The sequence below is a fragment of the Triticum urartu genome, chromosome 6 (genome assembly GCF_003073215.2).
Source record: "Triticum urartu cultivar G1812 chromosome 6, Tu2.1, whole genome shotgun sequence".
In the NCBI taxonomy this organism is placed as follows: Eukaryota; Viridiplantae; Streptophyta; class Magnoliopsida; order Poales; family Poaceae; genus Triticum; species Triticum urartu.
In genome coordinates, this window is record NC_053027.1 from 1,105,457 (window position 1) to 1,177,018 (window position 71,562).

The window sequence follows — 71,562 nt, forward strand, 5'->3', positions numbered from 1 at the left end:
TCTTGTGTTTTTTTCAGGAAGTAAAACACCTGAAGAGGAAGTTATCCTGTGATGGGAGAAGGAATGTGGTTAGTCTCTTTTTTACTTTTATTTTCTGATATCCTTTTTTTGGTTGCCGAACTCACGGGTTCTCACTGGTTTTTATAGTGCTATAGGTTTAATGTGTTTCTCCTTTTTGTTTTCTGTAGAGGCAAAAACGATCTTCTGATTTCCCCGTTATTCAACCTTCACTGGATATTCTGGGAAATTCTTCTCAGGTGTTGTTGATGGTTTGTGTCCTAGGTATAAGGGTGTCATTGAGAATTGTGGCATGCATTGTCTTCTTAGGTTTGTGAGTACTGAGGTCCCACTTAGGCTTGTTAAGTGGCTTGCATCTAGGTTTGATGTTCTCGCTTCTGAGTTCTAGTTAAAAAGGAAGTTTATCCCCCTCACTAAGTACGATGATATCCTTGACCTTCCAGTAGATGGTGAGCCACTTGTTTGTGACCTTGAGTCTGGTCGTGATTTTATACTATCCCATTTCAATCATACCAGCATTCCTCATGTGTCCTTTTTCGCCAAGAAGCGGATGTTGATCTCCAGTTGCCTGATGAGGATGTCTTCATTTGTTTCATGATTGTTGCTTTCTCCACTTTTCGTTGCCCCAACTCTAGCCTCAGCCCTAGTACAAAGTACCTGCACATCTTCAGGGGTTGTCAGTCTGTTTGTCGCTATGATCTGCAATTTGTGTAAATTGAACAATGTCAGTAAGACAGTAAACAGCAAAATTAAAATATTTTTAATCAGCAGTACCACTGCACATAAGTACGTTGTAATTTCCAGGGCCTTTTGTGTTTTACACTGTATTTTCATGAATTTATCCACTGTAATTCTAGGTTTTCTGGAAATTACCCCTTATTTACATTGGATCATTGTTAAGAATTTCAGTGTAAACAGTGTAATTATGTGCATTTGTACAGTGTAAATCATATGTTTTTACCACTGTGTGTTGCACGTGAATACACTGCAATTCCAGGACCTTGGCCGTGATTAGTTGCCCTGGCGAACCGGGTCAGGTTTAGCCCGACCCGTTTTTACGTTTTTGGCATGCACTCATTTCTGTTTGTCGGGGTGTTCTGTGGACAGACACGTGTCATCTTTTTATTGGTGTAGGAATTTGAATGATGTCTAATTGAAAATCAGTCGTCAAATGTCAAATAGACAGTCCCAAGGTTTATTATCTGTATTACAATTCGAATTTGTTCATCATGTAGGTGCACCATGCACTTCCTGACTAAATTCTAATAAATTTATTGCACAGATAAACTATAACTATAACTTTGATTTATTGCAGCGACATGTAAAAAAAAACACGAACACCCACTCACCACCGACAACCAGAACAAGAAAAAAAATTAGGCACTAAAATATACACCGCATCCCAACCAGCAGCTACGGGCATCAACACTGGTAGTATATAGTATAAGGGAGGGTGTGTGGGTGCAGACCAAGCAAGTCGATGCCTTTCCTTTGGCATTCATCCATCCCAAGTTCCATACCCCGTAGATGCTGCTGCTGCCAGCAATCCTACTAGTCATACTTGCCGCCGCGGCTGAACAGCAGCAGCATCCGGTGCCACGTCCAGGTTGCCGCGATAAGTGCGGCGACATCAGCATCCCCTTCCCGTTCGGCATCGGCAACGGCTGCTTCCGCGATGGCTTTGAGGTCTTTTGCAACGAGTCCTTCATTCCTCCTCGTGCTTTTCTTGCTGACAACAGAACAATCAATCTGGAGAGATCCTTCTACGACGACCGGGGCTACTATCAGTCGTCGCAGCCGCTGGAGCTCTTGAGCATATCAGCCGCCACGAGCAAGGTACGAGCATACGCTGCAGCCTAAATATGACCGGCCGGACCGTGTCCAAGGGAGGTGAGGGAAAAACCTTCTTCATGTCCCAGCATATAAATTTCGGCAACTCGCCGTTTGCTGTGTCAGCAGCGCGCAATGTTCTCATAGGCGTCGGCCAGATAGTGGAGCCTGTACTGGTATATGGTAACGGCGGTTCGGTGCCTAACTTGTATTGCCGCACAATATCAGAGAGACGGTACATGCAGAGGTACAACCCGGTCAAGAATGGGTCATGCGAGGGGCGGGGCTGCTGTGAGACCACCCTTGTGCATCCCGGCAAGAGTTTGACCGTGTCTGTCATCGAGGAGGACGACAACGAGTGGTGGCAGCTCTACCCCTGCTCCTACGCCATGCTGGTGGAGAAGTCATGGTACAACTTCTTTACACCGGACATGTCCGGTAACAAGACGCTGCACGAAAGGCTCCTCCGTGGCGTTCCCCTCGTAATGGATTTCGCTGCCGGGAATGCTTCGTGTCCGGCGGAAGGACAGCCGCCGCCTCCAGACTACGCTTGCATCAGCCAAAACAGCTCTTGTGCCGACGCAACAATTACTCCTGGCTATGCCTGCCGGTGCTCCGACAATTACACCGGCAACCCTTACATCGCTCACGGTTGCCAAGGTACGTACATATTCCTACATACATGCAAGGATCTGTCATTACCAAATCGTTTACTTCCCATGTTTTGATTCTGCAGACATTGATGAGTGCAAGCTCCCTGAAAATCCCTGCTCAAATGGCGGGATCTGCAAAAATATGCCGGGAGGCTATGACTGTCCCTGCAAATTTGGAATGAAAGCGGATGGCCAAGGGGGGACCTGCACACATGTATTCCCTCCAGCAGCAATGGCGACTGTCGGTAAGTAATATAAGCCACTACGTACTTCACTGCACTCTTGAGTATTTTTGTTCAGGTTGCGCGTGAGATCTATTCCAGTAGAATCAGTACCCTCTGGGTGACATACAGTCCAACCAGGCCAATAGTTGGTCTGAAGTCCAACCTACAAAATGCATATTTTTTATTAGGTCTCACCTAAATTATTGATTCACCTTCGGTTATATTTCTTCATCTAGGAACTTGGTTCGCTGAATAATGTATATCAACTTGCTGCATATCAAAATTATTAACATAGAAACGCGTGAAATAGGAACTGCATGCTTTTACATCTCTTGACACATAGCGTACAAGCTGCACATGTAATTATTCCAAAATATTTCAATCAGTCAACTGTATACAGCATAATATCTATAAATAACCTGACTGTAATTTATGAGCCAATACAGGTTTTCCAAATTATATTTCATATAAGTTTTGTGTGAAGTCAAACTTTGTAAAAGAATCCAAAGTATACGAAAATTGACGATTCCAAATATTATACCGTGTGAAAGAATGTTACATGTTAAATCCAGTGTGTTTTAGATGTTGACATTTCTTTCTATAATCTTAATGAATGTGTAAACAACAGTTGACTTGGGACAAAGTTTATATGCTCTATACTTCAGCAAAGAGAGAGTACATGATTTTGTTGTCTTCTAGGCACTTCCTTGGAAGTTTTAACCACTTGCCATTCTTGATTTCGATTAATTTTGTTCTGATAATTATAGTGGTAATTTTTTTACCCCGAGCAGATGATCATAGGAGACTATTAGTTCTTATACTAAATATTTCTGCCAGATTTGCAATTGCAAATTTAGTGATATAAACTAAGTTATATCTTGTCTCTCTAGGCGGAATAGGTGGTATTCTTCTCATGGCAATTATAACGTTTCTGATTATTCTTCACAAAGAGAAAAAGAAGACGAAGGAATTCTACAAAAAGAATGGTGGCCCTATATTGGAACAGGCAAATACCATTAAACTTTTCACAAAAGGGGAGCTCAAGCCAATTTTAAAGAATAGCAACTTAATTGGAAAAGGTTGCTTCGGTGAAGTTTACAAAGGCCTTCTTGACAATGAACAAGTTGCAATAAAGAAACCGATCAATGGTAGCGTGCAAGAGAATGACCAATTCGCAAATGAAGTCATCATCCAATCTCAAGTCATCCACAAGAACATTGTTAGGCTCATTGGCTGTTGCCTTGAAGTTGATGCTCCCATGCTGGTCTATGAGTTCATCTCACAAGGTAGCCTCCATGACATTCTTCACAACCACAGTAAAAAGGTGGCCCTCAACTTGGATGCACGTTTAAGTATTGCTGCACAATCAGCCGATGGTCTAGCTTATATGCACTCACAAGCAAACACTAGAATTCTACACGGTGATGTCAAACCAGCAAATATACTCTTGGATGATAATTTTGCACCCAAAATTTCAGACTTTGGCATATCTAGGTTGCTTGCGAAAGACAAGGAACACACCGAATCAGTCATTGGCGACATGAATTATATGGATCCGGTATATCTACAAGAAGGACTACTCACTGAAAAAAGTGACGTCTATAGTTTTGGAGTTGTGATCTTGGAGCTTATTAGCAGCAGAAGGGCCATACATTCCGAGACTAATGGTGTGGTAAAGAGCTTTCTTGAAGCCCATAAGAAACAGAAGAAAGCAACCGAGTTTTTTGACAAGGAAATTGCAATACCAGAAGATTTAGAGCTTCTTGATAGTCTAGCAAGTATGGCCGTGGAATGCCTTAGCCTTGATGTAGATCAAAGACCCATGATGATGGAGGTAGCTGAGCAGCTGCACAAACTGAGTCGGTCTCGTAAGGTGCAAGATGTTTGTCACTAAGCTCCATTTGAGAAAACCCTCATTTTGGTTCCATGAAAACATTTGTAACTGTGCTTGTACGGTGGCCGAATGCTCGCAGGCTGCATTTGTAATTGTGTTTCTAAGGTGTTGTAACTATGTGTGAAAGCACTACATTTTTACCAAATATGTAACCATGTGAAACTATTGGCTCCAAACAACATTTTATTTCTAAATTGAGTGCAAGAAACAGATCCAAACATTGCACACGGGTCTTCTATACAAACTTGTGGTCCAGCGCTGTTGTTCTCTAGACATTGGATGCTGTCTAACAACGAGATGCTGTCTTTGTATGATTGACATTATTATATGCATGCATAATCTTCTGCTAACAGAAGAGTTGAAGTGCAGTAGCTTGATGTGAAGACTGGTCGTCGGTCTTGGCACATACAGCAACACCACTTGCACTTCCACTTGTGCTCCAGCGTTACGCAAGTGGACTGGATACCATTCATGCACCTGCCGTCTTCCTCGAAAATTCAACCACTGAACTTGACTTGACTTGGCCTCGTCGAGGTTATCTTCATTAAGACGGTCATTGCGCGTTTTCTATCGTTCTCCTCCCCATGCAAGTTAATTAACATGCCCGTACGTCCATTGAATTTGCGAAGCTTTGTCTGCTTTGACTGCAATCAAGTTGGCCAGTGGTCATATATAATGCTACAGTCCTTTGGCATTATTTCATTCTATGTATATGTGTTGTCACGTCTAGTTTAGCTAAAAAGAAAGGTGTTGTTACGTGATAAGGAGTGAATTATAAGAAACCACCACATTTTAAGTTCATGAACAGATTTGCTACCACATTCCTTGGCCGCCCCAAAAATCTACCAATTTCCTTACTAATTTTCTCAATAAACTCTTATGACTGGTTTGAACAATTTAATTAATTAGATTTCTGACGGTTGGCCCACTTGTAAGCGCTGACTCGGCACTGAAAGTCAAATCCATTTGTTTGACCGTTATATTTGACATGGGGTCCACATGTCAGTGTTAGCGCTCCTCTGTCACAAAATACTTTTCTGTTTGTGGCATTTTCTCAAGCACGTTCCGTGCATGTGTTCGCATGTCAGCGCACTCTAGGCTGTCGCGGCGCTCGCAAACGCCGAGGGCATCGCAGCCAGACAGGTCGTCGTTGTTCCCACTAGTGGATGGACGGCGAACGTGACGGACACTCACCCTGCACATCCCGCCATTTCCCCGAAGATGGCGTCGTCCGTTCCAGCCAGCTGCCATGTTGGATTATGGATGGGCTTAGGCCCATATAAGACACTAATCTCTGGTTATTCTTGAGGCCCATGTATGAGATGGCAGGTGGTGGAAAGTTTAGTCCCACCTTGCTAATTGAGGAGAGTTGAGATCCTTTTATAAGGGCTGCTCTACCATTTTTCATTGGGAGCTTGGGAAGAGGAGTGGTTCACGCGCGCTCTTTCTCCTCCGCCGCCCGCCACGACGCGCGCGCGCGCCGCGGGTTGCTTGACTTCTATATTCTGTACGTGCTAGTATGCTTAGGTATCGCTACGAGATGCATACCTTTTATGCCATGCTTACTGTATACTCGTGGATTAGTCTAATCAGAAAAGTGCTAATATTTCCATCAATCCAAAAATCTTATTTTAGGCACTTTTCGATTCAAGGCTTTGCTGCTACTCTGAAACCGGAAAAGTTTACCGGGACGCATTTTAAGCGTTGACAGACTAGGACCACCTTGTGGCTCATAGCGATGAACGTGTTCTGGGTTGGTGGTGTGTCCCCCACAGAAACGATTGCTCCTGAACAGGAGAAGGCGTTTAGGGAGGCAACCACAATCTTTTTGGGAGCAGTTCTGAGTGTGATTGGAGACAAGTTGGTTGACGCCTATATTCATATGGGAGTTGCCAAAAACTTGTGGGATGCGCTCAAAGTCAAATTCAGAGCAACCGATGCTGGCAGTGAGCTGTATGCCATGGAGCAGTTCCATGATTACAGGATGGTTGATAACCGTCCTGTATTGGACCAGGCTCATGAGATATAGTGCATTGCTAAGGAGTTAGAGCTCCTCAAGTGTGAGTTACCGGACAAATTTGTCGTGGGTTGCATTATTGCAAAACTCCATCCTAGTTGGAGGAACTTTGCTACTTCTCTCAAGCACTTGAGATGTGAATTCTCTTTCGAGGATGTCATCGGTCTTCTCAGTGTTTAGCAGATCTCGAGAGCAAAGGACTCACACGTGAAAGGGGCGGAGGGTTCTTCTAGCGCCAATGTGGTGCAAAAGAACTTCCACAAGTTCAAGGGAAAGAACTCTGTCCAGCAGAATACTACCTTTAAGAAGAAGGGTAAGAAGAAAGACAAAAAGAGAGATGGCTGCTTTACTTGTGGTTCAGAGGAACATTGGGCAAACAAGTGCCCAAACAAGTACAAGAAGCCAGCACAGGACTCCAAGTCTGTGAATGTCACTCTCAGCAACAATGATGCGGCAACTGGGTATGGTAATCTGTTTACCATACTTCCAGTTTGTCAGTCCACCGATTGGTGGGTTGACACTGGGGCCAACATTCATGTGTGTGCTGATGTGTCTTTGTTTTCTTCCTACCAGATCGCACGAGATTGTTCCGTCCTGAGGGGGAATGGCTCGCATGCTTCTGTTCATGGTGTTCGGATGGTAGATCTGAAGTTTACTTCGGGAAAGATCGTGCAACTGAAGAACGTGCAGCATGTCCCCACCATAAAGAAGAATCTCGTTAGTGGCTCCCTTCTATGTAAAGAAGGGTTTAAGTTAGTATTTGAGTCTAATAAAGTAGTCGTATCTCGGTATGGACTATTTTTTGGAAAAGGATATGATTGTGGTGGTTTGTTCCGCCTTTCCCTGGAGGATTTTTGTAATAAAGTCGTGAACCAAATTCATTCTAATGTGAACAGATCTGAGGTTTGGCATTCACGTCTTTGTCACATAAATTTCGGTTGTATGACGCGGCTAGCTAAGATGGATCTAATCCCTAGTTTCACTTTAGCCAAAGGCTCTAAGTGCCATGCGTGTGTGCAAGAAAAGCAACCTCGTAAGCCTCACAAGCTTGCGAAGGAGAGACACCTGGCACCATTAGAGCTCATACATTCAGATCTCTGTGAGATGAATGGTGTGTTGACTAAAGGTGGAAAGAAATACTTCATGACTCTAATTGTTGATTCCACTAGATTCTGCTATGTGTATTTTTTAAATACTAAGGATGAGGCTCTACACTACTTTAAAGTCTATAAGGCTGAAGTTGAGAGCCAACTTGAGAAGAAAATAAAACGAGTCTGGTCTGATCGTGGTGGAGAGTACTTTTTCTAATAAATTTGATTTATTCTGTGCGGAACATCGTATTATTCATGAGAGGACGCCTCCCTACTCACCCTAGTCAAACGGGGTTGCCGAACGGGAAAACCGTACTCTAAGTGATTTGGTTAACGCCATGTTAGATACATCGGGTTTATCCAAGGCATGGTGGGGGGAGGCTGTATTGACATCATGCCATGTCCTGAATAAAGTTCCCACAAAGGATAATGAGACTACTCCATATGAGCAATGGGAAAAGAAAAGAACTACACTCTCTTACTTGCGCACTGGGGGCTGTTTGGCGAAAGTCAACGTGCCGATAACCAAAAAGCGCAAGTTGGGACCAAAGACCGTGGACTGTGTTTTTCTTGGATATGCCAAGCATAGCGTTGGCTATAGATTTCTAGTGGTGAAATCTGATGTACGCGACATGAAGGTCGCTACGATCATGGAGTCCAGGGATGCTACATTCTTTGAGGATATTTATCCCATGATAGATATGCAAAGAACTTCTAGACTGGAATCTGATGAGACTCCTGAACCTGCTATTCCGATGGAATACTATGAACATAAAAGTGATGAGAGTTTCGCGGAGGATGACGAGGAAGCTTATGTTAGGAGCAAGAGACAAAGGACTGCAAAGTCTTTTGATGATGATTTCCTCCTGTACCTCGTGGATGACGACACTCCCAGTTCCATTTCAGAAGCTTATGCATCTCCGGATGCTGACTACTGGAAGGATGCGGTCCGTAGCGAGATGGATTCCATCTTGGCTAATGGGACATGGGAAATCACTGATCGTCCTTATGGTTGTCAACCATTGGGATGTAAGTGGGTGTTCAAGAAGATGCTTAGGCCCGATGGTACTGTTGAGAAGTACAAGGCTAGGCTTGTGCCCAAGGGTTATACCCAGAAAGAAGAAGATGATTTCCTTGACACTTATTCACCTGTGGCTAGACTTACAAAACCATTCGAGTGTTACCCGCTTTGGCTGCCTCGCATGGTCTTCTCGTCCACCAGATGGACGTTAAGACGACCTTCCTTAACGGAGAGCTAGACGAGGAAATTTACATGCAACAGCCAGATGGCTTTATAGTAAATGGTCAGGAAAGAAAGGTGTGCAAGCTAGTGAAATATTTGTATGGCCTGAAACAAGCGCCTAAGCAATGGCATGAGAAGGTCAACACTACTCTGACATCTGCTGGCTTTGTTGTGAATGAAGCTGACAAATGTGTATACTATCACTATGGTGGAGGCTAAGGAGTTATATTGTGTCTGTATGTCGATGACATACTGATATTTGGGACCCACCTCAAAGTCATTGAGGAGGTCAAGGCTTTTCTATCTCATAATTTTAGATGAAAGACCTCGGTGTGGCTGATGTTATCTTGAACATCAAGCTATTGAGAAATTCTGAGGGTGGAATTAGACTTTTGCAATCCCAGTATGTTGAGAATATTTTGAGCCGTTTTGGATATTCGAACTACAAACCTTCTGCAACACCATGTGATCCTAGCGTGCGGATTCGAAAGTTCAAAGGCACGGCTATAGATCAATTGAGATATTCTCAAGTGGTTGGTTCACTGATTTACCTACCATGTGCTACTCGTCCTGACATCTCATTTGCTGTGTGCAAACTGAGCCGGTTTGTTTCCAATCCGGGAGATGTGCATTGGCATGCTGTTGAGCGAGTGATGCGTTATCTACAAGGTACTGCGAACTATGGAATTCACTATTTTGGGTACCCGACGGTACTTGAGGGGTATAGTGATTCGAATTGGATATCTGATGCTGATGAGATGAAAGCCACAAGTGGACATGTCTTCACACTTGGTGGTGGTGCCGTTTCCTGAAAGTCTGGAAAGCACTACTAGGAAAAGGGCTATAGATGATATGGCCACTAATGACGCACCAGACATGTGGTGCGCCACTACTATATATACTAATGGCGCACCATGTGTCGGTGCGCCATTAGTGTCCAAATACTAACGGCGCACCACATCCACGGTGCGCCGTTAGTAACAATTTTTTTTCATTTTTTTCCAAAACTAGTAATGGCGCACCAGTGGATAGTGCGCCATTACTAGTTAAACTAGTAATGGCGCACCACATCCATGGTGCGCCACTAGTAATTTTTTTCAATTTTTTTTTCAAAACTAGAAATGGCGCACCGGTGGATAGTGCGCCATTACTAGTTTACCACATCCACAGTGCGCCACTAGTAATTTTTTTCATATTTTTTCAATTTTTTTTCAATTTTCTTTAAAAAAATTCGAAACTAGTAATGGCGCACTGTGTGTGGTGCGCCATTACTAATTGAACTAGTAATGGCGCACCACTCCCACGGTGCGCCATTACTAACTTGGCCCAAAAATTCCATCGAATGCACCCTCTGGACCACCTTTTCAGTTTAAAAAAAATAAAAGAAAATGATGAAAATGTCGAAAATATAAAAGAAAATAAGTTTCCCATGTGATATGTGGTCTACCTGTTGGGAAAATTTACAAATATGAATTTCGACTTTATTTGTAAAATCTCTCTAGAATTTGTAAAATGGGCATAACTTTTGCATACGAACTCGGATTAAAAAGCTTTTTATATGAAAAATCATCTGCTCAAAATCCCCAAAAACCTAACAGAAAAAAGTTACGGGGCTTTTAAGATCTAGAGGGAAAAATGGAAAAAATTTCAAACTTAGTAGTGGCGCACCGTTTGCTAGGTGCCCACTACTAACAGAAAAAAATTGGATTTTTTTTTCAAAATATGATACGTAATATGACCGGGAAGTTTGAAATGTTTTTTCAAAATTTCGTCATACTCATGAACGTGAACAAAGTCCTAGACATCAACAAGGTTTAATAGGATTGATATGATAGATATATCAACAAGTGCCTGTGAAGTGAGCTGGTGTTGGTGTTGGATAGAACTGCGAAGTTAAGCGTGTTCGGGCTGGAGTAGTGTGAGGATGGGTGACCTTCCGGAAAGTTTGACCACAGAGTGCGGTTTGACTTGAGATTAAGCATATTGACCCGAGATTAAGCCATAGTGACCCGAGATTAAGAAAAAAACGAAAAAAATTGAAAAAAAATTTGGAAAAAAAATTTGAATTTTTTTTTTAAAAAAGATTATGATTTTTTTTAAAAAATTGTTACTAATGGCGCACTTCTATGTGGTGCGCCATTAGTATACCAGATATTAATGGCGCATCATGGGATATAGTAATGGCGCACCTGTAGTGCGTCATTAGTATACCAGATACTAATGGCGCACCAGTGGTGCGCCACTAATAAAAAATTCTAATGGCGTGGTGCTAGTGGCGCACCTGTAGTGCGCCATTAGTAGGCAAAACAGGTGCGCCACTAGTAGGCCTTTTCCTAGTAGTGAAGCAGACGATCTTAACCAGATCGACTAAGGAGGTAGAACTCACAGCATTAGACACATCATGCGTCGAAGCAGAATGGCTTCGAGAGCTTTTGATGGATTTGCCGGTGGTTGACAAACCAGTGCCAGCTGTCCTTATGAACTGTGACAATCAAACAGTGATTGCCAAGGCTAGGAGTTCAAAGGACAACATGAAATCCACAAAGCACATAAGAAGAAGATTGAAATCTGTCAGAAAATCAAGAAACTCCGGGGTGATAGCGTTGGATTATATCCAGATGGCTAAGAATCTGTCAGACCCTTTTACGAAAGGGCTATCACGGGTTGTGATAGAAAATGCATCGAGGGAGATGGGTATGAGACCCACGTAAGTTGCCATGGGGGTAACCCAACCTATGTGATCGGAGATCCCGTGAATTAGGACCTGGGAAAACAATCAGCGGTCAACTGAGGAGAGTATCCTTAATAAACCCACTCCGTTGGAGATGCACTAATACTCTCAATTCTGTAAGGCATGCTGACTTTTGTCTTAATGTGTTCCAAAGCTTGTGTAAGCAAGATGCTAACCTACAGAGCATTCTTTGGAGGAACACATCTATGTGAGCCCGACTGATGGTCACAGTCTATGAGATTGGGGTAATCTCTAGTAAGCTCATGAGAAGGTATGGAGTATGACTAATAAGCTCCACCCGTGGGGTTTAGCCTTCGGCAGCTACGTATCAGCTGGCAATAGGCGAAACTTTTGCACAATTCAAGGCATAGTCCATTGTTCAGTTGTGAAGAAGTCTAATCCTGTTGCTCTAGGTGGAAGTTCAACTTAACAGTCTCCACTGAAAATTCTGGTATATCAAACATTGTTTGGAACAGTTGACAAACTTATGTGCCTCGAGATCTGGTGGGGGATTGTTGGATTATGGATGGGCTTAGGCCCATATAAGACACTAATCCCTGGTTAATCTTGAGGCCCATATATGAGATGGCAGGTGGTGGGAAGTTTAGTCCCACCTTGCTAGTTGAGGAGAGTTGAGACCACTTTATAAGGGCTGCTCTACCACTTGCCATTAGGAGCTTGGGAAGAGGAGTGGTTCACGCGCGCTCCTCCTCCTCCACCGCCCGCCTCGCCACGCCTCGCCTCGCCACGACGCGCGCGCGCGCCGCGGGTTGGGTGTATAAGCCGAGCTAGAGCTTATTTTTGCCGCTCAGGAACAAATTAATTACTCAAGGATTAATTAACGAGTCGCTAATAGGTGGGCCACTGTCCGAGACGTTGGACTGTGGCCTGACTTGCGGTTCCAGGATTCGTCGACTCCCTTGCTGAGAGTGCGACCCTTCTCTGACTCCCTTGCCGGGAGTGCTTCGACTAGGTCATGGGCCTCCGCACAGGCCCACGACTTCCTACCCGACGACCTATATATAAGAAGGCTCTGCCCAGTGGAGTGATCTAGTTCGGTTCACTCACTCCCTCTCGCGTAACCTAGCCGTCATCATCTACTGTTCCTCACTCTGCGCTGTCTTCGGTGACCCCATCCCGACGATCACGTGCACGGTTGGTCGAGAGAGCAGGTGCCTCCGAAACCCTGTCGTTCGAGATCCTGCGTAGGAGAACGGTAATAAGGTTTTTGGGGAGCGTCTCGACGCGACTGCTCCCGATCCGTCCCCAACTCCGTCCGCCTCTACTTCCACTGCATCAACACCATGGCCGACGATGCCGCCGCTACGAAGAAGTCCACAGACGCTGCCGAGGCTGCTGCCGCCGCCGCCGCGTTGGCCTGGCCAACCGGAGGGTATGATCTATCCATCCCTCGTTTACTCGTACTTCTGCTAGCCGTATATGTGCTGCTCATAGATGGTTTGCTTCTATGTTCTATACGTGCTAGTATTCTTAGGTATCGCTACGAGATGCATACCTTTTATGCCATGCTTACTGTATACTCGTGGATTAGTCTAATCGTAGAAGTGCTAATATTTCCATCATGCCATGGCCGATATCGTGCGCATTGATACGTCTCCGTCGTATCTATAATGTTTGATTGTTCCATGCCAATATTATACAACTTTCATATACTTTTGGCAACTTTTTATACTATTTTTGGGACTAACATATTGGTTCAGTGCCAGTGTCAGTTCCTGTTTGTTGCATGTTTTATGTTTCGCAGAAAACCCATATCAAACGGAGTCCAAACGAGATAAAAATGGACAGATAATATTTTTGGAATATTTGGAGAATATGGGAAGAAGAATCAACACGTGACGGTGCCCGAGGGGGCCACGAGGCAGGGGGCGCGCCTGCCCCCCTCATGGGCCCCCCGTAAGGCGGTTGCTGCTCTTCTTCGGCCATAAGAAAGCTAATTTTTAGGAAAAAATCACGGCGAAGATTTCAGTCCAATCGGAATTATGGATCTCCATATATATACAAAACGGTGAAAGGGCAGCAGAGGGGAACGCAGAAACAGAGAGAGACAGAGAGACAGATCCAATCTCGGTGGGGCTCTCGCCCCTCCCACGCCATGGAGACTATGGACCAGAGGGGAAACCCTTCTCCCATCTAGGGTGAAGGTCAAGGAAGAAGAAGAAGAAGAAGGGGGGCTCTCTTCCCCTCGCTTCCGGTGGCGCCGGAGTGCCACCGGGGGCCATCATCATCACCGCGATCTACACCAACACCTCCGTCATCTTCACCAACATCTCCATCACCTTCCCCCATATATCTACAGCGGTCCACTCTCCCGCAACCCGCTATACCCTCTACTTGAATATGGTGCTTTATGCTTCATATTATTATCCAATGATATGTTGCCATCCTATGATGTCTGAGTAGATTTTCGTTGTCCTATCGGTGGTTGATGAATTGCTATGGTTGATTTAATTTGCTTGTGGTTATGTTGCTGTCCTTTGGTGCCCATCATATGAGCGCGCGCGTGGATCACACCATAGGGTTAGTTGTATGTTGATTGGACTATGTATTAGAGGGCAAGAGTGACAGAAGCTTCAACCTAGCATAGAAATTGATGCATACGGGATTGAAGGGGGACCAATATAACTTAATGCTATGGTTGGATTTTACCTTAATCAACGTTAGTAGTTGCGGATGCTTGCTAATAGTTCCAACCATAAGTGCATAGAATTCCAAGTCAGGGATGACATGCTATCAGTGGCCTCTCCCACATAAAACTTGCTATCGGTCTAGTAAAGTATTCAATTGCTTAGGGACAATTTCGCAACTCCTGATACGTCTGCAACGTATCTATAATTTTTGATTGCTACATGCTATATTATCTACTGTTTTGGGCAATATCAGACGGAGTCGAAACGGAATGAAATCAACTGGAGAAGTTATTTTTGGAAGGAAAGCCACCGGATAGACTTGGACTCCACGTCAGAAGATACGGGAGCTGGCCACGAGGGTGGGAGGCGCGCCCACCCCCCTAGGGCGCGCCCCCCTGCCTCGTGGGGCCCCCGAAGCTCCACCGACGTACCCCTTGAACCCTCACCGGTGGCCATCTTCATCATCCCGGCGCTCTCCATGATGAGGAGGGAGTAGTTCACCCTCGGGGCTGAGGGTATGTACCAGTAGCTATGTGTTTGATTTCTCTCTCTCATGTTCTTGATTTGGCACGATCTTGATGTATCGCGAGCTTTGCTATTATAGTTGGATCTTATGTTTCTTCTCTCCCTCTTCTCTCTTGTAATGAATTGAGTTTTCCCCTTGAAGTAATCTTATCGGATTGAGTCTTTAAAGATTTGAGAACACTTGATGTATGTCTTGCCGTGAATATCTGTGGTGACAATGGGATATCATGTGCCACTTGATGTATGTTTTGGTGATCAACTTGCGGGTTCCGCCCATGAACCTATGCATAGGGGTTGGCACATGTTTTCGTCGTGATTCTCCGGTAGAAACTTTGGGGCACTCTTTGAGGTTCTATGTGTTGCTTTGAGTAGATGAATTGAGATTGTGTGATGCATATCGTATAATCATACCCACGGATACTTGAGGTGACATTGGAGTATCTAGGTGACATTAGGGTTTTGGTTGATTTGTGTCTTAAGGTGTTATTCTAGTACAAACTCTAGGGCTGTTTGTCACACTTATGGGAATAGCCCAATGGATTGATTGGAAAGAATAACTTTGAGGTGGTTTCGTACCCTACCTAATCTATTCGTTTGTTCTCCGCTATTAGTGACTTTGGAGTGACTCTTTGTTGCATGTTGAGGGATAGTTATGTGATCTAATTATGTTATCATTGTTGAGGGAACTTACACTAGTGAAAGTATGAACCCTAGGCCTTATTTCCTATCATTGCAATACCGTTTACGCTCACTTTTACCAATTATTACCGTGCTGTTTTTATATTTTCAGTTTACAAAAACCTATATCTACCATCCATATTGCACTTGTATCACCATCTCTTCGCCGAACTAGTGCACCTATACAATTTACCATTGTATTGGGTGTGTTGGGGACACAAGAGACTCTTTGTTATTTGGTTGCAGGGTTGCTTGAGAGAGACCATCTTCATCCTACGCCTCCCATGGATTGATAAACCTTAGGTCATACACTTGAGGGAAATTTGCTACTGTCCTACAAACCTCTGCACTTGGAGGCCCAACAACGTCTACAAGAAGAAGGTTGTGTAGTAGACATCAAGCTCTTTTCTGGCGCCGTCGCCAGGGAGGCTAGGTAAGTGAAGGTATATCTTTAGATCTTGCAATCGAATCTTTTTGTTTCTTGTTTTAGCACTAGTCTAGTTTATAAAAGAAAACTACAAAAAATGGAATTAAGTTTGTCTCACACGCTTCATCTTTTTAATATCTTTCGTGAGTATGATGGAAAGGATAATTGTGCTCAAGTTCTAGAAGAAGAGATCTCTAAAATGTTTGGCACTAAATATTTGAATGATGAGTATGATTGCAATGTTGTTAGTACGAATTCTTTGAATATCCATGATTCTAATGATGATTGCACTAGTTATGATAAAAATGCCTCCTATAAACATGTTAATTTTTGTGGAGTGCATTGGGTTTGTAAGTACGCACCAAATAGGGAAGATAGATATTGCAAGAGGCATAAGTACTTAGAAACCAAATTGTTGCAAGAAGAGCTAGATGAATGTGCTGAAAGATTCAATATTTATAGTACCCCTTGTGAACTTTGCAATGAACATGGTCATTTAAAGCTCCAATGCTATTTGTTTCATGATCAAGTCGTGTCCAAATATTGTGATAATTTGATTACCCTTGAGCATCATAAAGAGCTTAGCCTTCTTTTGGGTTATGAAGAAATGAAACGTATAACTGAGGGTATTCCAAAATTTAATCTTGATAGATTTCTTGATTTTGATCTAGAGAAGATTTATATGTATTGTGCGGTGAATTGTATTGAAAATCCTTATATTGCCAATTACATAAAGAAAAGAAAACAAATAGAAGATGAAGAGAATACTAATGAAAGGGAAGAGACTTCCCAATATCCTCCTATTATTTCTTATGATGAATCAGGTAACGAGGAGGAGCCTTCTATTCAACCAATCTCATTAATAAGGAGCTCCAAAAAGAGGATTGAACCCACACATGATGTGGTAAAGAAGAAGAAAAGAAAAAGGAAGAGAGGTAAAAAGGTATCTCTCCCAAATAAAGTTGCTCCTATTATTGTTGTGCCTCATGAAAATGAAGATGATACACTTGATGATGATCTCGTTATGCCTATTGCTTGTTGTGATGATTATGATTGGGAAGATAATGATACTCCTTATGATCTTGAAAATCTTTTTGGCACTTGCTTGGAAGAATATGATAATAATGTTTGCTATACTATTGGTGCTATCCATACTATTAATGATGAGAGTGATTATGCTTATGATACGAAAATGCCCAAGCTTGGGGAAGCTATGTTTGATGAGGATGACATATTTGAGAATATATTTGCTGCAATTAATGTTTGTCCCAAGCTTGGGGATGCTATGTTTAATAATGATGATATTTTTAGCCTTCCATGTTTTGATATGCAAAGTGATTATGATGAGAACAAAGTTTCTACTTATGATGATTATTGTGATAAAACTTATGCTACAAAAAGTAGTGATGATTATATTTATAAAAATTGTCATGATTATGAGTACCCTTTCTCTGAGCATTACTCTTTTAATGTGGAAGCAATTTATAGTATTCAAGTCTCTTATGATACTCCCACTATTCCGTATAAGAAGAATTTTGCTTGTGTGGAGAGTAGTAAATTTTCTATGCTAGTAGATCATGAAAAGAATGCTTTAGGTGATGGTTATATTATTGAATTCATTCATGATTCTACTGAAAATTATTATGAGGGAGGAATATATGCTTGTAGGAATTGCAATAATTCAAGTTTCCTCTCTATGGGCTTAAAATCTTGAAGTTGTGCTTGTTTTACCTTCCTATGCAAGTTGATTCTTGTTCTCATAAGTTGTTTGCTCACAAAATCCCTATGCATAGGAAGTGGGTTAGACTTAAATGTGCTAGTCATATTCTTCATGATGCTCTCTTTATGTTTCAATTCCTATCTTTTATGTGAGCATCATTGAAATCATAATGCCTAGCTAGGGGCGTTAAACGATAGCGCTTGTTGGGAGGCAACCCAATTTTATTTTAGTTTCTTTCTTTTTGGTTCTGTTTAGGAATAAATAATACCATCTAGCTTCTGTTTAGATGTGGTTTGTGTTTTAATTAGTGTTTGTGCCAAGTAGAACCTTTGGGAAGACTTGGGTGAAGTCTTTATGATCATGCTGTAAAAACAGAAATTTTAGTGCTCACGAGATTAGCTTCAACTTGTTACTGGAGTGCTATTTAGTTGATTATTTTTGCAGATGATTACTAGAAGAATTCCTCAGGTCCACCAATTTATTTTAGAATATTTGGAGTTTCAGAAGTTTGTGTTAGTTATAGATTACTACAGACTGTTCTGTTTTTGACAGATTCTATTTTTCGTGTGTTGTTTGCTTATTTTGATGAATCTATGGCTATTAAAATAGTTTATAAACCATAGAGAAGTTGTAATACAGTAGGTTTAACACCAATATAAATAAAGAATGAGTTCATTACAGTACCTTGAAGTGGTGTTTTGTTTTCTTTCGCTAACGGAGCTCACGAGTTTTCTGTTAAGTTTTGTGTTGTGAAGTTTTCAAGTTTTGGGTAAAGATTCGATGGACTATGGAATAAGGAGTGGAAAGAGCCTAAGCTTGGGGATGCCCAAGGCACCCCAAGGTAATATTCAAGGAGAACCAAGCGTCTAAGCTTGGGGATGCCCCGGAAGGCATCCCCTCTTTCGTCTTCGTTCATCGGTAACTTTACTTGGAGCTATATTTTTATTCACCACATGATATGTGTTTTGCTTGGAGCGTCATTTTATTTTCTTTAGCTTTGCTTGCTGTTTGAATAAAATACCAAGATCAGAAATTCTTAAATGGGAGAGTCTTCACGTAGTTGCATAATTATCCGACTACTCATTGATCTTCACTTATATCTTGCGGAGTAGTTTTGTTATTGCTCTAGTGCTTCACTTATATCTTTTAGAGAACGATGGTAGTTTCATTTTGAAGAAATAGATGAACTCTCATGCTTCACTTATATTATTTTGAGAGTCCTAAATAGCATGGTAATTCTCTTAAATAATCCTTATATGCTAAGCATAAAAGATTTGTAAGAATTCTTATGAGTGTGTTGAATACTAAGAAAAGTTTGAGGCTTGATAATTGTTTTGAGATATGAAGATGGTGATATTAGAGTCATGCTAGTTGAGTAGTTGTGAATTTGAGAAATACTTGTGTTAAATTTTGTGATCCCCGTAGCATGCACGTATGGTGAACCATTATGTGATGAAGTTGGAGCGTGATTTATTTATTGATTGTCTTCCTTATGAGTGGCGGACGGGGACGAGCGATGGTCTTTTCCTACCAATCTATCCCCCTAGGAGCATGCGCGTAATACTTTGCTTTGATAACTTCTAGATTTTTGCAATAAGTATATGAGTTTTTTATGACTAATGTTGAGTCCATGAATTATACGCACTCTCACCCTTCCACCATTGCTAGCCTCTCTAATACCGCGCACCTTTCGCCGGTATCATACACCCACCATAAATCTTCCTCAAAACAGCCACCATACCTACCTATTATGGCATTTCCATAGCCATTACGAGATATATTGCCATGCAACTTTCCACCGTTCCATATATTATGACACGCTCCATCATTTTCATATTGCTAGCATGATCATGTAGTGTACATTGTATTTGTGGCAAAGCCACCATTCATAATTCTTTCATACATGTCACTCTTGATTCATTGCATATCCCGGTACACCGCCGGAGGCATTCATATAGAGTCGTATTTTGTTCTAAGTATTGAGTTGTAATTGTTGAGATGTAAGAAAAATAAAAAGTGTGATGATCATCATTTTTAGAGCATTGTCCCAAGTGAGGAAAGGATGATGGAGACTATAATTCCCCCACAAGTCGGGATGAGACTCCAGACGAAAAAAAAAAAAAGAGAAAAAAAAAGAGGCCATAAAAAAAGAGAAAAGGCCCAAACAAAAAAATTAAAAAAATGAGAGAAAAAGAGAGAAGGGACAATGTTACTATCCTTTTACCACACTTGTGCTTCAAAGTAGCACCATGATCTTCATGATAGAGAGTCTCTCATTTTGTCACCTTCATATACTAGTAGGAATTTTACATTATAGAACTTGGCTTGTATATTGCAATGATGGGCTTCCTCAAAATGCCCTAGGTCTTCGTGAGCAAGCGAGTTGGATGCACGCCCACTTAGTTTCTTTTGTTCAGCTTTCATATACTTATAGCTCTAGTGCATCCGCTGCATGACAATCACTACTCACTCACATTGATATCGATTGATGGGCATCTCCATAGCCCATTGATACGCCTAGTTGATGTGAGACTATCTTCTCCTTTTTTTCTTCTCCACAACCACCATTCTATTCCACCTATAGTGCTATGTCCATGGCTCACTCTCATGTATTGCGTGAAGATCGAATTTTTTTTTGAAAATGTTAAAGTATGAAAAAATTGCTTGGCTTGTCATCGGGGTTGTGCATGATTTAAATACTTTGTGTGGTGAAGATAGAGCATAGCCAGACTATATGATTTTGTAGGGATAACTTTCTTTGGCCATATTATTTTGAGAAGACATAATTACTTTGTTAGTATGCTTGAAGTATTATTATTTTTATGTCAATATGAACTTTTGTCTTGAATCTTTCGGATCTGAATATTCATATCACAAGTAAGGAGAATTACATTGAAATTATGCCAACTAGCATTCCACATCAAAAATTATCTTTTTTTATCATTTACCTACTCGAGGACGAGCAGGAATTAAGCTTGGGGATGCTTGATACATCTCCAACATATTTATAATTTTTGATTGCTACATGCTATATTATCTACTGTTTTGGGCAATATTGGGCTTTATTATCCACTTTTATATTATTTTTAGGACTAACCTATTAACCGGAGGCCCAGCCCAGATTTGCTGTTTTATGCCTATTTCAGTGTTTCGAGGAAAAGGAATATCAGACGGAGTCGAAACGGAACGGAATTAACTGGAGAAGTTATTTTTGGAAGGAAAGCCACCGGATAGACTTGGACTCTACGTCAGAAGATACGGGAGCTGGCCACGAGGGTGGGGGGTGCGCCCACCCCCCTAGGGCGCGCCCCCCTGCCTCGTGGGGCCCCCGAAGCTCCACCGACGTACCCCTTGCACCCATATATACCTACGTATCGTAAAACTTCCAGAACAGAGATTAGATCGGGAGTTCCGCCGCCGCAAGCCTCTGTAGCCACCCAAAACCTCTCGGGACCCTGTTTCGGCACCCTGCTGGAGGGGGGAACCCTCACCGGTGGCCATCTTCATCATCCCGGCGCTCTCCATGATGAGGAGGGAGTAGTTCACCCTCGGGGCTGAGGGTATGTACCAGTAGCTATGTGTTTGATCTCTCTCTCTCATGTTCTTAATTTGGCACAATCTTGATGTATTGCGAGCTTTGCTATTATAGTTGGATCTTATGTTTCTTCTCCCCCTATTCTCTCTTGTAATGAATTGAGTTTTCCCCTTGAAGTAATCTTATCGGATTGAGTCTTTAAAAATTTGAGAACACTTGATGTATGTCTTGCCGTGAATATCTATGGTGACAATGGGATATCATGTGCCACTTGATGTATGTTTTGGTGATCAACTTGCGGGTTCCGCCCATGAACCTATGCATAGGGGCTGGCACACGTTTTCGTCCTGATTCTCCGGTAGAAACTTTGGGGCACTCTTTGAGGTTCTATGTGTTGGTTTGAGTAGATGAATTGAGATCGTGTGATGCATATCGTATAATCATACCCACGGATACTTGAGGTGACATTGAAGTATCTAGGTGACATTAGGGTTTTGGTTGATTTGTGTCTTGAGGTGTTATTCTAGTACGAACTCTAGGGCTGTTTGTGACACTTATAGGAATAGCCCAATGGATTGATTGGAAAGAATAACTTTGAGGTGGCTTCATACCCTACCATAATCTCTTCGTTTGTTCTCCTCTATTAGTGACTTTGGAGTGACTCTTTGTTGCATGTTGATGGATAGTTATGTGATCCAATTATGTTATCATTGTTGAGGGAACTTACACTAGTGAAAGTATGAACCCTAGGCCTTGTTTCCTATCATTGCAATACTGTTTACGCTCACTTTTACCACTTGTTACCTTGCTGTTTTTATATTTTCAGTTTACAAAAACCTATATCTACCATCCATATTGCACTTGTATCACCATCTCTTCGCCGAACTAGTGCACCTATACAATTTACCATTGTATTGGGTGTGTTGGGGACACAAGAGACTCTTTGTTATTTGGTTGCGGAGTTGCTTGAGAGAGACCATCTTCATCCTACACCTCACACGGATTGATAAACCTTAGGTCATACACTTGAGGGAAATTTTCTACTGTCCTACAAACTTCTGCACTTGGAGGCCCAACAACGTCTACAAGAAGGTTGTGTAGTAGACATCAACTCCTACCACCACTTTTCGACATTCGCTATATTTACTTTATTGTGTCTTCATCTAAACAGCCCCTACCATTTATTTACATCCTCTTTATTTTCTTGCAAACGTATCCAAAAACACATACAAAGTACTTCTAGTTTCATACTTGTTTTAGGTAAAGCGTGCGTAGAGTTGTATCGGTGGTCGATAGAACTTGAGGGAATATTTGTTCTACCTTTAGCTCCTCGTTGGGTTCGACACTCTTACTTATCGAAAGAGGCTACAATTGATCCCCTATACTTGTGGGTTATCACGCATGGACCCGCAGAGCTGGGCATCTAGGAAGACGGAACAAAGCGTGAGGAGGGGCGGCGCTCTCTGGTGGCGCCGCCAGAGGTCGGCGGGAGGCAGCTGCGCGGCGCCGGACCGCCACATCCTTGAGCACGCATGAGCTCTAGGCGGCTCATGGCGTCGCGAGAGAGGACGAGAAGGAACAGAAGGAGGTCCGCAGCTTCGGCGGTGCGGAAGCCTCAGGTGGCTCGCCGAAAGCCCGCGGGGTGCGGGTGCACGGGGCCGGCACACCATGGTCGTGAGCACGCATGAGCTCGAGGCGGCTCAGGGCGTCGCGAGGGAGGACGGGAAGGGGCGGGAGGAGGTGCGGAGGTCCGGCGGAGCAGCTCTGCCGGTGGTGTCGCCAGAGGCCGGCGGGAGGCGGGTGCGCGGCGTCGTCGAGTGCACATGCGACTCCTGGACCTGGTGGTTGCGCGATTGGGTCTAGGGAGAGGACCGGCGTGGGAGAGATGGGTCACGGTCAACAAACAACATTGACCGTTTTACGATATGTCAGGGCTTACAGGTGGGCCTTTCTGTCAATAATCGGTTTAAAGCTTTCCAAACATGTCATATGGGTTTATTGAGAAAATTAGTAAGGAAACTGGTAGATTTTGGGGACAACAAAGAAATGTGGTACCAAATCCGTCCGTGAACTTAAAATGTGGTGGTTTTTGGCAATTCACTCACGTGATAAGTTAACTCTAGATGGGTCCACGGTGCTGTTACAAAGGTCTAACGGCTATGCCAGATTGATCTAAAAAACAATGACAGGATGTTTCTAATTATTGTGGGATTATCTAGTATATCTGTCTACTTTTCGTCTGTATTTTCCTTTTAGTATATAATAGGTAGATTGTGTGGAGTAACATTATATATATTTAGGTAAAATAGATGATGTGACAAATAATTACTGAAAAAAAAAGCTTACTATATCATAATATGTTACCATAACATCACATATATCAACACGAAATAAATCTACAATCTAATAAATAATGTGTTGCATGATATCACACGCATATTAGTGTCAACAATACTAGTAATATAGATTAGTAACATAGTGGTCTGCTAGGGGCACTTTAGAGTCTAAGTCCATTAATTAACAGTAGCAATAGCAGGGCAAGTTGTCACATCAGTCAATCAGAGTTGGACAAGTTGTTTGGAATCCGTGTTTCCAGTAATCAACACAGCAAAAAAAAAAAAACACTATGTGACCAAGCTCCTATATATGCGGTTCTCAGCAGGGGTAGGTTGTGTGACGTGATGGAGGTACTCTTTCCGTCCTGGTTTATTAATCTCCTACATTTTTTACGTCTAATTTTTATCATAAATTTTGCTAACAAAATATCAATGCATGTCAGCAAAAGCTATATTGTTTTATTCATATTTGAACATAGTTTTCAATGGTATAATTTTTTATGATGTACATTGGTATTATGTTAGTTAAATCTCTGAATAAATTTTACACTAAATACGAAGAGGTCAATAAACCAGTAGGGAGGTAGTACTATATTACCCTCGAAAGAAGTGAAATGCCGACCCAAATGATTCATGGACGTGCGGTCATGTGATAGACTTTGACCACTGGAGTACCGGGGCACAAACAAGGAAAGAAAGCAAACGAAACTTCGTTGCACAAACCATCAATTAATAACTAGTAGTCCTACTTCCTAAAGATAATTGTTGCACAAACAGTTGTGATAGTATTCTTCTTTTTGGTGAGGAGAATGCGGTCGTCCGTTGTATATAACTAGATGACTCGTTGCGCCAATGTCGCAAAGGCCGAGTGTAAGCCAAGTATTGTAGGAGTGAGCATATATTTCTTTTATTATGGTTGTTTCAAAAACATATCATACAATAGTCTAAGCAACAAATAATCGATAGTTAAATGCACATGATGGTCTTAGGAGATTACAAAAGATCCAAAAGGATGATAAACACAGAAGTCTTGGTCGGCATTTATACTAATATTAAGTTATATAATAAGGAGCTCTTGCAACTTGCTTATATTGAGTAGATGATCAGGCTCAGTCCCTTGGAAGTGCATTTGAAAGCGAAAGCATATGCTTGCCCTTTGTTCATGCTAGATGACTCGTGGCACCCATGGCGCAAAAGGCGGGAGTGGCAAGTATTTAAACCATGCATATGAGATTGATTAAGAACCAACTTAATAAATACTTATTTTCCATTGAATTCATACCAGCGGCCATGCCAGCGCCCATAGTTCATGCCGGCGGCCAGCCCTATTGATGGAACGACCCGTCGCGCGTACATCAGCACCTTCTTGGGCGGCGCCGCCTTTTTGCCTACAGTGTAGGGCATGTTCATGGTGGAGGCGAATCACCCATGGCAAGCGGCCGGGAGAGCAAGCGAGCGGAAGGTTTCCTGGGAAAGGAAAGGAAATTGGGGTGGATGTGCCATAGACCGGTGGTCCAAGGGGCTGGACAAGGGCGGTCGTCGCACGCCGCTCTGTGTCTGCGCCGACGCAAATCCGGCCTGAATTTGGGTCTGAAATGGGTCGCGCACGGACAAAGAGCGGACGCTCATCCGTTTGCGTCGGCGCATCAAGCCGCGAATTGTGCCAGTTTCAATCCAAACGAACACGCGTGGACAGTTTGGATCGGCGTGTTGGAGTTGCTCTAACATTCCAAGGAGTGCCATTGCAGGGCATCGAAGTAAACCAACAATTAATAAAGAGAAGTGAGTCCATATCATGTAGGTTTAGCAACGTATCAGCACACATCAGCATTTATTTTTCTGAGATACTCTATTTCACCAGGATGCTCTATTACTGAGTGATGCACGAGAGCGGCGTTTCGGTGCACGGGTGCATCTGCACCCGGTCAAAAAAAATCGTAAAAAATTCAGAAAAATTCAAAAAATTCCAAAAAAAAAATAGGGTGGTAGAAAATTTGATGCGTGAGGTACGCTCCAATTTGCAAAACATTTGGACTTATGTGCAGCTCTCAGCAAAAAAGACATTCAGTTTTTGCTGAGAGCTGCACATAAGTCCAAATGTTTTGCAAATTGGAGCGTACCTCACGCATCAAATTGTCTACCACCCAATTTTTTCTTGGAATTTTTTGAATTTTTCTAGCATTTATTTTGATTTTTTCCGTGAGCGCAGGTGCAGATGGGCTCAGATTCGAATTTTCGGTGATGCACATACTATTTATACTTGGCAGCTAGGCATGCTAATACGCCTTCGCCGACAAAAGGGTAACATGTACGCACTGTTTGTTCGTTAATATATATCTTTGCACAGGAAAAATGCAAAAGAACATCTGAAGGCTATCCATAGAATAACACTTTGGTGTCACTATCTAAAATAGTTCATCAACATAAATCATCTATCCTCATTAGTATGCAGTATACCATCCGTCATAGCTGGAAAGGGACGATACGAATCCTAGACAATTACCTGGAAGTGATCAGAACAAGAGTTTTCAGAGTAGCCACTCCTCTACTTGATTCTAGCTTTAGCTACGGGTTGATTGAAGTTTTCAACACTGGGATAGGGGCTTCGGTCTTTGAGCTTCAGCCAGTAGAATTTCTGTCGAAACAACCAAAACATCGTCCTCTTGCCTGATCTTGGCTGCCCCTCGAATATATCAGACTATGGAAGTAGAATCAACAATCAATAAGGCCTTGTATGATCAGACTACGGTCTTAGTCGACGCCACACGTATGATCTGTTTCATCCCAAAGAAGAAACAACATATGATTTGGCTTTCAGCTTCTAAAAATATATAATAGTTAATAAACCGAGGCCCTACCAATCAATAATTTTATCTCCAGAAGTCCTTTACTTTGAGGTGAGTTAAGAGAGAGAAAAATATTGTATGTTTCCATATGCAGTTTTGCAGTGAATTTCAGTTACAACCAAAGCTCCTTAATAAATCATTTCTTGACCATAGTTCTCATGAAACAGGCGACCTAAGGTAATTTCCATGTGGGAAGGAGTTGCTACTTGATTTAACATGAATGAACTAACAGTACAGGCAATGTTAAGGGCCTTACCCCATCCGAAGCAGCAATAATTGACCACAGGTTTGGAGTTGAATCAGCCCTCTCGATTTCAAGAATGAAATGTATATCCGCATTAGCACCTGGATATTAAAATAACAAATTAAATATTGAGTAAGCTCCCATTATAGATTTCCAAGACTTCCATAGATGACAGAAGCATTACTTTTCCAGAAGTCCTTGAGTTCATGAATAACATTGGCATCCTTCACGAACGAAACATCATAGAAATCAACACCGTCTTCAACACCAAATTTAATATTTTCCCAATCCTTCTGTGTTGTAACAGAATCATGTCAGGCTTTGTCGACAACTATATGACTAAACATGATAGGGCTGAAACAAACAAACCTGGTGTAGATGGAAGAGCTGTGGTCTTTCCGCCTAAATTAAGGCGGTGCCTTGATTTTAGCTGTCGACCGTCAACTGCTACACCACTTGACCGTGCCGGTTGTGTTAGATGGAAGAGAATGTGTGGAGCTTAGGAGAAAAAAAAATCCTTCATCAACCAGATACTACGTCTCCAAATCCCCAACCAATAAGGAATAATTTTACACTGAGGGTACCAACAATCTGAATAAAATGATTTCCAGTTCACTTGTGTGCTGATCTAATATATAATGATGTTCGGTTGTTAAGTTCAGAAAAATAGGGATATATAGCGGAAACAGGGGAGGTTTAGATTAAGTTAACTCTGTTGGGTCATCAGTCCGGGGTATTAACTCCTGATCAGCGCATTCAGCAACAACGACCACAACATATGCCCTTTCTTCTTTATCCTTCCATACAGGAACTCAAACAGGCTTCCCTTCCCTTCAACGTGGAAATCAATCTCAAGATTCACAGAAGTCAACATCTCGGCTGCTCAGGGTGGCATGAAGAGTAATGTGTCATGTGCTCCTTCCCGTAAGTTTGACAAAACCAATGCCATTCACAGCGCTCACAGCCTCCACATGTGCCGGTTGATCGCATGCTGAGTAATCTCCACTGCAGTTTGAAACACAAACGACCTGTCTATGATGCCAATGTCCACAGTTTTTGGGATCCATGTAATGGATATCCTCAAACCATGCCGTTTAAACTCTTTGAATATCGCCACTGCTCCTCTCATGGTTCCATCCCCGCCAATCGCATAGACCTATGAATTGTCATAAAAGGAATATTCAGATAGGATAGTAAGTTTAAGGCCTCAAGAACAGGACCAATTGGCATGTGAACCAGCACATTTAACATTGCACTTGATTTTTTTTTGGCAATGAAAACATGGAGCTGGGCCCATATACACCAGAAGCTCAGCTTGTTTTGTGAAAAAGGCAAAATCAGTTACTTATGTGCCTAACGGACCACCAAATAAAACACAGCCTCCTCTACATGCCAATAGTTCCAAGAAAAAGCAAATTTAAATGCAGATAAGTATAGCACCTCGGATCTGTACAATTGCAAATACACAATTGACAATCCCAATTCTTCTTCTTCTCTTCATCCTTGGATATGTATACGTCATGTTTGATAACTAATATATTAGCAAATTTAAATGTGAGTGGGGGAGAAAGTAACAGGAAAATAGAGAGCACATCCGCAAGATTTCTTACAGCCCAGGAACGCAAAAAGCAGAGAAAAGCATGGCCCATCAAGGGTCTACAACAAACAACAAGTAAACATCAGCGGCTTTGCCTATCTAGCTAAACAATTTTTCTTTGTTCTTTTCTTTTTGCTCAATTTTGTAAAAGAACAATCAATTTAAGAAATAAGTCACCAACATATAGAGTACACTTAAAAAAGGAACTCACCCATACTGAAATAGTTCCAAAACAACAGCAAAGAATATGTGATGGCATGCTTTGGCTAATGCGAGGAAATTGAGTTTCAGTTTGATATGGATGTCTCATGGAGTGGCACTATCACTGGGGGAGTTTTTGTTGTGATTCTTCAGCATGCTCTTGAAGGCGATCCTAAGAAACCAATATGAATAACTTCCAGGTACATATCATGATAAGTAAATGAGATACAGACATGAGCTACCTCAGGTGATGGTGCGTTTGGCATTGCCGTCATCATCAGAAAGCAGCATTGGTGCATTATAGCACCTGGTTCCTAACCAAGACAGAAAATAGCAGCAAATGTAAACACATCCGACAACAGCAATGGAGAGACTTATGTATCCAGTAAGGCAATGGACAGGGCTGGTTCATAATACATACATGCACACGAGCTTAGATTTCAGTGTAAGCTACAAACAGGGAATAAATCATTGTGCAATGTTAAAATTAGATAGAGAGAAGGGCAAAGATTGATTAGTAAATATAATTGGATTGTTGTCTAATTTCTCTAATGTACATCTTTAAAAATACATTGCAGTAACCTGACCTAAAACTTAGATTCTGTGTGATGTTGCTTTGTTCATTAGTGAACTTTTGGGATGCTTGCCTGAATAAATTGGGATTACATAGGACCATAAGTATGTAGTTCTTGAGAGCTAAAATTGATCCATAATTCCATGTCTACGGATGCAACAATTCAGCTTAGACATCCAATCGTAGTTAGGTTCAGGTCCAGTCTATTTCATACAGCTAGCAAAAGCAAGTGGAAGGCCTCCACCCCAGGGAACTACTTGTTTGCATGTGCTCTGACTAAACTGAACAAGATCACTTGTATCTCTGAGATGTACTACTCTTATTTTCTGCATAACAATTTTGTGACATCCATACACAAACATACCTATAGGCCAATAACCAAGCCTGATCGCCATAATCCTGTCGGAGTTGAGACGACGAACTAGCTAAACCGAGGTGGAAGACGAGGGTTTTGCCTGCGCAAACTTGCCGCAGTTTTCTGCTTTACTGATCCACCTTTTATGCGAGATTACAATGAAAGAAACGGGGCTCGTGGCCTCCGGACTGTGCGCCACTCCTCTCCACAACGTTCGTGCCATCCCACGAACAGATTAGAGGGCGCAGGACTCGGACTCGATCGCTGCCAGACGAGCTATTCCTGCGGCAACGCTAACTGACGAAACTGAAGAAACAAACACCTGAGCTATCTGAACTAACTGAATCTCTGAACTAACTGAAACTGAACAAGCAAGGTTTATTCTAACAATCTCCTCCTAAGCCTTGCTGTTCCTACCTTATTTTGACGATTCCAATCTTGCTCCTCAGCTCCTGAAACTTGATCTTGCCCAACGGCTTTGTCAAGATGTCTGCGAGCTGAAGAGCAGTGCCGATGTAGTCCACCGCGATCTTCTTCTCGTCCACACAGTCCCTGATGAAATGAAATCGCAAGTCTATGTGCTTACTGCGATCATGATGGACAGGGTTCTTGGCGAGGGCGATTGCAGATTTGTTGTCCATCTTCAGAGTGGGCACACCAGCTTCTCTCCCTATCAGATCCTTCACAAGACGAGTGAGCCACACACCATAGCACGCCGCCGCCGTGGCGGCCATGTACTCGGCCTCACAGGATGAAAGCGCCACCACTTTCTGCTTCAGGGATTGCCATGAGACCGGACTGTCACCGAGGTACCAGAGGAGACCAGTGGTGCTCTTGCGTGTGTCTGGATCGCCTCCCAGATCGTTGTCGCTGTACCCGGACAGAACAGGGCTGCCGCTCCTTCGGTAGCTGCAGCCGTAGTCGATCGTGCCGGCGATGTAGCGTAGGATGTGCTTGACCGCCGTGAGGTGCTCCGTCGTTGCTGCTTCCATGAACCTGCTCACATACCCGACGGCAAACGAGATGTCTGGTCGAGTGTGAACCAGATACCTGAGGCTGCCGACGATGCTTCTGTAGTCGCTGGCGTCCGTCGGTGGAGCCTCGCTATTCTTGCTCAGTTTGAGCCTAGGCTCCATAGGCGCGTGGCAGGGGTTGCAGTCCAGCATGTCTGCCTTCTCCAGAATCTTGCGCGCGTACGCAGCTTGGCCGAGTGTGACCCCGTGCGCGCTCTGGTGCACCTCGATGCCGAGGTAGTAGGTGAGTAGGCCCAGGTCGCTCATGCGAAACTTGGCCATCATCTCCCCCTTGAAGCTGCGGATGTCGTCGTCGCTTGATCCGGTGATGAGGAGGTCGTCGACGTACACGCCCACCAAGAGCCCGCGCCGGACGTAGACCGCGTGCTCTGAGCCGCTCCTGACAAAGCCCAGTGCAGCGAGCGTGGCGTCCAGCTTGGCATTCCAAGCCCGCGGTGCTTGTCGTAGGCCATAGAGTGCCTTCCTCAATTTCAGCACCTTGTGCTCCTCTCCTGCAACGACAAAGCCCGGTGGTTGCCGGACGTACACCTCCTCCGCCAAGTCGCCGTTGAGGAAGGCAGACTTCACATCCATGTGATGGACGTGCCAGCCTTCCTGCGCGGCGAGTGCGAGCATCAGACGCACCGAGTCCATGCGAGCAACCGGCGCGAATACCTCGTCGAAGTCAATGCCTTCCTGCTGGACGAAACCTCTTTTGCCACCAACCGCGCTTTGTACTTGGTCACCACGCCGTCCTCGTCGCGCTTGACCTTAAACACCCATTTCAGTCCAATGGAAGTGTGACCTGGGGGAAGATCAGTGAGCTCCCAGGTTTGATTCTCCTCAATCGAGCCTATTTCTTCAATCATGGCCTTTCTCCAGCTCGGCTCGTGCTCTGCTTCAGAGAACGAGGACGGCTCCTCTGCAGAGGTGAGCAGCAGCTCCTCCTCCTCATCCAAGTCTGTGTCGAACAGGTCCGACACACGCCGGAAGCGAAGAGGACCGTGGGCGTCCACGGCTGCATCATGCATCTTCGAGCATGGAGTTGGTGGTGTGACGTAGGCGATCCGTGGATTGCTCGCCGGAGATGCTGAAGTTGTTGCTGAGCTGGGCGTTGCGGGCTCGGTATGTGTTGGAGATGCTGCCGCCGCCGCTGAGCTGGGCGTCGCGGGCGCGGTGCGTGTTGGGGACGTTGCCGCCGCTACTTCTGACGCGCCGCCCGCCGTCGATACGGCTGCACTCTCTGGCTCGGGCGTCGCTCCGGCCGCACCAGAGAACTGGCGTGGCGGTGTGTTAGGCACGATCCTCCCCGCCATTGCAGGTACACGACGCACCTCGTAGTCGATGGTGAATGCGTTGGCGCCTGCCGCACGCTCCTCCGCATCCCAGTTCCAGTGTGCTCCCTCGTCGAAGACGGCGTCGCGCGTCACATGGACGCGCCCACCCACCGGATCGAAGACGCGATACGCCTTGCCGCCTTCCTCGTAACCGATGAACACCACCGGCGTCGATCTGTCGTCGAGCTTCTTCAGGTGCGGGCGCACGTTCTTGACATGTGCCACGCACCCAAAGGTGCGGAGGAAGTGCACCGCAGGACGCGTCCCATGCCAGGCCTCGTAGGGAGTCATGCCGCGCACGCTCTTCGTGGGCGCGCGGTTGAGGAGGAAAACGGCCGTGGTCACCGCTTCCCCCTAGAACTTGGCGGGCATCGCCGTCGCCTTCATCATGCTCCGCGCCATTGACACCACCGTCTAGTTGCGCCGCTCGACCATCCCGTTCTGCTGGGGTGAGTATGGGGCGGTGAGCTGCCGCTGCACGCCTCGATCGGCGCAGTACTCGCCGAACTCGACGGAGGTGAACTCCCCGCCGCGATCAGTGCGCAGCGCACGGAGCTTGCGCCCAGACTCGACCTCGACGCGCTCTTGGAAGCGACGGATCGCATCCGGCGCCGCGTCCTTGCTGCTTAGTAGTGTCAGCCACATGAACCTGGACATATCATCAACGAGGAGCAGGAAATAACGACGGCCAGAAGGAGTCGCCGGAGAGATAGGGCCACACAAATCGCGGTGTACAAGCTCCAGTGCATGCTCAGCTCGATAGTTCGCCGCGTCTGGGAACGACGCACGGCGCTGCTTGCCTGCCAGGCAGCTGTCGCAGAGCTGATCAACGTGCTCGACCGCCGGCATCCCGCGCACCATGCCCTGTCGAGCCAGCATCTGGAGGGAGTTGAAGTTCATGTGCCCGTACCTTGCATGCCACCGCCACGCCTCGTCAGTGGTCGCACGCGTCGCCAAGCACACCGGCCTGGCTAGCTGCATGTCGTATGGGTAGAGGCGATTGCGAGCTCTGGACGCGCGTGCAAACACGGTGCTGCGTCGATCACTCAGTGTGAAGATGCCGTCGGCGATCTCCGTCCTGCAACCGCTCTCGTCCAGCTTCCCGACGCTGATGATGGAGCTGCGCAGACGGGGAATGAAGTAGACTCCGGTGAGGACGCGGTGGCCTCCATTGCTGTCGGTGAAGAGGACAGACCCGCGCCCCTGAATCGCCACAACTGAACCGTCGCCGAACTTCACTGTGCCAGCGACGCGGCGGTCGAGCTCGTGGAAGCACGCCGCGCTGCCCGACATGTGGTTCGAGGCGCCGGTGTCCAAGTACCACTTGGAGTCGTACTCCTCCTCCGTGCGCCCGAGGTGAACCTCGGCGTGCTCTTCAACGAGCTCGACGTACTCGTCGACGCGCTCGCCGTCGTTGGTGATGGTGCACACCTGCGCCATGAGGAAGGTTGGATCCTCATCTTCTGCGCCTTCTGCCTGAGTGAGGTTCGCAGCCTCCTGTCGCTTCTTCTTGCGACAGTCCCGAGCCCAATGGCCGGGGATGCCACAGTATCTGCACTTGTCGTCGTCTTTTCCGTTGCCGCGTCCGCCGCGGCCACGTCCACGGCCTCTGCCACGCCGACCGTCGCCTCGCGGCGCGTTGCTGCTTGAGCCGCACCGCCCCTTGAGGCGTGCAGCCCACTCTTCCTCCGTCATCAGGAGCCGGCCGACGCCGGTCTCAGCCTGCTCGAGATCATATCTCTCCTCAGCGGCCTTGAGCCGCCCGGTGAGCTCCTCCACCCATAAATTGTCCAAATCGACGAGAGTTTCAATTGAGAGTGCGATTTGAGAGTACCTCTTGGGGACGACGGAGAGAAACTTGCGCACAACCCGCTTCTCGGGCACAGTTTCTCCGAGCTGTGCCATCTGGGCCACCATGTTTGAGATCCTCATGGCGAAATCATCGACGGTCTCGCCGTCGGCGAAGCGGATGTCGTTGTATTGCTTGGAGATGGTCGCGAGCTTAGCCTCGCGGACGCGCGCCACACCTAGACGCATCGTCTTGACAGTGTCCCACGCCTCCTTCGCCGTGGCCTTGCCGGCGAGGGTGGGCGCCATCTCCGCTGGCACCCCGCGTAGGATTGCTTCGAGCGCCAGCCGGTTGTCGCTGCGCTCCGCCGTGCCCGTCTGCACGGCGTCCCAGAGGTAGCGGCCCTCCATCATGACCCGCATGAGAACGGCCCAGTCGGTGTAGTTGGTTCGGGTCAGCTGCGGCCATGCCGCGCCGCCGATGTCGCGCGCCATCCGCGCCGTGGGTCTCTCTGCCACAGCAAGCTCGTTGCCGTCGGAGACCCGTGCCCGTGGAGTGGCCGGCGACTTGCTACCACCGAAATCGTCAGGGCCTGCCATTCCCAAGGTCAGGAACCGGCTCTGATGCCAATTGTCGGAGTTGAGACGACGAACTAGCTAAACCGAGGTGGAAGACGAGGGTTTTGCCTGCGCAAACTTGCCGCAGTTTTCTGCTTTACTGATCCACCTTTTATGCGAGATTACAATGAAAGAAACGGGGCTCGTGGCCTCCGGACTGTGCGCCACTCCTCTCCACAACGTTCGTGCCATCCCACGAACAGATTAGAGGGCGCAGGACTCGGACTCGATCGCTGCCAGACGAGCTATTCCCGCGGCAACGCTAACTGACGAAACTGAAGAAACAAACACCTGAGCTATCTGAACTAACTGAATCTCTGAACTAACTGAAACTTAACAAGCAAGGTTTATTCTAACAAATCCGCTGACAGATGCAAATTGCATTGACACAAACTGGAGCCCACGCAAGTGCCAAAAGTAGCACGTGTGTATGGCAAAGCTTCGAGAACATCCAGTATTCCCGCTGAAAGCATGAGCAGATCCATGTCCGAGCCTCCATCGCTGTAATCTGGTATCCCATTCTCATCCTTGTCTAACCTTTGTCCTCCAAAAATCAAAGTGTCCTGAACCAAAACAGAAAGAATTCGATTCATTTACTTTTAGCAACATGTAACAGAAAGCCTACTAAATCTTCCTTTGGTGGAATCTGCACTTTCATCTACCCAGAAAGGAACAATTTTGCACAATAAAGAACACAGACGTCAAGGACTAATATAAATGAAGTGAGATATTCATTCCATAAATAAGTGAAATTAACATGTCATACATATCTGCTCCTTAGTATAAGTACCTACTCCTACTTAATGCCCAACAGTACAGTCTTAGAAAAATGAAGGGAAAAGGGAATAAGTTTAGAACTGAAGTATGCTTGAAGCCCAACAGTACAGTATGTCTGAAGCCAACAATCCAATGACCCTGCATAAGAAATAATTATTGAATATTTTTTCTGACCTGATGCAGGGTCATGGGATTGTTGGCGGCTAGAAGACGGCGCAAGGTAGTTGCTCGTTGTATAAAATACACATTAAGAAGAGTCAACCCACTCATAGTTCTACAATGGCAGGGGCAAATCAAAATGGATAGAAGAATTAGTACAATCCTAAAATCTGGAATGCAAATTGCTTCTTCAAACAACTGGGCTTATTAACTCAATTATACACAGTCACACTTGCTCGGAGATTAGATAAATCACAGATGTAAGCAATATAAAGAGGCTCAAACATTAAATAAAACAGGAATGTAAGAAATATGAAGTGCAGGTCTCTGTACACCTCACACTTCTCATTTGTAGTGCACAAGTCGTCGGATGGTTCAAAGGGGGATATAATACAAAAGCAAGACAGGAATACAAGGTGCAGGTTTCTGTACACCTCACACTTATCATCTGTAGTGCACAAGTCATCGGATGGTTCAAAGAAGGATGAAATATAAAAGCAAGGCAGGTTTAGGTAACACATTCAAGTGTGATTATTAATGTATCATCACACACTACAAAATATAATTATTGACTCGATAGCCGGACCTACCTGGCATATCAAGAACAGCCTCAAATTCTGAAGAAATGGGGCATCATCCGGGGGTAAGTATGCCGATCATATCCTCACAATAGATCTGGACTTTTTCTTTTTCCAACTAAACTGATAACTTTGTGTTATCTATCAGATACGAGAGGTAGTAAGATAAGACCAAAAGTATCTCTTCTTGAATTCCATTCTCGGTAGTAACAATCTGGGAGAGAAAAACCATATCATTTATATTTCCTTGAAGTATGAAAATAATGCAGTAATGTGAAGGAAAAATTCACAGAACCTGGAGTTCTCACCTAGGTCTTAAAAAACATCTATTGCTCTCAACCTGTCCGCACCATTCTAAAACTTCCACTCTCTGCAGCAAAAACAAAAGGAAACCACCAAACTGAGTATTGCATCAACCACGAAACAATAATCTAGAAAGGTAATGGAATTGAGGACACGCCCCTACGGAAGATCCCATTTGAACAATTAAACCAGCAGCTGCAAAATTGTACATCATTAGACCCTGCTTCCTGCAAGCAATTCATCAAGCACTCCATGAGCACAAAAAAATGAATCATTAGGAGAGAGATGGAAAAGAGTGGTGGAGAGGATAAGCATACCTGTAGCAGAGCCCGCTGTCACCATTGGTGTAGGAACCTCCTCGACATCAAACCCTAGAAATGAAATAGAATGAAATTAATCAAGAGAGGAAGGAATCAGAACAAGGATCTCGCATGGGGAGGCAGAAGGCAGCGTCGTGCTCCAACGGATGGGGCTGGTAGGAGGCCGAGACGAGGTCCTCATCGGTGAGCTGGAAAAGTTGGAGACGAGCAGGATGGTTCCAGACGCGGATCGAGGTGATTCCGAAGGTGAGAGCACCTCCACGAGCGCCTCCATGGTGCAGCACATGCCGGAGCTCCACGAGCAACCGCGGCTGGCAGGGCGCGCCGGCGCTCCGTGCTCTCCTGCGGGCTTGGCTCCTTCTCCATCGCACCCCCTCTTCTCCACTTCACGTCCCTCCTCCTTCCTGGTTCTCCACTCGGCGGAGCGTCGGGAGTTGGCGAGGGCGGGGCCGAAGACGGGGGAGAAGGAGGGAGGGCGGCGGCCTAGGGGAGAGGCGGCTGCTTGGGGGAGAGGCAACGGATTGAGGAGGCGGGGATTGGGGGAGACCGGGGAAAGAGGAGGCAGCGAATTGGGGGGAAAAGAGGAGCAAGCAGGACAAAAAACGACGCCCACCCACGAGACCGACAGATGGGCCCGGCGCGGCTGAAGCGGAAGGGCTGCCGCTGGGTGCAAGAAGAACGGTAAAAAATGCCCTGCGAACCCACGATCGCTCCTGCCAACCCACGTTCTATCGCCGCTGCTTTTTTCTATCGAAACACAGGCGTGCACACACCGTGTGGCTGCGAGGCTGGCCCATCTGTCATCAACTCTGGCCTGATTACGCAGCGTACGCAAAAACGAACGCCCAGATTTTCACCACAGCGATGGAAGGTACATCGACAGTGGACACCGATGCATATTGTGCGAGCAGGATCGGTTTAAAACCACGATGGCGCTGGTTTAGCGGGTACTCTAGGAGGCTTTATATGTTCAACAAGGGAGAATGCAGCACCTCATCATAAGCGATAGCACACCATGGCCACGTCCAGCTCCCAATTCCTTTTCCGGATGCTGCTTCCAGTCCTCCTTGTAGTCATCCTTGCCGCCGCGGCCAAAGGGCAGCGCCCGGATTGCCGCGACAAGTGCGGCAACATCAGCATCCCCTTCCCGTTCGGCATATCAGTCGAGGTCTTCTGCGTATGGATTTCTCTAGAACGCCGTTCGCTGTGTCATCCAAGCGTAATGTTCTCCAGGGCGTCGGCTGGGTAGTTGACGCTCGTTTGAGTTACGAACCTTACTTCTCGGCGGCGGCGGCGGACGGGTTCCCTTGCAGTGTACCAAAGAGCAACTACCTGGATAGGCCGGCCGGGACGAACGGGTCGTGCGTGGCCTCGCAGAGCTGCTGCATGGCCCCCTTCCCGCCTGACAACGGCCCCAACGAAATTATCACCTTATCGGTGCAAGGAAATGACAAGAATAGGTGGTGGGAAACCTACCCGTGCAAGAGAAGAAGAAGATGAAGGAATTCTACAAAAATAATGGCGGCCCTCTAATAGAGAAGGCAACAGGCATTAAAATTTTCAAAAAGGGGGAGCTCGAGCCAATTTTAAAGAATAGCAACATAATTGGAAAAGGTGGATTTGGTGAAGTTTACAGGGGTCTTCTTAATAATAAAGAAGTTGCAATAAAGAAGCCAATTAATGGTAGCGTGCGAGAGAATAAACAAGTTGCAAACGAAGTCATCATCCAATCTCAAGTCATCCACAAGAACATTGTTAGGCTCATTGGTTGTTGCCTTGAAGTTCAAGCCCCCCTGCTGGTCTACGAGTTTATCTCCCAAGGTAGACTCCATGACATTCTTCACAACAACAATAACAAGGTGGCTCTCAACCTGGATTCACGTTTAAGTATTGCTGCACAGTCAGCGGATGGTCTAGCCTATATGCACTCACAAGCAAACACTAGAATTCTGCACGGTGATGTCAAACCAGCAAATATACTCTTGGATGAGAACTTTGCACCCAAAATTTTAGACTTTGGCATATCTAGGTTGCTTGCAATAGATAAACAACACACTGCATCAACCATCGGTGACGTGAATTATATGGATCCAGTATATCTACAACAAGGCCTACTCACCGAAAAAAGTGATGTCTACAGTTTTGGAGTTGTGATCCTGGAGCTTATTAGCAGGAGGAAGGCCATACATTCTGATAACAATAGCTTGGTAAAGTGTTTCCTTGAAGCGCATAAGGAAGAGAAGAAAGCGACAGAGTTTTTTGACGAGGAAATTGCAATTGCAGAAGATTTATAGCTTCTTGATAGTCTAGCAGGTATGGCCGTGCAATGCCTTAGCCTTGATGTAGATCAAAGATCCACGATGACGGAGGTAGCTGAGCAGCTACACAAACTGAGTAGGTCTCGTAATGTGTAAGATGTTTGTCACTATGCTACATTTGACAAAACCCTCCGTTGGTTCCGTTAAAAAATTGTAACTGCGCTTCTATGGTGGCCGAATGCTCGGACGCTGCATTTGTACTTGTGATTCTAAGGTTTTGTAACCATATGTGTCAAAGCACTTCATTTTTACCAAATATGTAACCATGCAAAACTATTGGCTCCAAACAACATGTTTTTTCAAAAGAGAGTGCACACGACATTCATAATATTGGTTCACGGAAATGATAGTCATCTCTGTTTTTCAGCGCAATATCTCGGCTGCTGCAGTACAGAGAGGGTTCGGTTTTGTAAATCCATGTCGTTACACACACAATGCAATAAAATATCAAACATACGACAGCTTACTTATTCAGGTAGCTAATACCAACATAACTGCTTCTTCAATTTCCTCTGAGATATGCATCTCTGATGCCATGTAAGTTCGCAACCACCTCTTGCATGTTGGTGCGTTCATGCGGAGAAGGCTTCGTGCAAGAAAGGCCAACGTTTAGCATAGATAGCAGAGAGCGTACACCTTTTTCCTTCAAGGCTGTTGGAGTTTCTTGGCAAAGCTCCAACTCTTGTACGAGCTGAGGATCGACAATCTCCATTACCCTATCAGGGAAGCTGATCTCTGTTAACTTCACAATGCTCAGTCCATCCTTAAACATGTCATCAGTTGGCCTTCTCCGAAGGAATATTTCGAGAAGGACGACACCAAAGCTGTAAACATCCGCGGCAGTTGAAACTTGACCACCCCCTGCGTATTCTACAGAATGAATGAATAACAAAAGGAGTTAATTTCGCTTTAACACATATGCAGAAAAGCTAAAGCAACACGAGATATAAAAAAGGCCATTACCTGGAGCAGCATATCCGATCGTTCCCATTAGTCCAACCGAAGAAGAGCTTGGGTTAGCAAGAGATGACATCGCGGAACCAACTTTGAATCTTACTAAGCCAAAGTCTCCAACATGAGCTGTCATATTGTCATCCAATAGAATGTTGCTAGGCTTCAGATCACAATGAACCATTGTTCCTTGGTTGTTATGGTGTAGGTACTCCATTGCATCCGCTACATCCACCACGATGCTCATCCTTTGACTCATTGTAAGAAGGTCCAAATCTGAAGAGCCTTCATAGTCTATAGTTGAATATAATAGATTATGTAAGTCTCCTCGTGGCATGAACTCATACACCAGGGCCTTGAAATCATTACCAGTAGAATCAATGCTTGAGCACGCAGTTAGGATAGGGACCAGATTACGATGCCGCACATTTCTCAACACATTACATTCTGCAATGAAGCTCTTGTGTGCTCCTCTTGTCTCTAAGTTGAAGACTTTTATGGCAACCTCAATTTCATCTTCAACTAGTTTTCCTCGATATACAGAACTGTATCTCCCGCAGCCAATTAAGTTGCGCGTTGAGAATCCCGCTGTCGCTCTGGCTAGATCACTAAAAGAAATCTTGGGAAATTTTGTAGCAAATGGTGGTACAGATATAGATTTGCTCTTGTGCTTTCCTCTCCATATCAATATGCCAAATATGACCATAGCAAGTAAAACCATACTGGTTATTGGGATAACTACTTTGAGCACTAAAGATTCATTGTTTCTACTTGAATTTGAAGGCGTAACAACGCATGCTTGCATGTGTAACTCTGATGGCCCACCACACAGTCCCTGGTTCCCCTCAATACGAATGGCAGTTGCATTCTTGAATATCCCTTTTGCTGGAACCTCGCCTTGAAGATGGTTGAATGACAAATCTAGTTTCTCAAGATGTTGTAGGTTGCCAAGAGATAGTGGTATTGATCCAGTTATGTTATTGCTAGAACAGTTCAAAAATTTGAGGCTGGTTATGTGGTCTAATGAAGAGGGAATACTGCCACCGAAAATATTTGAGTCTAACTTAATGTCTTCTAAACTTTCACAATCACCCAGAGTTTTGGGAATATCACCGGATAGTTTGTTTGATGAAAGTACCAAATGTACGAGTTGTTTGGCATTGCCAATGTCGGTAGGAAGTTGTCCATCTAGATTGTTGAAAGAAAAATCAATCTGAAATATTGTTGGGATTTTAAAGATCTCTAATGGAACCCTACCATGAAGATTGTTGTTGGAAATGTCCAAATTTTGAAGCGTCGAAAAGTTTCCAAAGCTTGCTGGTATGTGACCAATGAACTGGTTCGAGGATAGATAGAGCTCTCCCAATTGAGACAAGTTTGACAAGGATGACGGAATGACCCCCGTAAAGAAGTTTCCTTCTAAACCTAATTGCTGCAAAATCTTGACAGATCCAATCCACTCTGGAACCACACCTGTAAATTGATTCATCCCCAATGTTAGAATAAACAAGTTGCGAAGGTTTGCTATGCCGGAAGGAAAATCCCCTGATAGTTGATTTTCTGCCAAGTATATCTCCTGGAGTTGATTCGAAAGGTTACCTAATGAATTTGGTACATGCCCCGATAGGCGATTCCGACTAACGGAGAACATCTGTAGGTCCGTGGAATTGCCTAAGCTGTCCAAAAACTCCCATTCTTCCCTGCTATGTGCTTGGAGTTGATTCTTTTCAAGATTCAACGACGAGAGCTGGGTAAGTTTGCCAATAGTGGTGGGCACCAACCCGGTGAAGTTGTTACCTGAAAAATCAACATCGTATAGATTGGAAGCATTACTTAATGAACTAGGAATGTGCCCGCCTAGAAAGATGTTGCCACCCAAAAAAAGTGTCTGGAGATTGTGGAGAGCGGTACAGAGATTTGGTGGCAGATCTCCACTTAAACCGTTGAGACCAAGGTCAAGGTCAATGAGAGTAGAAAGATTCAAGATGGCTTGTGGAAAACTGCCTGCCAGTTGATTGCCACCTGCATACAGGTACTGCAAGCTGGGCAGATCTGCAAACTCACTTGGGATATTTCCTTTGATTTGATTATTCAGGCAGCTAATGGTGGTTAGTGTTGTTATATTGACAACAGAAGCTGGGATGGTGCCAGTAAGGTTATTAGTCCCAACACGCAGCACCTGAAGGACAGGAGGCAACTCAGTAGGAAATTGGCCAACTAGATGGTTGTGTGAAACATCCAGCACCCTGAGCTTTGAGCAGTTTGCAAAACTCGGTATCCTTCCTTGTAGCATGTTATTTCTCAAGCGGAGGGTTTGGAGACAACGCAGGTGACCGAGGGAGGGTGGAATCTCCCCGGTGAGTGTGTTTTCCACCAGGGCTAGAGAATGCAGGAACGATAGGTTCCCAAGTGAAGGAGATATCTGTCCTACCAAACCTCGACTTGTAAGGTTTAGAGAACTGACACGATGTGGCAGAGTCTTCACCCTGCACAAGACACCTTCCCAATTACAGAAGTGGATGCTATTGTTCCAGGACATGAAGGCCTGGTGTGGATCCAGACTGATTGCATCCTTGAACTGAAGCAGCGATAGCCGATCTGTCTCATTTGCATATAAGGATCTGCCACTGACGACATAATGTGCACTGTAAGCTACCAATACCAATAGAAGTAGCTGCCCGACTGTCGTAGCTTCCATTGCCGATAGCTATGTGTGTTAGTCGAATTAGATCAATCTTCAGTGTTCTCTATGTATGCATAAATAAAGACGAGGAGAATTTCAAAGTCAGTAACTAATATATTTTTCATCATTGTTCATCGACCGTGTTGTCAAATAAAATCACGTCGCAGTCATGCGAGCTCACCGTCTCCTATAGGAGTCACATCGCGCACCGGTGCTTAATTTTGGCCTGGCTCATCGCGCACAATCACCTTTTTCCAACCATGTCCAGCTGCACATTGAATCTTCGATATCCTCTTTCTATGCATACATACATAAGAACACAGAGAATTTTAAAATTGTTGATAAGTATATGTCACACTCCAGATAGATATTCATCAATACATGCATGGATCAGTTTTAAAAAAATGCATGCATGGATCGTGCTGTATGAATTACCTAGGGATTATTTCTTCTCCTTCTTCTTCTTCCGTGCGTATACTCTAGCGCTTGCTTTCCTGGCCGGAACAGAAGAGCTAGCTAGCTACCGGCGCCGAAGGGCAGAGAGAGGAGCGAGAACAATGCATGTGTGTGTGTGCAGGTTTGCTGTGTGGAGTGTTTGCCTCACCTCCACCATGGCGGCCTTGATTTATAGGAACGATGTCGACACATGTTTGGTGGGTCTTTGTCGTTTGATTTACTAAGCAGTTCCATAGTGGTCTTATGAGTGTAGTGCGTGGCCAACAATCGGTAGTGCTGGGAGCACTAATGTGGTCAGGTTAATGCATTTGCGCCTTCCACACCGATGGAAAAGGCTTCTTAGTTGGGTTGGGTCAGTTCCCACTTGTAGGGGTAAAAATCAATGAATGGAACATATGTCCCGATTTCCCACTATCCATGTCTGGTTTTGACTTCTACGCACCAGATTCTGACCCCGACTGAACATTCTAGCATGTAGAGATGTTTTCGCGAATACGCCAAAGCTTGCGTATGATTTCATTGATACAAGGAAATAGAATTTAGTACAATGGAATGCAACACATGGCACAAACACAGGAAGGCGTGGACATGACATCCGGAGCAGAGAGACAAAGGATGCTCGGCCCAAACAGAGGATACAACACAACAAAATTCACCAATCCTGAAACTAGAGGGGCATGCCGAACTAGCATTACATCTAACATCTCCAAAAGCAACACCGGGGACGCTGCGAGCAAGCAAGATAGCACCAACAAGAAGGTGAACGATGCTGTGATGCTGCCACCATCTGATCCGAAGTACCAGATCTAGGGTTTCCCCCCGTGCTTGTAGTGGGGCATGAATCAAAGCCATGGCAACGCCTCCAAGAAGGGGAATGACACCCGCGAGTGTTGCCGCTGCCAGCAACGACATGCTGTGCAGAGCTTTCGCTCTGGCCTGAGTCCACGCGAGGTCACTGGTTGAGCCCGCCGCCACAGAAGGAACGGGTGGGGTTGTGCCTGCTACCGGAGGGTGGCACCGGGCACCGCCGGGAACGCAAGCTTTGGATCTGGCTCAAGGTGGAGGCATGGAGGTGGACGGGGTCGAGGAGGCGGCGAGGCAAAGAGAGACGTTGTGGGGAACACGACAGCGGCCGACGACACCGACAATCCAGGATCCGGGGCGGTACGCAAATCTTAGCAACTGGGATCGAAGCCGCTGGGATGTCCACGAGACGAAGAAGCTGGAGAGAATGCAACAATCTGATCGTCGAGGTCGGAGCCACGCCGGCAGAGGGCACCGACAAGCCAAGGATGCTGGAAGATTCAGATCCAGGGCCACCGGGATCGGAGTAGCGCCGACAAAGAATCCGCCGCGCGCCCTCGTGCGCCTGCCATGTCACAAGACCAGCTCGCCGCTAATGGCAGCTGCCGGTGGGGAAGTAACCACCATCAACTCACAAAGCCACCGTGCCGGAGCCTTCACCGTAGCTCGGGAACAGGCACTGCAACCCATGCCAGAGTAGCAGAGGTGGATGTAGTGGCCGAAGGGAACCGCCCTGTGCCACGCCAAGACCGGATCTGGGGGAGGGGTGGAGGGATGCGCCGCAGCCGAGAGGGTCGCATAACAGGAAGGGCCAGGAACACTGGAGCTACCACTGGTACTGCCGCCCCGGTAGCAAGGACGCCGGAGTGGTAGACCGAATGACATATCTGCGGGGAGGGCCGAAGCCACTTCGACAAAGCCAGAGTCGTGACCAGGACCTAGGCAGACGTGACCGCAGCCGCCAGCCGCTCGGGCTACAGGACCGTTGTGTCGCCCGACAAATCAGCAGGGAAGGGCTGAAGCAGAGGCTGCCGACGATGGAACCCGGGTCGAGGGAGGAGCGGGAGAGGAGGAAGCCGAGCAGGTGCACCCCGCCACCACCTCCCTTGGGGGCCGAACAGGCTTCTTAACCGGTCCCCTCTTCGCGAGGAGAATGGAGGGGATGGGAGGGGGGCGACGCGTTTTGTTTCTTCGCGAACGGTAATCATCCTAGCATGTAGAGATTGAACAGAACAGAACGTCTGAAATGATGTGATATGGTATAACGGAAACTTGTGATGTGGATTGCGTCTGTTTTATTCTGCAAAGTTACAGGTAAATTTGACGAATGTCAATTTGGAAGGGGCACTGGTGACACGTGTGACGAAAGGCTAGAAACACGTACGCAGTTGGGGTTTACATCCTGCAGAATAAGGGATAAATTACGGAGATTTTTTTTTTTGAAATGGAACACTTGTTTTCCATCTATTACACTGCAGAATTAGAGACCTTTTACGGTACATCAAGATAATTTGAACCGTTCATTTTTGTGGTTAGAGGGCCCAGATTTGCCAACACCACTGCAGATTTTCCGTAGTATATTGAATACTTGAGGGCATTTTCGGTAGTTTATCAATCATATAGGCAGATTCAGGCAAGCAGATTCATGTGTGCATATGTCAGTCGGAATCGATCTAGCGAACGGAAGCGATCAACCTGCGGGCTGCTGTGTACGTGCACGTTCAACCTACATACGTGTACCTGATTGCGTCGTACAGCTTGGGGCAGGAACAGTCAGCTTACTTCATCCTCCTCGTCACCGCGCCGGAAGTAATCCAAGATAGCCTGGTACAGCTCGTCAAGAAGACGAGCCAGTCATATCCCCTGACACGCCGCAAGGTAGTCCACCTCGCACAAAGAAGTGGCGACAACTTTATGCCTGATCGACTGCTAGCTGGCTAGCCTCATAATAGGTAAACTGTATAATTGCGGGTACACCTAGACAACAGGGTAGAGGTAGGGCCCGAGCACAGCCACTGCACGCCGAACGCCGGTGGGTTGACACCAAGCAGCATGGTAATCACATCCTGGTCGGCGTTTGCGGTGCTCCTCCTGGATGAAGGAGAATGGCTATTGTTAACCCATGTGATTTGAAAACGGAATCGATAACGCCCGAACGTGTTAGATTTTGGCAAATCGCCCCGAACGCTGCATCTGCCATACGATACCTTAGCACGAATCACGGAATAGATCCAGTGGCACGTCATCCTTTTCGATCGTTCGGGCTGTAGCCCCAACGCCCGAACGCTCGAGCACTTCTCTCCCTTATCCTCTCACTCCACCACACTAGCCTTTCCCCATTCTCCTTATCCACTCCTCTCCTGGCTGCTCCCCGGGCCAGCAGCAGCCGTCGACGGGGAGCGCAGCTCGCCTTGTGTCGCGGCAGAGCAGGCGGCGAAACAGCCGGAGGATGATGAAGCTGGTGGAGGCGCGATGTGACGTCAGCGGTGCGTGGTGGCTCGCCGAGGACGATGAAGCGAGTGGAGGCGGCGACTCCCAGGCCAGCGCAGATCAGCGGGGCTCCGACGCCGTGGGAGTTCGTTCCGACGGGGCGCCTGAGGATATGGCTCAGACGGAGGTGGTGCGGCGCGAGCACTCGGCGACTGGGGCACGGCGCGGATGCAGAGCGTGGTTGCGCCTGGAGTGCGAGGAAGCTGGCGGGGGCAGCGGCGCTGAGGCCCGCTAGACTCCGGTGCATATGGCCCTTGGTCGCCGCCATCCGCTGGTCTCTTCGTCCGGCGAATCGACGCCGGATTTGTAGGGTCCAACGGCGCGGGGTGGCTCTGGTGACCTTGCGCAAGGACGGCGCGCGTGGGGAAGACAACCACCATGGCCAACCTAGTAGCGTCCCTGGGGCTCGGGAATCACGATGGGGTTCGAACTACGCGGCCCGTGACGAGGCGGCCGTCGGCGCCAGAGATCGACTCCCCTGGTCAACGTCTCCTTCCTACGAGGGTATGCATATACTGTTGCCTCTACTCTGCTAACGCCATCCTTACATGGAAACCTGCATAAATCATGCTTATTAAGACTAAATTGTGAGTGTTGCTTTACTGGACAAGAAGAGATTATTCTTCAGAGAATTATGGCGTTTCTTTTGGTTTGTAACCATCATCAATAACACATGGGCAACTATTCAGTAATCTGTGTACCTTACCCTACTTCCTCCTTTTTGCACTTGCACTGATATGTGGATTCCTCAAATTTTGAAGCAGCCTGAACGTTACCATCAGATTCTAATTCACTTTGCATGTCTCAAATTCTGTTGTATTTTTTCCTAGCTGATTTCCGAGTCAAGTTGTGATAAAGTAGTTAGCTTAGCTATGTACTGAAGTTTGTTTAGTTTGGTGTGTACCCGAGGTTCTGCTTAAAATAGTTACCATTGTATTAGACATATATTTGACATCTTATTTAGCAAGATATTCCTCGAGAATAGACACAGTTTCCATCTTGTCAACTACAACTCCTACGTACATTTTTTGCCTCCAAAATCGCCATGTCTCACTATACATTTTTTCTTAAATTTGCCCTCTCACTGTAAAACTTTCCTTAAATTTTCTTGGAAGATGGCAAATATACTTATCGAATCATTGCAAATTTTAGTTCTCGTATCATGAAAATACAATATTTGCTTGCCATGGCAACTTTTGATTTTTGGATCATGGCGCATTTTTACTGTTTTCTACCATGACAGTTTTTTGGTAGACCATGGAAACAAATCTTATACTTTTTGCCATGTAAGCATCAAACATTTAGTTAATTGATCATGGCAAATTTAGTTAACACATCATAACAAACTTGCTTCCTGGAAGATGGCAAATATAGTTATCGTATCATGGCAAATTTAGTTCTCGGATCATGGCAAATTAATTGCTTTCTTGCCATGGCAACTTTTGATTTTTTTGAAATTGTCGTTGTAATTCTTTAAATTGTCAAAAACAACACAAAATAGCAAATATTGCCATGGCAAGTTTTGCTAAATATTTTACCTTTATTAACATGGCTAGTTTACCTAAATCCCCATGGCAATTTTTTTAACTTTTATTGCCATGGCAAGTTACTATTTATTTGCCATGGCAAATTTACCTTTTATTAGCATGGCAAATTTATCTAAATCCCCATGGCAATATCTAAGTTTTATTGCCATGGCAAGTTTTTACTATTTATTTGACTTTTATTAACATGGCAAATTTACCTAAATCCCCATGGAAATATCAAACTATTATTGCCATTGCAAGTTTTACTATTTATTTGCCATGGATAATATACCTTCATTAACATGGCAAATTTACCTAAATCCCCATGGCAATATTTAACTTTTATTGCCCTGGCAAATTTTACTTTTTATTTGCTATGGTTAATTTACCTTTATTAACATGGAAAATTTACCTAAATTCCCATGGCAAATTTTAACTTTTATTGCCATGGCAAGATTTACTATTCATTTGATCTTTGTTAACATGGCAGCTTTTACTTTTATTTTTGCGTGCCAATTATTAATTTTTCTACACCATGGCAAAATTAACCTTTTTATTGCCATGGCAAATTTACCTTTTATTTCCCATAAAAAATTTATTTAATTTACATGGCAATTTTAATTTTTGTCACTCATGGCAAACATACTTCTATGCAGCATGGTAAGTTTTACTTTTATTTTGCCATGGCAAAAATACTTAGAAAACACGGCAATTATTACTAAACAATAGATGATGCATTATTTGTTTTGTGCTTCGGCAAATTTAGATAGTAAAAATAGCACACAAATTTTTAATCCATATTTTTCTTGAAATTATGGTACAGATGCAAACTGCCATGATTTTTTTCCTTTTTGTGCCATTGCATATTTTTTTCTTGCCATCATGGTATAGATGCAAAATTTGTTTATAAAGATGATGGCAATTTTTGGGTTGAAACCATTGGGATTCTTTTAGTAGTATCTTGTTTTCCATTTTTCTATCTATCATGACATTTTTTTTTTGACTTTTTCAGTGATGGCAAATTCATATGCATCCACACTGCACATTTGCCATGTTTTTTATGGGTAAACAACAAAAATTGCCATGGCAAATTCATACATTTTGACATCTTTGCAAATAAGATCTTTCTGGTTCATTCATATTATAGCGGAAGAGTTCTCATTGTTCATTCATATTATTTTATTTTTGCAGCATTTTGTGACTTTTTTTCATTGCATGGAAAAATCTAGCCTTTATTTAGTCACATCCAATAGTGTGTTTTTTTTGTCACAGTAAAAATTGGCACAATCTGGGCTTTTTTTCCCCCATCAAAAAGGCCTCTAGGCCCCCGAGGTAGGGTGTTCGGGCTGGGTGATTCTCGTCCCGAACGCATGCGTTAGGTCGATGCCTTCCACGGGACCGAACGAATCGTTCGATCTGGGGCTCTCCCAGACCGAACGTTCGGCAGTTATCGAGGTCCTTTGAAAAATATATTAGGATGTACCAGTTTTGACATTTTTGGAAAAAGAAAACCCGATGCCTTTCCGAAACCCAACCCTAAATGCCGTGCTATTTTTCAACCTAAAATCTAAAAAATGGCCGGCCGCCAACTAACCAAAACGAGCGGCCGGCTCCTAGCCGCACGATTTCGCTCGAAACCGCTGTGCGTGTGCGCCAGGCGGCACCTGGTCGGGGCGCTCCCATGTACGGTGCGGACACGACTGGCGTTTAGTGGGAGGCGAAAACCACTCGCGTCCGCACTCGTCGCTATCCGCTCGCGTCCCCATCCCCATCCCCCTCGCATTTGTCGCCGCCCCCGCCCCAACTTGCGCCGGCCGCCGCCGCCGCCGCCGACCCACCTCGCATCGACCGATGCGGCCCACGGCGGCCGCGGCAGCTCGGCTGCCACGCCTCCACGCCTCCACGCCGCCGTCTCCCCGTCCGCCACCTCGCCTTCTCCTCTGAATCGAGCCATCGGTCCTCTGCCACGGCGCTCCCCCTCGCCTCGTTAATTACTCACGGAAGGTGTCTTCCCTATCCACGATGCTTCAGCAAGCACTCACTCTATGGTACGTGTCTTGCTTCTATGGAATTTAGTGAGAAAAAATTGAGCCCATCCATGGAGCTATGGAATCTGAAGTGGGAGATGCGGTCCTGAGTTCTATTCTCCATCTGAGTTCGAGGAACTGAAGAAATTTCAAGGAGAATGAAGCCTATGCGTGTGGGTGGTCGCTGCTGTGTTCTCATTCATGGAGTTGTGCGTGTGCACTACTGCTTCCAGCCCCATCCTCTGTGGAGGCTTGCTGCCGCCAGGTATGGTTTTCTCCTGAGTGGTTGGTCCGCTGAATACCAAAGGCTTCTAGTTCTTGTAAGTAAGATTCAGTGAAGATTAGTTGGTATAATTAGTAGTGCCACTTGATTTTGGTTGATGTTGATCTCATCTGGTTGAATCAATGAAAAACAATTGAAGTTCTAAAGATTTTTTGTCACTGATGGTATGATTTTAGGATCCTACTTTTTCAAACTCCATGGATTTGTATTAGATGCAACTTGATTCATCTATTTCTTGCTTAGACTACATTTGTCGTTACGACCGCTCTCGTTGGAACTGCTACTCGGATCATTAGAGCTCAATTCTGTTCAGTACCTCTTTTTTATTGAAAAATATGCAATGCTAAAATCAGTTGACTGTTTTTTAATTTCATTTTTCAGTTGCACACGCTCATTCGTCAGTTGGCTGCATTTGCAGGATAGTTGCACACTTGCACGCTCTAGATCATTTAGTTGGCAGGCCATTTTTTTGCCATGATATGTAAATGGTACACTGCGTCTGCATCACGCAGTTACGATTTTGTTTTTTCTGGTGTGGTATCCCCGGCCAAGTGTTCGTCCAGTTTTTTCAAAGATCACGTGGTGTTTTTTAGTGGAATTTCATGTGCATCACTTGCCCTCCTTATGCTTTTTCCATCTCATATGCGTGTTTTTGGGTTTGTTGCAGTGAAAATGGTTGTAGAAGGGAGATAATTGTGGCCGTGGAGGAGAGGTAAATTTCACGTTTTTTTTCTTCGTGATATGCATGTTTAGGTGTTCATTATAGTTTTCAAAAAGGCGTTTTGGGGATAGATTTGGTGTGGCCAGGTGTTGCGCGGGAGAACCACCACATCGGAGTCGAGCAACCGCCATCTTCAATCCCCATCTCCGGTGAACTTTTCCGCTCAACCCCTGCCTCTAACCAGCTACTCTCCTCCATCCCCGTCCCGGTCATGGAGTCGGAGCAGCAATATGCTAGCTGCACGTCGACTACCAGATAGTTGTCCATCGACTGCTAGACAGTTGGCCGGGATAGAAAAAGTTGCATATCTTACAGCTAGTGGTAGTTAGAGCGGTGAAAACCCCACATCCGACTACTAGGCGGTGGTCGAGGTCTGACTGACAGATCCACGCCTTTTTTCCTTTATTTTTTCTACACAAAGAAACCTGGGATATGATTTTTTACACGGTTGCACAAGAACCAACTAGGTGTTGGCATCCTGAACTTTTATAGTTGCATAAGAATCAATTAGGAGTTGGTATCCTCAACTTTTCAAATAGTTGCACAACAATATCATACGAGTTGGCATCCTCGACTTTCATAGTTGCACCAGAACCATTTGGGAGTTGGCAGTCTTAACTTTTTAAATAGTCCCACAACAATATCACATGAGTTGGCATTATCTACTTAGTTGGCTTTTTTACTTAGTCAGGTTTGTGCAGTTTGCCACAGGGGGGCCGAGGTTTGTGCTTCTGTGTGAGGGTGTTTGTTGGGAGGTGGGAGTTTTGCCCGAGATTTGAGCGATCTTTATGTGCATTTTTTGGGTGGTTTTCATGGGGTGCGACGAGTTGATTATGTTGTTTACACAAACATTTATGCGCACTGGTCTACTTGAATTAAACTAATTGGCTAGTCAGGCTTGTGCAGTTGCACAAGAGTTTATACTTAGTTGGTTTGATTGACTTGTTATTTTTCAGTTGCCAACTTCATATTAAGAGTAGCCATTTTTTTCTGCCCATGTGCAACATTGTTAATACAAGTTGCACAAGGGAACCTAATTACTCACATATAGTATCCAACTAGTTGACATCCTCAGCCTTTTATGTAACTGCGTTGACATCCTCAGCATTTTTTTATCTAGAAGCCTGACCTGAATGTGCAATTTTGCTGGTCATAAAAGCAGAGCAGACATTTTTTATGGCTTCATGAACTGCAATGCAAAGCTGGATTTTCATACAGTTGTGATTAGTACTTTTTCTGCAGAACTCAGTGCATCTAGTATTTTCAACAGCATCAACATCATTTTTATAAACTCGGTTTTTGGTTTGGTGACGGTGTGATGATTTGTTGTCTCGTCATGCAAGTGCGGAATAAGTATTTTCTGACTTGGTATCCTCAAGATTTCTAGTTGCACAAGAGCATCCATTTAGTTGGCATCCTCAGCATTTCTAGTTTCAAGGAACAGTATACAACTAGTTGACATCCTCAGCCTTTCTAGTTGCACAAGAGTATATAATTTAGTCCTATCTCCAAAAAATTTGAGGGTTGCCCAAGAGTATCTTTGGCACCCTTAGACTTTATACTTGCACAGTAGTATGCAATAAGTTGGCATCCTCAGCAATTCTAGTTGCACAATACTTTCTAACTAGTTGACATACTCAAGACTTTTTCTAGTTGCACAAGAGTATCTATTTAGTTGGCATCCTCAGCATTTCTAGTTGCACAATAAACATAATACTGTGTTGGCATCCTAACCTTTTTAATCCAGATTTCTGAAGAAGAACAAATTTTTTTATGCAGTGTTAACTAATCACCTTTTTTCACCTTCAGGATATTGTGCAGGGGGATGAGGGTAATGAAGGAGATAATACAGAACGATAGTCACAAGCTGGTAGGATAAGGGCATCACCTGGGAGGTTGGTGACGTTGAACAATAAGTTGAGCCCATTACAAAAGTCTCACCTCTGCCAGAAGCTGTTTTGGAAGTGGAACAATAAGTTGTGCATTGGAGGTTGGTGTCTCTTGCATAGTTTGTACTAAATAGGTTGCACAGATACAACCCAGTAATTGGTTTATTCCTTTTTCTCACATTTTTTTCTTGTTTTCAGTGATGTACAGGTTCTTTTGGCCAAAGAGTCTGATCTAGATTTGCTGCACATGATTCAAGCTACAATTATTGTACACTACTATTTGGGAAGTAGAAATAAGATTCTGATGTCAGGAAATAGATTTTCATCTTTTTTATGTTTTACTTTTAGTATATAGAACACCATTCCCGCTACTGCTATTTGTGTGAGACAAGACTATTGTACTCTCGTTTATACTATTGTTTCTTTGTGCTTCTTCTGGTTTGGATTCATGTTTTAGTTGCACATATTTACAGCAAAAGTTGGCTTTGGATTCATGTTTAGTTGCACAAATATATGTATATTTTTGAACAGACATCATACATCCATGTCGGTGTGTGTTGGTTGCACACATTTACAGCAAAAGTTGGCTTTTAAAATCCATGATTAGTTTGCACATCTCTTTTCTAGTCTTGGCTGTTTGGTTGCACACATAGCAGGAAAGGTTGGTTCTGGATCCATGTTTTAGTTGGCACAAATATAGGCTTCTATTTGCACACATGGCATAAAAAGGTTTTTCCGCAAACACACTATGCAAGATTCATTTGATTTTTGACAACCAAATACATGAGTTCTTGCCAAAGTTGCACAGTTCTGACACTTTTATATTTCCAGTTGCACAGTGCCTCCTCATAGTTGGATGCTACAACTGGGTTAGTTGCACAAGAAAAGGTTTAGAGTTGCATAATCTGTTGAGTTGGCACACAGCACTCATTCAGTTGGCTATCTTATTTGGCTTAGTTGCACGAAAGCAACCTACTGGTTGCACAGTTTTTCCTCAAACACACTATGCACGATTCATTTGATTTTTGACAACCAAATATACAAGTCAAAGATGTGTGCAAGGAAATCACTACAAGGAGCAAGATATACAAAAGAGAATCTCGAAGAAGATGGGCAAGTCTTCTCACCTCTGGATCCTAAAGGTAGGTTTTCTTTTTCGTCCCTCCTCTCTTCTGATCTGGCTTTTTCTGGTCTTCTCTCTGATTTCTAAGCCCTCTTCTCTTCTCTTGTTCTTTTGTTCTGGCGATGAAGGTCCTGCAAACTGGGCAGGTCCTTCTTTCGTGAGGAAGAAGAAGATCCTGCCTGGTCTTTGATCTGCTTTTTTATTGTCTTTTTTTGTGATCTCTAAGCCTCTTCTCTTCTCTTATTTGTTCCTGGGAGCCGCCATGTTGTCCTTCTCTCCTAGCGATGAAGGATTCTGCAACCTGGGCAGATCCTTCTTTCGTGAGGAAGAAGAAGATAGCCAGGGCGCAGTTGGTGGGCGGGGCATGGTTTGGCGAGGAGGGTGCACGTGATCCCGCGGCCAGCTGGCGGGCGGGGCAGTTGCCTTTTTCGCTCCGACGGGCGGGGACCAGGTGGACCATTTGGGCGGGCGGCGGGCGGTTCCCTTTTTCGTTCGGGCGGGCGGGACCAGGTGGACCACGTGGGCGAGCGGGGGACTGTTTCCTCTTTCGCTCGAGGGGGGACCAGGTGGTTTCCTTTTTCGGGTGGCCGCTGGCTAGCGATCCTAGGGCGACCGGCCGCCCACTAGACACGTCCTTTTTTCAATTAACTCATGGTTTGTGCCAGGAAGTTTCTTTGCCGGTCTTTCCTCGTTTGTGCCCCAGAGGTACTGGCCCACATCGATGGCATGGCCTCATCTTTATGTATGACTGCCAACGACACTTTGGTTCTTTACGAGACTAAAGACCTCTATCACGTCAGACAACCTACCTCATGTATGTAGAAATAGTGTTTAAACACGGCTCTTGTTTCCAGGCACGACCAGAACCTCAAAATAGTATTCCGGGTTGGTTGATTACTCCGAGTGGCCAATTAACAGTCTCAATCTACAAGTGCCACTAGTGGATTACTTGTCCAACTAGCGGTTGCTGCCTGCCGCGTCTTCTGCTCCCTGGATTTAGCATCTTTCAGTTTCGGGAGATGGCATTTGGCCGTATATTCCAGCCCTAATTTTACCCTCTATTTGAATTACGTATCAACAGGTGTGGTCAGGATGAAAGATGATGCGATGAGGTCTAAGAGGAGGGGGAGATCACAAGGTGAGGGGATTCCCAGTCCAACCGACCCGAAAATGACATGAAGCTAGCTAGCTAGCAGACAATGACTGTACGATGGAGAAAACATCGCAATTATACATTTTTGGGAGCATGCGCATGTACATGCTTTGAAGATGATTTAAAAGAGATAAACGGTGCCCCCCGCTCGGGCGACTCGGGGGCTCTTCCTCCCTCCCGCGTCTCAGGGGTGGCGGGGCCCCAACATGCGTCGAGGTGCGGCCGATCTAGAAGCGACGACGTTGGCTTCGACGGCGGCGGTGGTCGGCCCTGCCTTGGGCCACGGGCGGCGGCTGGCCTGGATCGGGCGGCGGCGTGATGCGGTCTTCGGCGGCATGTCATCTGGCTTTAGATCGGCGGCGGCGTCGAGGGCCTGGTGGACTACATGGCAGCACCCATGGCAGATCTGTTCTGGCTGGTGTAGCCAGTGGTGGTTGTCATCTTCTTTGTCGGCGGTGGCTGCCAGAAGCTTGGTGATCGGATCTCGAGATCCATCATCTAGTCTCGGCTGCGAGTTGGGGAGACATGGTTGCCGGTGAAAACCAAGCCGATGGCAAGCGATGGCGGCGTTCTACGCCGTTACCTTGATGAAGGCATCATCGTGTAACTATTGTCGACCCACTCGTGCTGCTCCGGGGGAAACCCTAGGATCTGGTGTTCCAGGTCGGACGATGACGGTACTGCGGTGTCGTTTCTCTCTTGGGAGCATCGTTTATGGAGGAGCGCTGGAAGTCAGAGGCAGAAGGTGGAGCGGCTTCATCTTGCACGGAGCTTCGGTGGAGATGTCAAGTCATGCCTGACCGACAGGTGCCACGCTTTGTCATGCCTGGTCGGCAGGTGCTACGCACGACGGATCTTCCAAGGACTTCAAGATGTGTCGGCTGGTGGTACTTGGCAGCATAGCGTTGAGGTGTATCAGTGGCGACTGCGATGTGCCCAGCTGTTTGCGCGCAAGGAAGAGGTGTCGTTGGGCGCCGTGGTGGCGTCGACGATAGCTAGACCAAGCAAGGTTGATGCATCAGTACAGTTCTGAAGATGGAGCAGTGGCAGTTGGCGGCGGCGGCCTCTGAGAGCACGCTGGACCAGTGTGTGCCTCAGACCAGGCAAGTGGCTAGGTTGGAGTCTCAGGTCTTAGATGTTAGGCTTGGCTACGATGTCTGTTTGGTATTAGGCCCAGGCTATCTGTGCCCCTTCATCAACTGGATAATTTGTTGCTTAGAAGGCGGCTTTAGTCTTACTGTTGTATAACTTTGTAAGGTCTTGTGAGAATAATTAATAAAGTGACCGTATGCATCGCCCAGATACAGAAACCGGAGGCCATCCTCCTTTTCTAAAGAAAAAACGGTGATTATTATATAATTAAAGCGATATGAGACAAACGTTGAAAAGTCATCTACATAGTACATTACTTCCATGGTGGAAATCTGTCGATCAAATTTTGTTTGTCTTACCACGTATTACAACTGAAAACACAGATGTAATTTCCAACCTGTGATTTCAAAGATTATCCAAAAGAACGTTCAGACTAGTAGCTAGTGTATGCAGATGTACCCTCGAACCAAATCGAATGGCTCAAGAGATGACGGCGACGTCTGAGAATTCAAGGCTCGTTTACTTGGTTGAATATGTCCGGTTGTAACTGGTTTCCACATGTATGCATGCTGCCTTTGACAGGACTGGCGGAGGAAGGCCGAACAGATCAACTGTCCGGCTCCTTTGCCCGAAAACCCAGCGGATGTTTGCGTAGCGAAGCTGCTGGTCCCGGCACCGTACGAGGTGCCGGAGAAGAAGGCCAAGAAGATGGCCACGGGAACTCGGAAGAGTTCCCGGCGCATGGTGGAGTCGGATTCATCATCCGATGACTCCGAGGCGCACATCTCCCGTGAAAACGAGGAGGAAAGAGAAGTTTCTTCCCCAGCGGGGGAAGAAAAGAAAATGAAGGCCTCCCCAACGGGGGAGGCCGGAGGGTCCAAGAAAGGAAGGACCCTTCCTCCGGACTACTCCACCAACACCGACGACGACGATGAGGAGTGGCCATCCAGGGCCAAGCCCCTGGCTAAATCGTAAGTATTCGGACACCAGAATGACTCATGGCGTTCCTTTATTGCACCAGAATGACTCTGACGCCGAATATAATCATGCAGTCCGCTCAAACCCCGGCTCGACGTTTCGTCGAGCAGCTCCCTGGATTCGTCGGATATGAATTCGCTTCCGACCGCTACCTCCCCCCGCCCTACGGACGACACCGAAGTGTTGTCCCAGGAGGCTCCAAGCCAGGAGGAGGTGGTCCTGGAGGCGCCGCGAGGCGACCTCCCGGACTCCAGGAGTCAAGGGGACAAAACCCCTACGGGCCCCAAGTCCGGCTCCAGGCCGGATACCGCACCGGAATCTTCAAAGGTTCCGGAATCCGGCAGGCGCCCCCCTAGTAAGAAGGGCAAGCCTACGACTCCGGTGACCTCCGCCCAACCGGAGGCACCGGATAATTTGCTGGAGGTGCTTAACGGCACCTCCATCGACGAGGAGCACCGCACTGTTATGAGTGCGGTGATTCAGATGGTTCAGTCCGCCAAGAGCGGGCTGACTGAAGCCTGTGCCAGCCTTCTAACAGGCTTTGAGGTATGTATTAAGATATGTAAAAATATTACCGCATAGACAGTAGCCCCTGATGCTCTGTTTGGCTTTCGGAAAGAAAAGCCGAATAGAGGATCTAATAACATTCGCAGGAGTCTAACAAAAGTAAGTCAATATGCGTATGCAGGCTGCGCTGCTGACCTCTGCCGCATTGACTGCGGAGGTCGATGCTTTGAAGCAGAGCCTCGAGCGGTCCGAGAACGAGCTCGGCCTTGCCAAGAAGCAGCTCGAGGACAAGGAAGGTAAGTGATACCTTATTTAAATATATAAAAGGTGCGATTGCAGAAAATAACAGGATCAACGTGGCTATTGTAGGGGCCACAACTGAGCTGACAACCCTTAAGCAAGCGCTGTCCGAGGCCGAAAAGAAGGCGGCCATGGAGCATACCGAGCGGGAGAAACAGGAGGCGCGGGTTGGCGAGGTGCAGTGAGAGCTCCAGGCTCTCATGAAAAAACATGAGAGTTTGGAGCTTGACTCGAAGACGCGAGAGTCTGAGCTCGCGGCGGCCATTGAAAGTGCGAAGTCTGCCAAGGCCGAAGCCCAGAAGGCCCTTCAGGAGGTTGAGGCGATGAAGAAGATAGCAGCGGGTAAGGCATTCCTTATGCAAAGCAAGCATGTGAAGGTGAATTACTTGTTACTTACCCGAGTCCGGAGCTCTCCAGGAGCATTCGCAGATTTGCCCTGTAGCGTGTCAGATGCCGCCGCCTTCTACCGAGCCGAGGAGGGGAGCTCGACGGAGAAGGTGTTCTGGTCTCAGTATGCTGAGGCCGGACACCCGGTGCCCTTGAGCGACCAGCTGAAGCAGCTGGTCGAGCTCCACAAGGTGGCCGAACAGGCCATGAAGGGCCTCATAGTTCGGCTGTGGCCTGAAGATGCTCAGCCTGGGAGCTACTTCGGGCTGGTGAGGCGGCTGGTGGATGCCTGTCCACGGCTTGAAGTAATCAAGCGCTTCGTTTGCATCGAGGGTGCCCGTAGCGCGCTTGCCCGTGCTAAAGTGCACTGGGGCAGGATGGATGCGGAGAAGCTTGTGAAGGACGGGCCACCGCAGGGCAAGGAGCATCGCCTTGTGGCGGGCGAATGTCCCATGGATGTAATATTGGAGAAAATTCGGATTTGTGATCCTGTGCGCTGAAAACTTGTTCATATGCGCTAAGCAACACTTTTTGAATTTAAAATATTACCTTCTGTGCGGCCGTTTATAAAATTTTGAGAGTTGGCGAGTCGTCGGCTTCTGCCCCCATGCCACGAGTGCTGGGGTGTTCGGGATAAACTTGAGCCCTCTTTTTCCCATTCTTGGGTCCTTCGAGGGAGGCGCTCAACACAACGAACAAGGCAATCGGACTATAATGCTTGAACACTCTCACTTAGCCATAGAATTCTATAATTTTAAATTTCGGCGAAGCCCCTAGTATTCGGAAGACCGAGTTCGGGGCGCTATCCACGCCTAGGCCGGACAAAGCCGACTCCTCGCTCTAAGCGGCATAAGTCTTTAAGGACTCGAAAACCTCTCGAACAGCGACCAGCTCTCGCCCTATCATGACGGTCAGTTTTAGCTTTCTCTACTGAGGTGCTCGACCCAGCTCAACTGGGGCACAATCGCAGTAGTTCTCCTAGCGCTACCTTATTTGATATAACGGAACGTAAGGTACCAAAACATAGGAGCCGGTCAAACCCAACTATTGACCCAAGACATTATTCGGAGCCGATGCATATAATGCTATAAGTTCGGGGTGCCGCACTTGTGAAAGTGTTCGGACTTATGACACCATATTTTGGGGTACTTAAGCCCCTGGTGTATTTAGCCGTACCAAAGTGTACGGGTGCAGCATGTCATTAATGAACATATATATGTAAAAAAGAAAGGAGAATGCAATAATAGACAAAAGCTATGCATTGTTTATTGAAAAGAGGCTGCGGTAAAAGCAGAATGATACAAATAGTGCAATAAGCAAAAGATGGGACTATTTGACATGTCCTTTCCAGGGGCGAGCTGCGGAATGATATGCAAAACAGGTATACTGCTCGTTATAGAGACCACCTGGACATTTTGACGTAGCTTTCTGCCTCCCTGGCTGTTGCATCGTGTGTTCGGCGATTCTAATGCCGGACAGGGCTTCTGGAGAACGGAGTCCTGAAAGTAAGAGAAAAAAAAGAATGACCCAACCGGGAAGCCCCTAGTGCGGTTGAGCCGCATTGTGGGCATGCCGTGGTCGTGCCCCTCCCCCTATGCCCATGGTATTTCCAGAGCGTAATTATGTACGCGTAGTACTGGTTTTGCAATTTCGAGAGGGCTGGGGTTGGGGCCGCATTGCTACGCTTGCTCGGAACGTGCTAGGCGGTCCTGTTGTAGGTTACTCCGGGCGCGCTTGACGGTGTCCGGATGTTTAATAGCCGGACCGGAGAATTGCCTTGAAAGGCTACTTTGTACTTCCGCCGCGAGAGCCGCCGTATGCTCCTCCGTTCGGAGAGAGCGTTCGGTGTTTCCATTGACCGTAATGACTCCTCGAGGGCCTGGCATCTTGAGCTTGAGGTATGCGTAGTGCGGCACCGCATTGAACTTTGCAAATGCGGTTCGTCCGAGCAGTGCGTGATAGCCGCTGCGGAACAGGATTATGTCGAAGATTAACTCCTCGCTTCGGAAATTATTCGGGGATCTGAAGACCACTTCAAGTGTAACTGAGCCTGTACAGTTGGCCTCTACACCTGGTATGACGCCTTTAAAGGTCGTTTTGGTGGGTTTGATCCTTGAGGGATCTATTCCCATTTTCCGCACTGTATCCTGATAAAGCAGGTTCAGGCTGCTGCCGCCATCCATAAGGACTCTAGTGAGGTGAAATCCGTCAATGATTGGGTCTAGAACCAATGCGGCGAATCCGCCATGGCGGATGCTAGTGGGGTGGTCCCTTCGATTGAAAGTGATCGGGCAGGAGGACCATGGGTTGAACTTTGGGGCGACTGGCTCCAACGCATATACGTCCCTGAGTGCACGCTTCCGCTCCCTTTTGGGGATGTGGGTTGCGTATATCATGTACATCGTCCACACTTGTGGGGGAAAGCCCTTCTGTCCTCTATTGTTCAGCGGCCGGGGCTCCTCCTCGTCATCGCTATGTAGCCCCTTGTCATTGTTTTCGGCATTTAACTTGCCTGCCTATTTGAACACCCAACAATCCCTGTTGGTGTGGTTGGCTGGTTGTTTGGGGGTGCCATGTATCTGGCACGAGCGATCGAGTATTCGGTGCAAATTGGACGGGCCCTGAGTATTTCTTTTGAACGGCTTTTTCCGCTGACCGGGTTTGGAGTCTCTGAATCCGGCATTGACTGTCGTATCCTCAGCATTATTGCCGTTAATGCGGCGCTTGTGCTTGTTGCGACGCGACCTGCCATTGCTGTCCTTGGTATCCGAATTACCAGGGCTCTTGGTCATGTTGTTACTACGAGCTAGCCAGCTGTCCTCTCCCGCGCAAAAGCGGGTCATGAGTGTTGTGAGGGCTGCCATGGATTTCGGCTTTTCCTGTCCTAGGTGCCGGGCAAGCCACTCGTCGGGGATGTTATGTTTGAAGGCTGCAAGGGCCTCTGCATCCGGATAGTCGACGATTTGATTTTTATTGGTTAGGAACCGTGTCCAGAATTTTCTAGACGATTCCTCTGGCTGCTGAATTATGTGGCTGAGGTCATCGGCGTCTGGGGGTCGCAGATAGGTGCCCTGAAAGTTGTCGAGGAATGCGGCTTCCAGGTCTTCCCAACAACCAATTGACTCTGCTGGCAAGCTGTTAAGCCAATGCCGAGCTGGTCCGCTTGAGTGGGAGGTATTTGATGGTGTGTAGATCATCACCGTGGGCCATGTGGATGTGAAGGAGGTAGTCCTCAATCCATACCGCAGGATCTGTTGTGCCATCGTATGATTCGATGTTTACGGGTTTGAAACCCTCGGGGATTTGATGATCCATTACTTCATCTGTGAAGCATAGTGGGTGTGCGGCGCCTCTGTACTGGGCTATATCACGACGCAGCTCAAATGAGCTTTGTCTACTTTGTTCGGCCCGACCGGTATTGCTGTATCCGGCATGACGGATATCATCACGTGTCGTGGGGCGCCCGCGCGATCCGTAGATCGATCTTGTTTGCCTTGCCTTGTCCTCCAATATATCTCGCAGGTCTGGCGCATTTCCCCGTGCCTTGGTACTTTTCGAGCGACGCTGGGGTGCGGCTTGAGTGGAGGGCCGAGAGGCCTCTCTGTCGCGGCCACGAGGTGGCCGGTCGGCCGCATCATGCGCTGGTGATGTAGGTTTGGGTGCTTCCTCCTCTAATCGGGGTAGCGGCCTACGTTTTGGGTAGATCTTGGAGGGGCGTTCGAGTTCATACTCTTCGGCCGCAAGGACTTCAGTCCATCTGTCAGCTAGCATGTCTTGGTCAGCTCTAAGCTGTTGCTGCTTTTTCTTGAGGCTGCTTGCTATGGCCATAAGCCTGCGTTTGAAACGCTCTTGTTTGACGGGATCCTCGGGCACGATAAATTCATCGTCGTCGAGGCTTGCCTCGTCTTCGGAGGGAGGCATGTAATTATCGTCCTCTACCTCTCTGTCTGCCGCTCTATCATGAGGGCTGGCTTCTCCATCCTCCCATGCTGAATCCTGCTGGAGGAGGTTGTCTTCGGCACTGTCCGGGGTGTTATTGTCTCCCGTGCCGGAATCACCGTTGGTGGTATTAGGATCTTTTACTCCTCAACCTTTACTCTGGGACTCTGATCTCTCCTCTATTCGGGTTAAATGATTTTGCTAACTCTAACACTAGGTTCTCGTAACTATTTCTCCCGGAGAGCCCTCATTCTAGAAGATCACCTGCTTCGTCAGAAGATTCTGAGGATATCCCTCGATATTTTCCCGAGACCCTTCTGCTAATCGCCTTTACAATTGACTGCCGCCGATATATCCCTATGGATATCTGCATGCACTTTTCATTCTTATGATCATTTCTCGTCGCTCTTGTTGTTACAAGATGCCTTGAACTATTCTCTGTTGTCCCGAGAATCCTTTGAGTTTACTATCTTGCAGTTTTATTTCGCATGAAAACACTTATGGTTTTTTTCCTCAGGATCCGTTCTTCTAAATTGTTCATGTGTCTCACAAAATTCTTCGGAATACTTTTCGATCTTTCGAAAATCCTCTGCAGCCTATTATTCTTGAAATTCTTGCCTGCTTTCATTATGGTTAATTCCATGTGACTTGTAGTCCTTGATAACATCCCTTGTCTTAGTCATTTTGAGCCTATTGATTCAATGTGCATACACACGCAGTCATCAGGTTATCCTTTTTAAAATTATCTTTCCGACTTAGACGTCATTCCGGACATGAGTTGGTTCTCGGCAATTCAATCCTTTATTGATTGTCCAACTAAGTGTTTTCAAATTATCCATCCTTGATCAGATTGTCTGCTTCTGATCCTTCGTTTTAGAAACCATAGTTTCTTTCTATTTAAGCATCAGACTAATCAGGTGATTCTTGAATCTGATGCCTCTGTATTCTTTCTTCCTCTTAGTGAGTAACGATACTCACATCAACTCCATTGTGGATCGCCCGATCCATTGTTGGATTGTTATCCGAGAGCGTCCTTCATATTCAATCACCTTGTGACTTCTTCCCCTGATACGTAGTGCCTTTGGTAAATTGTATCCTCTGCTTGGCCAACCATGCTCTGATTTTGAGCTTGTGTATTTACTTTTGAAACTTGTGATATATGTTACTAGGATGCCCGATGGGTTGAACCTATGCCTTCCCCTAATCCGTGAGAACCCGAAAGTTTTCACAAGTCATACCTTCCGGTGTTCTACCAGATAAAATTCCAACACTACAGTTTTATCAAAGCGAGAGGTTAATGATATGATATGCATTAAAGAAGTAGGAGTCGACCTTGAACTTTGTGTTCATGCCCATGAAAATGATGTAGACTGTCTCGGAAGCTTCTTGCAAAATGATTATCCAGCTGTATGATTCTTTCGGTATTCTTGAAATTGATTCCTTACAGTTATGGTTCCGACCATGCTGTCCTGATCTGATATATCTGATGAGAATTCATTCCAGTGCCTCGTCTATTTTTGGCCAGGTTGAAGTATCTACTGTCACAGGTCAATGACCCGGTTCTACGTTTATCATGTTCTACCTTCGGGTATTACCCCCTGGTATCTCGAAGATGTCTTGCCATTGCACCACATCTTACTAACTTTGTTGAAGTAATGTCTTTCCTTGTCGTAATCACTCTACGGGTTCTGGGCTGTTGTCAATTGAGGACACCGACTAGTGAAATTATTCCGCACTACAAATCAAATACCCCTGGTATTTTTACTGGGAAATTCTGAACCCAATCCGGTCATTCCTAGACTATCGGCTACATCCTGGTCTTGCTATCTTTAACTGTGCTACCTCTTCCTTCTCTGGTGCACGAATTCTTTAGTGTGTGGGCATGACTTACGTCGAGCTTTCAACATCATGTTGCTTGTCTTGAAAGGCAACTTTGGTCCCGAGATTGCATCTTATAACTTGCCACTTCGTCATTTCCTTGCTTGTTGCCATTGTTGATTGATTGCATCCTCTTAAATCCTCCCGGCAAATGTGTCGGATCACCTTGAACACTTTGACTTCTTCCGAGATGTCAACTGTGTTCATGATGAGAAATACCCTCCTTGCCCTCGACGATTTTTTTTATATCGACAACACCCTTGACTTCCTTTCATCGCGAATGTGCCCACATTATGAATACAACTTTCTCTCCAGCTAGTGTTGTGTTCTGCCTTGAAGTATTACTGTCTTTTATGTCAAGAATGTTGTGGGGATTGCTCCACCTCTTAGAAATTCTTGGTATGATGATATTTCTCACCATCACCATTCTTCCTTGGTCCCCGTGTTGTTTTTAACTGGGATACTGATATGCTAACCTTGTTGCTTGAGTTCTGTACTTCTAGCAAACCTATTGCTTTGAAGTTAACGATCGACAGTTCGTTCTTAGACTGTTGGTTATTGAATCGTCACTCTAACATTGATCTTGCTGCCTAAGGTCATATTTCAGGCACACCTTTCAACTAATGATTGATGTTGTATGTTTTCCTCGAGCATACAACATTATATCATTTGAATTAACAAGTGTCATCTTCTTGTTCACATTATTGTGGAAATCCATCCGCTTGGAATTCTCGATGAATTGTCGCTGAGCCCATCAGCCGCCTCCTCATCCTCTCCTTGGTTTAATGATGAACTATTGTTTCTGGAACCCGCTCCCATAGTTCATTTCCAGAGAACCTTGCAATGTCATTTCATCGATTTGTGTTGCACCTTTTCTTCTCGGACATCCTGAGTCTGAGGTATCACGAGACCAATTGGATATGATGGTTGGGACAACTTTCCAGGAGTTATGATGTTGGTCCTTTGATGACCCGGTAATATGATGTCATGCCTAGCACGCTGGCTGGAGGACCTATCATTATAATTTCTTTTGCAAGGATAACCATTCTTCCTGGAGGAAATTGTAGGACTTATTTTTATAAGTTGCTCCTGATGAATCATTTGTGTATCCAAAGTCCGGCCCTTGATTGAAACACCATATCATTGCTACCTCGAAGTATGACTATGATACCCCACTCATCAACAAGAACATTGGGGGCGCGATGCTAAATGTTTCTTGGTCAGTTATCCAAACACCGTTGTATGCGTAACATCTTGATTAATCCTTGCCTCTTTATCTGAATGGTTGGGTACTTGCTCTCCTACCCTATATGCCATGTTCTGCTTGTCCATGGGAAGGATATACTCATAATAATTCTGTGTAATCACAATTTTCCTTTCCATTGTTCTGTTTAATCTGATAATCGTGTTTTCATTTCCATTCTTTTGTTTAACCTTTCCTGTAATGTGACCTAACTGAGCAGAGATAATTCCCTGCTTAGCTAAGCACCTTGTTGTTCCACTCTGTGTGTAAGACACTGTTACTATTGTTGATGACATTCCGGCAACCACCGATGGGTGAGAACTTTGCCAATTGGTTCGCCTCGTTCAACGAGTAGGAAAATGGTTCTCTTCGTTCCCTGTCCTTGGTACCGACATTATTGCTGACATAGCTGACAAGCTATCCACTAACATGCCTCCCTGTCGCGGCTGTGCAAGATGTCACCACCCTTCCTACTTTCAACCAACATGGTGGGCCCATAACCCACAGTTCCACAGGATCAAAACCTGACTCTCCTGTACATCCCTGTTCTCCAAGATTGTTCCTCGCACATGGCTTCATATGTAGATCACGAGCCACCTTCCTTGAGATCTATTCTGGCATCTGATGCAATATTATTTCCCTGTTGCTTTGAACCTCTTATAACACAATGATTTAGGCATCGAACGATTTACTGCCCGTTTGAAACTTCTCATGGTACCTTCTTACCATGCTCTCGATATTTTCTGAAGTTCCTACTCGAGAGATACTTTCTGCCACCTTCCTTGCGTTCACTAGTGCAGAACCGGGCAATAGCACCGGTTCGTAAGGCCCTTTAGTGCCGGTTTAGGAACCGGCACTAAAGTTTCGGCACTAAAGGCCCCCCCCCTTTAGTACCGGTTCAGCACGAACCGGTGCTAAAGGGGATCCACGTGGCATGAGCCAGCTCCGGGGGCCGGGAGCCCTTTAGTACCGGTTGGTAACACCAACCGGTACTAAATGGTTGTGGGGTTTTTGGTTTTATGATTTCTTATTCATTTAATTTTGTGTTTTCCATTTTAATTATTTTTCGTTTGCTGGTATTTTACGGTACTACACATTGTACACGTTATGCATATATATATATATATATATATATATATATATATAAATAGAATTTCTAGTAGAACCAATCATATATATATCATCAATGTCTCACAAACCACCATATTAATTTACACATACACACATGTATAGCTATATACAATTTCTCCTACATATGCATGTTGCCTTCGGAGCCAGTGGCATTAGCCTAATTGGTGCCTTCGGAGCACGATGACAATTGGAAGTGGTTCATGAGGGCGGTAGCGGGTAATAGTATTCTCCCTTCGGATTTATGACCTGGTCGAGCAAAAATCCCGCTATTTCCTCTTGAAGTGCTTCTACGCGCTCCGTTTCTAGGAGCTTGTCCCGCACCTCTGTGAACTGTGAAGAAGGAGATCAATATGCATGTGTATTAGTTGTGTGACTAGATATCGATAATGGTGTAAAAATTGTGAATAGTGTTCTGACAAGCGTACCCATTCCTGTCTTTGAGATCTGCTCCTTTCGGACGCCATCATGCGAATGTTCTCGCAAACTCAGAATGCACACAGATCAGTCCCCTGCGCCTGCTTCAGGGCCTTTATTACGAGAATGGAATTTAATTTGATCAGATAATAATTAATCAAGCATGATAATTAAAGAGATGGCAGCTAGCTAGCTAGCTAGTACTACTTAATTACTTACCTTGGATCGAAACCATTTCAGCTTTGGTTTCCATTCGCCTTCCGTGACGCTGATGAACCTTGCCCAAGCCCTGCCTGCCGACAAAGAAAATGAATAAAGGGGTTATTAAATAGTTCATATCATGAAATGACGAACTAAATGGGCCGAGATATATAGTTAATAATGATTGAAATTACCTGTTGACTATCCCAAACAAGATGTTATAGTCACTATTTGCTTTGAGTAGCGAGTCCAGTATTTCAACTGTTCCGGCGTCAACTTTAATGATACACAAGATCCGGTGAAATCTGCATGCACACACGTTTGCATGTCTTAATTAAGCGGGCATATGTAAGCAAAAACATGTAGCTAGCTAGTAGGCAAAAACAGAGAATTTGTAGTACAAGAAAGTGTGACTCACTGGAAGTTGTAAGGAAGTAGTATATCTTCATTATATTTGAGGCGCTTCAAGAACTCTAGCATGCTGTCCTCTACCTGCTTTTCATAATACTTGTTCATTTTCCATGTGTATTCATTAACGGTGTTTGGGTCAATGAACCCAATGCCATAGCGTCCACCTTTTCTCATTTCATACATCTTCATCCTGCATAATACCACAGAAAAGAATATAGTGAGGATAATTACAGGTAATGATTGATCAAAAGGATCACTACAGCTAGCTTGAGACTTAAATTACAGAAAGAAATCACTTACAGACAACAGCAACTGACGATAGATTTGTCGAGTGCGTCTTGATTATATAACTGAAACAGTTCAGAATACTCAACGGCCACAGCTTTCTCATGGTAGTAATCATCCTTCTTGACATCCACCATGAGGGACTCTCGATTGGATCTCTTGGTAATGTCCATGTACCATTGATGCAATTCATACATTCTCGTTGGGAGCTTGTTGACATCTTCTGGCTTGACCAAAGGTTGGCCCCGGACATATTTCCGTTTTATTTCCTCCTCTGTAATCCCAGGCATGTCCTCGATCTCGAGGAGTTGTCCAACAGTGATCTTGAGTTCTTCAGCCTGCATTATATGCTCCTGGGTTATTACCACATCGCCCACCTCAGGAACGTAAACTGTTTGGCCACAATAATATTGGGTGCGCGTACTGTCACGTGTTGTTGGCGGCACAACAAGCGGGGGGATCGATTGCGCCGCCTGTTTTCCCAGCTGGGCAACGGTTTTCCCGCATTTTTGACAGCTGCTTGTTGTTTGCTCGAGCTCGAGCTCGCCTCCTTCTGTAGACGTCGTCGATGTAACTTCCTGATGTGGCGCTCATAGTCTGAGTCAACAGGCTTAGGAGCTGGTGGTTGAGCCATACGAATGAAGTGGTCAACTACTTCCACAGGCACTTTCTCCCTTGGCGGCGGTGGCGGTTTCGGTCCAAAATGGGCGTCGACTTCTTCCTGCACTATGGCATTGGTTTGCTCCTCGGTCCTGTCGTAAGCCCTCACAGGAAGAGGAGTAGTGAGGTTTGGACCATATTTATATCGCTTGCCTCCACCTGTACTTCCTGTACTATGACCTCGACTCATACCGCTACGCACCATAGCTGCGGGGTGTCTCTTCTGCGATTGCTGAGGCGGCGGAGACGGCTGACGGGGCTGAGTTGGACAAGGAGGAGTGGCCTGAAGCTGTGCCGGACTTGAAGTGGCCTGAGGTTGTGCCGGACTTGGAGGAGGAGTGGACGTCTGACGCTGTGTCGGACTTGAAGGAGGAGTGGCCTGACACTTTGCGGACTTGGAGGAGGAGGAGTGGCCTCACGCGTTGGTGGACTTGGAGGAGCGGGAGTCTGCTGACTCGGTGGCGGACTTCGACGAGGAGTCGGGTGACGCGGTGTCGGTGGCCTTCGAAAGATGATGCAATCCTTTCTCCATAGGATGACACGATGTATGGCCTCTCCCAATGTGTGCTCGTCGTCACCTCCAGGAATGTCAAGCTGTAGCTCCGAATATGGGTCCACCACCTCATCAACCAAGACACGAGCATAGCCCGCTGGAATCGGGTTGCAATGGAAGGTTGCCTCGGGGGAATTTGAAAAAGCAACGTCGTCCGCCACCTTCATGGATACGTTCTTCACTTTGAAGTGTAGCTCGCAGTTAGTGTTCTCCGTGATGTCATCCACGGGGTATCTATCCAGCACTACTGCGTCGCCCGGGGCGGAACCCACGCTGCTTCTCGGCATGGATGGGGCGGTGGTATCCAATGCTGGATCATCTGCTAGCTGCTGCAGATGCTGAGACCCCCTTTGCTGGCTAAGTGAGTCGATCTGCTCCTGCTACCGCTGGAATTTAGCTGCCAATTCCGCTTGACTTGCTTCTAGGCCTTGAAGGCGTTCATAGTCCCGCTTCCTCTGCTCCTCCTCCATCTTCCTCTTCTTCTCCTCCGCAATCTTCTTTCTCGCACGGGTTCTGTAGTCGGCGTTCCAGTCCGAAAACCCCTCATACCACGGAAGAACGCCCTTGCCTCGTGTTCTTCCCGGGTGTTCAGGATTTCCCAGGGCACGCGTAAGCTCGTCGTTCTCTCTGTTGGGCTGGAACACCCCCGATCGAGCCTCTTCTATTGCAACAAGTAGCGCATCGTCGGCTCCGTTCAGACATGCCTTCGTTGAAACATTGCCTGTCTACGGGTCCAACTCCCCCCCATGCGCATAGAACCAAGTCCTGCACCTGGGGGGCCAGCTCTTAGTAACTGGAGTGACACTTGCATCCTCCATCTCTTTCTCAGACTTATCCCACTTAGTCATTGCCACCGCGTAGCCACCTGGCCCCAGCTTATGGAACTTATCCTTTTTGTCGGCATTCTTCTTGTTTATTCTCGACCGTTCCTTAGCTAATTCTGAATCCTTGAATTTCACGAAATCGTCCCAATGGGCACTTTGATTCTCTAGTATCCCCTCGAATACTGGAGTCTTCCTTCCTCCCTTGACGTACTTCTCCCACGTCATTCTCTTGTGGTTCTTGAATGCAACCGCCATCTTCCTAAAAGCAGCGTCCTTGACTTTCCGCACATCTGCTTCTATGAAATTATCTGGTAGGGTGAAATGTTCCATGAGAGTATCCCAAAGCAGTTTTTTTATTCTCGTCGACAAAAGTAACATCTGGACGTGGATTAGCTGGCTTTCTCCATTCTTGAAGGGAGATCGGGAGTTGGTCCTTCACAAGAACTCCGCACTGACGAACGAACTTGTCCTCCTTCAACTTTTTGTTCGGGCCTCGTTTCTTCCTTTTGCCTAAAGATTTCCTCGATCCGGATGGCTGAAAGAAGAAAGATCGATTCGTTAATATATCTTCAACTCATTTAAAACATGCGATGATCACCAGATTCCTGCTTATATAAATATATATACCTCGTCGATGTTTGTTGTTTCAGGATCAACATGTTCTTCGTCGTAGTTCATGACTTCATCTTCTCGGTCGTCGCGATCGAATATCATATCACCCTCTCCGGTGTTGTTTAGAAATTTGGAGCCGTCAAAACCTTCTTCATTCTGATCATCATCTGGCCCGCGTATGATATCGAACATGGTCTGTTCTCTCTCTCTCTCTCTGTCGGTATTGTCCGCCATAGCTTTTATTTAACTATGCCAAAAGAAATATAAAACAATTTAGTATAATCTCGAATAATAGATATAATCTCGAATACATCGTCTCGAATAATAGATATAATCTCGAATACATCGTCTTGAATAATAGATTTAATCTCGAATACGTCGTCTCGAATAATAGATATAATCTCGAATACATCGTCTCAAATAATATATATAATCTTGAATAAATCATCTCGAATATTATATATCGAATACATCACTAGCTAGCTAGCTAATAAAGATCGAATACTAGAGAGTAATCTAGGCGGTGGACAACCAAAGTGAAGGAACCATCACTGGATCATAGCTCGGGTGATCTCCCCAAAGAACCTGCCAGGTATTGGAGAACCTGACGTCCATAGCAGCCATGTAGCGATGGACGTGCTCATCCTCCTCCCTGACACGGTGACGTACCACCTCCAGCGGGGCCGGCTCCCTCCGCACCGAAAGTGGCCCATGCGAATGCCACCAAAGGAGATGAGGGTCGACGACGGGACCCAGGGCTGGGTTCCTCACCAAGCGTCGCGCCCCTGAAGGTAGCACCTCCCAGTGCCAGCCCGGCGGAGCCCAGTCCCGGACATGGGTCCTCTGAAGCAGGACGTCGTCGCGAACGGGTCGACGGCGAGGATGCGGGCCAGGCATCGTCGACAACAAATACTATATGCAAATGTAACACTAATTATGCTATCAATGCATATGTCAAAATTCTATATGCTATTTCATACTAATTAAGCATCTAACACTAAAAACAGAAAAAACAACTTCTATACATCCATTAAAAAACAGAAAAACAACATTATATAAAAAATTCCATACTAATTAAACACTAATTATATCCATCTAACATGCATTCATACATATATACTAGTGAAAAAATAATAATTTGAAAAATCTAAACTAATTAAACATACAAAATACGTATATACTAATTAACTTAATTAAGGAAATGTGCGTGTGTGTGTGTGTGTTCATGCTTGTGTGTGTGTGTATGGGCTCGGGGAGGGGCGGCGGCCACCGGGGGCGAGGGATCGGAGTGGGGTTAGAGGGGGAGAGCTCACAGCGGGGCGACGGCGACGGCGAGGCGACGGCCCGGTGCGTGACGGGGCGGCGACGCGGGGACGGCGTGACGGGGACGGGCCTGGGGCGGCGACGGAGACGAGGGCGGCGACGGCAACGAGGGCGGCG

The 71,562-nt window shown here is 45.8% G+C and overlaps 2 protein-coding genes, 2 long non-coding RNA genes and 1 pseudogene across 7 annotated transcripts; 3 read left to right on the forward strand and 2 right to left on the reverse strand.

Annotated features, from left to right (window-relative positions):
• The first annotated feature begins 1,493 nt into the window (after positions 1-1,493).
• Positions 1,494-4,658, forward strand: LOC125517538 (annotated as a pseudogene).
• Positions 4,659-34,209: 29,551 nt separating this feature from the next.
• Positions 34,210-36,897, reverse strand: LOC125516298. Its single transcript, XR_007287338.1, has 4 exons — positions 36,281-36,897; positions 35,969-36,190; positions 35,673-35,874; positions 34,210-34,709 (listed from the first exon to the last, which is right to left on the reverse strand). It is a non-coding gene; the product is annotated as an uncharacterized LOC125516298 (long non-coding RNA).
• Positions 36,898-37,298: 401 nt separating this feature from the next.
• On the forward strand, positions 37,299-38,646 carry LOC125513732 (wall-associated receptor kinase 2-like). The gene is made up of 3 exons (XM_048678909.1): positions 37,299-37,460; positions 37,517-37,597; positions 37,744-38,646. The coding sequence occupies exons 1-3, from the start codon at positions 37,299-37,301 to the stop codon at positions 38,575-38,577; spliced, it is 1,077 nt and encodes a 358-aa protein (XP_048534866.1). The 3' UTR covers positions 38,578-38,646.
• Positions 38,647-38,877: 231 nt separating this feature from the next.
• On the reverse strand, positions 38,878-42,818 carry LOC125516782 (probable LRR receptor-like serine/threonine-protein kinase At3g47570). Of its 2 annotated transcripts, none has more exons than XM_048682096.1 (4): positions 42,671-42,818; positions 42,417-42,532; positions 39,565-42,299; positions 38,878-39,471 (listed from the first exon to the last, which is right to left on the reverse strand). In XM_048682096.1, exons 3-4 carry the CDS (start codon positions 42,248-42,250, stop codon positions 39,104-39,106), a joined length of 3,054 nt encoding a protein of 1,017 aa, XP_048538053.1. In that variant the 5' UTR covers positions 42,251-42,299; positions 42,417-42,532; positions 42,671-42,818; the 3' UTR covers positions 38,878-39,103. The 2 variants fall into 2 exon arrangements, with proteins under 2 accessions (XP_048538053.1, XP_048538054.1); XM_048682097.1 differs by having other exon boundaries at positions 39,565-41,025; positions 41,152-42,532.
• Positions 42,819-45,771: 2,953 nt separating this feature from the next.
• On the forward strand, positions 45,772-52,867 carry LOC125513091. Of its 3 annotated transcripts, none has more exons than XR_007285666.1 (5): positions 45,772-49,803; positions 50,489-50,533; positions 50,614-50,691; positions 52,352-52,532; positions 52,630-52,867. It is a non-coding gene; the product is annotated as an uncharacterized LOC125513091 (long non-coding RNA). The 3 variants fall into 3 exon arrangements; XR_007285667.1 differs by lacking the exon at positions 50,614-50,691 and having other exon boundaries at positions 45,774-46,489; positions 49,588-49,803; XR_007285665.1 differs by lacking the exon at positions 50,614-50,691 and having other exon boundaries at positions 45,781-49,803.
• The last annotated feature ends 18,695 nt before the right edge of the window (positions 52,868-71,562 follow it).

What these genes read in the sequence shown, in the direction of transcription:
- LOC125513732 (XM_048678909.1), top strand. Translation starts at nt 37,299, where the DNA reads ATGGCCACGTCCAGCTCCCAATTCCTTTTCCGGATGCTGCTTCCAGTC. An exon ending in TATCAGTCGAGGTCTTCTGC is followed by an intron (nt 37,461 to 37,516) that starts GTATGGATTTCT and finishes AATGTTCTCCAG; the next exon opens with GGCGTCGGCTGGGTAGTTGA. An exon ending in CGGACGGGTTCCCTTGCAGT is followed by an intron (nt 37,598 to 37,743) that starts GTACCAAAGAGC and finishes TGACAAGAATAG; the next exon opens with GTGGTGGGAAACCTACCCGT.
- LOC125516782 (XM_048682096.1), bottom strand. Translation starts at nt 42,250, where the DNA reads ATGGAAGCTACGACAGTCGGGCAGCTACTTCTATTGGTATTGGTAGCT. An exon ending in GATCGGATATGCTGCTCCAG is followed by an intron (nt 39,472 to 39,564) that starts GTAATGGCCTTT and finishes TTCATTCTGTAG; the next exon opens with AATACGCAGGGGGTGGTCAA.